Source organism: Schistocerca nitens, chromosome 2 (assembly GCF_023898315.1).
Source record: "Schistocerca nitens isolate TAMUIC-IGC-003100 chromosome 2, iqSchNite1.1, whole genome shotgun sequence".
NCBI lineage: Eukaryota > Metazoa > Arthropoda > Insecta > Orthoptera > Acrididae > Schistocerca > Schistocerca nitens.
Window position 1 is genome coordinate 652,592,284 of NC_064615.1, and position 72,089 is coordinate 652,664,372.

Here is a 72,089-nt window from a genome sequence, read left to right on the forward strand (position 1 = left end):
CTAACTGTAGACGCTTGGACGTACAATCGTGTCCAGAGTTAAATAAACTTCGATATCCCTTAAACAAGCAACACAGGTTTTATTTTCTTTATCGATTACTGCATTCCTCTAATACGGGGGAGAGCGTAAGACGCTGGAAGGAGCCACGCTTCTGCTCTTCTGCCTAACGGCGTAAAAATACATACAGACAGTGTTAAAATATTAAAATGAAAATGTTCAAAATACAAAAAAATTATTCCGTTTGATGATTCACAATAAAATACAGGCAGTGATGGTGTAGATGTTTCAAAGACAGCGACGGCGACGGTGGCGGTGTTACATTCGGCAAGTCCCTTAGGGTCAACTGCTAACTGATACTGTTTTGGTAGTAAGGAAGGAAAAATGGAAGGATGTGGGGCAGTACATGGGTCGTTATGTCTGGCACTTGTGAGGATGATATTCTGGGAAGTTGAATGTATGTATGGAAGCCACAGCAGAGAGGCATGAGGTTTTTGTGGAGTGGGGGTAGGTACTGCAGTATTGATGTAAAGGAGCATGTGAGAACTAGAGCAATAGCTAATAGGACAAGTAGATGTCAGGGCGTATTTCTGCAAGAGATAGCCTCTTGATGTTGCCTTGGGATAGGATATGAAGGGTGTAGACGTGAAGGGAGGGATTTAGGTGTTTCCTATATCACCTGTATCTTTACTAGATTTGACTTAATACCATTTCCCGAAATAATGTTCCAAAAACTTAATTTCTTTTCGTGCAAATTCGACCTTCTTGGTACTAACACTGATACCATTGTCAGAGACTGCATTTAACAAATGGTTCAAATGGCTCTGAGCACTATGGGACTCAACTGCTGAGGTCATTAGTCCCCTAGAACTTAGAACTAGTTAAACCTAACTAACCTAAGGACATCACAAACATCCATGCCCGAGGCAGGATTCGAACCTGCGACCGTAGCGGTCTTGCGGTTCCAGACTGCAGCGCCTTTAACCGCACGGCCACTTCGGCCGGCTGCATTTAACACTTATTTAAAATTCCGTTATGTTCTTTCTAACTACTGGCTGGAATCAATACGTCGTCTACATAATGTGTCACTCTTGACAGTAATTCCTCTCGTAATGCACTATCCAATATATGTATACTGGCTGACGCAGATACATTTAAAGGAGATGGTACTAGATTAGACCGAGCGAGGTGGCGCAGTGGTTAGCACACTGGACTCGCATTCGGGAGGACGACGGTTCAATCCCGTCTCCAGCCATCCTGATTTAGGTTTTCCGTGATTTCCCTAAATCGTTTCAGGCAAATGCCGGGATGGTTCCTTTGAAAGGGCACGGCCGATTTCCTTTCCAATCCTTCCCTAACCTGAGCTTGCGCTCCGTCTCTAATGACCTCGTTGTCGACGGGACGTTAAACACTAACCACCACCACCACCGCCGCCACCACTAGATTAGAATAGTGAAATCGACGCATGTAGCTAAATGCGGTAGACTCTCTACATTCTTCTGCTAATGGTACCTGCTGAAAACTAGTCATACTCTGAACATTATCAAAATTTTGAATCAGTTCCTCTAATATCTCTAGTTGGGCCATTTATGGAATCATTATTTTATTTATTGCTCTAGGATCCAGTGCCATTCTAACAGATCCATCTTTTTTCACTACCACAACAATTGAGCTAAAATTCTGGCTTTGTAATTTCTCACCGTTTATCTATGGCTTTCCTTTTTGCTATAAGTAGTACACAAGGTTGCAGCTTGAAAGAGCTATGTTCTCTTACCTCAAACTGGTACACATAGTCCTTCCTCAGACCAGATCTTTCAGAACTCACTGTCCTCATCTACATTACTAAGAAATTCTTCATCATATGTGGTATAATTTGATTTGTCATTATAAGCCGTATGTGTACTATCTGTAGCTACCATTGCCCCACTGCCCCTTTATCAGGGTAATCATCCTTCCCTTAACATGAACTTCACTCAGTCTATCCTTTGGGATCATACATCCCATAGTGGTTTAGGTTCTTCACCTAACTTCATTCTCATGACTCCTCTTGAAAAACCTGTAGCACACAAGTTTCTGTCAATTAACTTATTCCCAATAATAATCCTACACATAATCTTGTAACTATCATCCACCACATTCACATTAAATCTCCTGCCCTGAATCTAAACTCCCAACATTCATTTTGATCATTCTCATGGAGATTCGATGTGTTACCATGTAACACTATAATTTACATCCTTTCTGCTTCCCCGTGGCATTTATGCCCCATTTTATCCCTAATTTTATCATTCACACATGCTGTTACAAGTTAACGAGCAGGCAAGAACTGAAGTGTACCCCACTGCACAATGTCAGATGGCCAGAGAGTCTGAGAACGAAGACAGGTCATGCTAAAGCATGCATAGGAAGTTTTGATCCGCCTGTTAGCATTGGCGCCAAGCACATAAATCCGATTACTTACATTTACTGTTTAAATGTTTGTATAGAGCTCCAACCACACTGACGACATTATCCACACTGACGGCTTTATAATTATGATTGAAGTAATTCTAATTTCTCGCTCAAATCTTAGTTGAGGATTTTATTTAATGGTATTTATCATTTTTGAGCGGAACCAACCAATCACAAGTGCACCCTGAGTGATCAGATGTGAAACTGTAAGCTAGCTCACTAGACACAAGAGGCAATATGTGTGTGAAGGGGATGTTACATTATTTAGCGTGGAAGTGAAATTTAATTTTATGCGTGGTTTATATCTGTCAACAATCTCATGTGGTAGCTGTTGTTACGTACTATTATAGTGCTAGACACTTGATAATTAGATTCTGCTATCTTTGATGCATAGCTTTATTCTAAATTGGATCTTAGAAATGGTGGCATCCCAATCCTTTGAACTTTCATTATCGTAGTGTCTAAATGTTCTCACAGGTTTCTCCAAAGATTCACTGTTTAACGCTGGCATGTTACGATCTGCAGTCAACGAAGAAAAAAATCCACTCTGGACAAGGAGTCATCTATAGAAGACACGAGATAAGCATCTCCCTCAACTCATGCTAGGAGATGATCTGGGGAAAGTGCTGAAGTGTTTTTTCGCAAAATAAACACTGTAGCCCTCCACAGGCTACAATTCGCAAAGAACAACTTGCGCTGTTAGCATGTATAACAGAGTATTGTGTAACGGTAAGAACATCCGAAATAGTTAATTAACTAGGTAGGGACAGCACCTGCTACACCACCAGCCAACACTGCGTTTCGACTGAGATGCTGCTCTCCATGGCCAATGAGAATCCAGTTGGTGAATCTGAAAACTATGTTCAGATCACTCTTCTATGAAAATACACAAGGACTGCTTTAAAAGCCCAGGGATAAATTTTATTTTATTTTTTAAACTTGATTTTATTTTTCAAATGCTCTTTCGGACCAATGAGCTTTTCCCGACGGTCTGGCACTGAGAAGATTCAAACTTAGGTGGAAAGAGTACATTGAGGCTTCAATGAGGGGGAGGACTTACCTGACAATGTGATACTCGTAGAAGGACAAACACGAGTCGACAGGGAAGAGATAGGGGATCCAGTGTTAGAATCAAAATTTAGAAGAGCTTTGGAAGACTTAAAACCAAATAAGACACAAGGAATATATAACATTCTACCAAAACTTCTAAAATCATTTGGGGAAGTGGCAACAAAACGATTATTCAGATTGGTGCGTAGAATGTATTAGACTGGCGATATACCATCCAACTTTCGAAAACACATCATCCACACAATTTCCAAGGTTGCAAGAACCGACAAGTGCGAGAATTATCGCACAATCAGCTTAATATCTCATGCATCCAAGTTGCTGACAAGAATAACATACAGAAGAATGAGAAGGAAAATCGAGGATCTGTCAGATGACAATCAGTTTGGATTCAGGAAAGTTAAAGGTACCAGAGAGGCAGTTCTGACCTTATCGTTGATAATGTAAGCAAGACTGAGGAAAAATCAAGGCACGTTCATAGGATTGGCCGACCTGGATAAAGCATTCAACAAAGTAAAATGGTGCAAGATGTTCGAAATCCTGAGAAAAATATGGGTACGCTATAGGAAAAGAGGGATAATACACAACATGTATAAGAACCAAGAGGGAACAATAAGACTGGACGACCTAGAACAAAGTCCACGGATTAACCGGCAGAAAACCCAAAGATATTCTGGTCATACATAAAGCGCACCAGTGGCAAGACGCAATCAGTACCTTCACTGCGCGATAACAACGGTGAAGTCACTGATGACAGTGCCACTAAAGCAGTGGTATTAAACACGATTTTCAGAAACTCCTTCACACAAAGAAGATGAAGTAAATATTCCTGAATTCCAATCAAGAACTACTGCCAAGATGAGAAACATAGAAGTTGATATCCTCGGTGTCGCAAAGCAGCTTAAATCACTTAATAAAAGCAAGGCTTCCGGTCCAGATTGTATACTAGTCAGGTTCCTCGCAGAGTATGCTGATAAAATAGCTCCATATTTAGCAATTATATACAACCACTCTCTCACAGAAAGATCCGAACCTAAAGACTGGAAAATTGCTCAAGTCACATCAATACCCAAAAAGGGAAGTAAGAGTAATTCGCTGAATTACAGGCCTATATCACTAACGTCGATTTGCAGCAGGGTTCTGGAACAAATTCTGTATTCGAACATTATGAAGTACCTCGAAGAAAACGATTTATTGACACATAGCACGGATTCAGAAAATATCGTTCTTGTGAAACACAACTAGCTCTTTATACTCATAAAGTAATAAGTGCTACCTACAGGGGGTGTCAAATTGATTCCATATTTTTAGATTTCCAGAGAGCTTTCGACACCGTTCCTCACAAGCGTCTTCTAACCAAACTGCGTGCCTACGGAGTATCGCCTCAGTTGTGCGACTGGATTCGTGGTTTCCTGTCAGAAAGGTCACAGTTCGTAGTAACAGACGGAAAGTCATCGAGTAAAACAGAAATAATATCTGGCGTTCCCCAAGGAAGTGTTATACGCCCTCTATTGTTCCTGGTATATATTAACGACATAGGAGACAATCTCAGTAGCCGTCTTAGATTGTTTGCAGATCATGCTGTCATTTACCGTCTTGTGAAGTCATCAGATGGCCAAAACGAATTGCAAAATGATTTAGATAAGATATGTGTATGGTACGAAAAGTGGCAGTTGACCTTGAATAAAGAAAAGTGTGAAGTTGTTCACATGAGTACTAAAAGAAATCAGCTAAATTTCGATTACGCGATAAGTCACACAAATCTGAAGGCTGTAAATTCAACCAAATACTTAGGGATTACAATTACAAATACCCTAAATTGGAACGATCACATAGATAATGTTGTGGGTAGAGCAAACCAAAGATTGCGATTCATTGGCAGAACACTTAGAAGGTGCAACAGGTCTACTAAAGAGACTGCTTACAGCATGTTTGTCCTCCCTATTCTGGAGTATTGCTGTGCGGTGTGGGATCCACATCAGATATGGGACTGACGGATAACATCGAAAAGTACAAAGCAGGGCAGCTCGTTTTGTATTATCGCGAAGTAGGAGAGATAGTGCCACAGACATGATACGTGAATTGGAGTGACTATCATTAAAACAAAGGCGTTTTTCATTGCGACGAGATCTTCTCATGAAATTTCAATCACCAATTTTCTCCTCCTATTGCGAAAACATTCCGTTGGCACCCACCTGCATAGGGAGAAATGATCATCACGATAAAATAAGCGAACTCAGGGCTTGCAGAAAGAAATTTAAGTGCTCGTTTTTCCCGCGCGCCGTTCTAGAGTGGAACGGCTGAGAGACAGCTTGAAGGTTGTTTATTGGACCCTCTGCCAGGCACTTTATTGTGAATAGCAGAGTCATCACGTAGATGTAGATTTAGATTAAAAAGGGCGTAATCCAGTGATGTAGACTTCCGCCCCACATGTTCAGCTATACGTCGAAGAAGCAGTGACGGAAATAAGAAAGGTTAAAGAGCGAGATTAAATTTCGAGGTGAAAAGATATCATTTTAAAGATTCGCTGATGGAACCTGCGCAATATTTCCGTTTGTTTTCGGATGGAACGGTGCGTTGAGGATGTCATACGACGTAAATGCCACGTGCCTGTCAATTAACACCTTTGAAACGGCAGTATTGCGACTTCATTTCACTGTGTACACTGTTCACGCTCCACAGAATCAGCACGAAGACAATACGTACAGGTTAGTTCACGTAGGAAAAAGCTGTAGGTGGCATATCTGACAACAATGTCACAGTCAGAGACAACCAACATGAAACGAGCAACGAACAACAGCACGCCCACTGACTGTAGCCAACACAAGCAAAATGACCTATACCTCAACGACAAGTTGTTGCCCAAAACAAAATTATGACAGAACAATATTCCAGTTTATCTATTTGAATGAAATGTATACAAAACCACTAATTCAAAACTTCTAATGTTGTTGTTGTTGTGGTCTTCAGTCCTGAGACTGGTTTGATGCAGCTCTCCATGCTACTCTATCCTGTGCAAGCTTCTTCACCTCCCAGTACCTACTGCAGCCCACATCCTTCTGAATCTGCTCAGTGTATTCATCTCTTGATCTCCCTCTACGATTTTTACCCTCCACGCTGCCCTCCAGTACCAAATTGGTGATCCCTTGATGCCTCAGAACATGTCCTACCAACCGATCTCTTCTTCTAGTCAAGTTGTGCCACAAACTCCTCTTCTCCCCAATTCTATTCAATTACTCCTCATTAGTTATGTGACCTACCCATCTAATCTTCAGCATTCTTCTGTAGCACCACATTTCGAAAGCTTCTATTCTCTTCTTGTCTAAACTATTTATCGTCCATGTTTCACTTCCATACATGGCTACACTCCATACAAATACTTTCAGAAACGACTTCCTGACACTTAACTCTATAATCGATGTTAACAAATTTCTCTTCTTCAGAAACGCTTTCCTTGCCACTGCCGGTCTACATTTCATATCCTCTCTACTTCGACCATCATCAGTTATTTTGCTCCCCAAATAGCAAAACTCCTTTACTACTTTAAGTGTCTCATTTCCTAATCTAATTCCCTCAGCATCATCCGACTTAATTCGACTGCAATCCATTATCCTCGTTTTGCTTTCGTTGATGTTCATCTTCGAACAGACAAAACTATTCCCTACCTCATGACTTAGGGTTAAAGGCTGGCTCTGAGCACTATGGGACTTAACTGCTGTGGTCATCAGTCCCCTAGAACTTAGAACTACTTAAACCGAAGTAACCTAAAGACATCACACACATCCATGCCCGAGGCAGGATTCGAACCTGCGACCGTAGCGGTCACGCGGTTCCAGACTGTAGCGCCTAGACCCGCACGGCCACTTTGCCGGCTGGGTTAAAGGAAACAAGGTTCATCTACATTTACCCCATCTGCATATGCAGGGTGTTTCAAAGTCTTTGTCACAAACGTCTAGGAGTGGTAGTAGCGTCTTGTGGTCACAACTTTTATTAGAGACAAAATGCTCACAGACGCATCCTGACGACGCTATGTGTCCTCCCGGATTGGTAGCACGACTGGGCGGCCGCAGGGCGCAGGCAGACTGTGGCGTTTGGTATGCACTGTGTAGTGCCTATCATCCAGTCATCTGCCCCGCATCAAAGGCAGTAGCTCCACGAAACTTAACTTCGTGCTCCGTTTCTAAACTATCTTTCCCCACTTAGACACTAATTCCGATGGTTTTCTTGTTGAAAATCACTCTATACGTTTACCAGCACTGGCAGTATGCTGGTAAGTAGACGCTGCTAGTTCTCTGAAATCTCATCGTCTCAGGGCCGGCAAATAGTAAAGGAAGACTGGCGTCTTCGGAAAGTGTCAGAGAGCATTTTGTCTTTAACAAAAGTCGGTTCGCATGAGGTGATATATCACCCATAGATGTTTGTCAGAAGACTTTGAAACACCCTTTATACCCCACAAGTGAGTGTACAGAGCATGGTGGAAGGTACATCTAATAACATTATCGAATTTCTGTCCTATTCCACACCACGCATTAAGCACGGAGAAAATGACTATATGTGTGCCTTTGTATGTGATCTAATCTTCCTTATCTTATTCTCTTGATCCCTATTCGAGATATACGGGGTGATTATAATTAAAGTGCTGCTACTCACGTAGATCCAGTGTTTGCTATAGTTATCGTATGGCAGCGAAACTTTGTAAATGTGTTAATGCATAGATGAGGAACAGATTTATGCTGGAAAAAACATTAGTTTCAATTGTAGCCACGAGGAGCAAATCTGGCGCTGTACACTGTCATTTGAAAGGCCATAACGTGATTGAACAGTACAGCTATCGAGAAGAGAGATCATGCGCTGTTTTAAAACTTTTTTATGTGAACTGCAGCAATCACAATGCTGCATTGAAAAATTATAGCCGACTGAAAGGTCTGAGGAGAGGCCTGATGTCATTAAATGGTTTAAAGAAGGTGGTAAAGAAATTCTAAAACACGGATGAGCTTGGTGTGGCAGCTGGAGGAGGAAGGCATCCTATCCTAGTGGCAGCTATTGATGAGGTGGTTGTTGCTGTAACTGATCACGCAGCACGTCTCCTGGTAGTGCTAGCGCTCGTGCATCCCAAGGTCAACAGTATGGAAAGTTTTTCGGCCAATATTACACTGGTCCAGTAACCGCAACATGATCCGCTCTTCGAAGTTGATGACATGTGGCCAGGCATTACTTCTTAGAGTGACAAGGCACATTTTTCATTACAAGATGGAATGAATACAAAGTATTTGGGGTGCTGTTAAATCGTGTGTTGTGTACGAAGATCCAGTGCACTCGTAGTATGTGACTGTGTAGTGTGGATTCAGAATTGCCCTTATTCTCGGCCGTTCTTCGCCTGTCAGGCGTATCGTAGTATCTGCACATTATAAGGACTTCTTTGCACAGCACGTGATTCCTGCTTTGGAAGAGTGTAACTGCGTGGCAACTAATGTTTTCATGCAAGATGGGCCAACACCTCATGTCGCTCGACCAGTGAAAGATCTGCTCAATGCAACCTTCGACGAGGTTTTCCAGATGCATGGCCTACAAGATAACCTGATATGAATCCGTGCGACTTTTGGCTCTGGGGATATCTGAAAGAGTTTTCCAGGGACTCGTTCGGCCTCTACCTTATCTGAAGGCCAATAATAGGAACACGTTGCTCAGATTCCATTACAAATGCTTTGAGCAACTGTGATCACGTCGTTTTACGCATGCAAAATCTCGTCGACGTCGCTGGTACTCATATTGAACAAACTGTGTACGCAGTGGCTAATAATAAAATCAACTTTATGTTTCTGTCACTTGTTTTACCTTTCCTGTCCACGTCTAGTTCCTAATCCAATATACACTGAAGTGCCAAAGAAACTGGTATACCTGCCTAATATCGTGTAGGGCCCCCGCGAGAATACGAGGGGGTGGAGATCTCTTCTCAACAGCATGTTGTAGGGCACTCCAAATATGTTCAGTAACGTTCATATGTGGGGAGTCTGGTGGCGAGGAGAAATGTTCAAACTCAGAAGAGTGTTCCTGAAGCCACTCTGTGGGAATTCTCGACGTGTGGGGGTGTCGCGCTGTCCTGCTGGAATTTCCCAATTCCGTCGTAATGAACAATAGACATGAATGGATGCAGGTGAACAGACAGGATACTAACGTACGTGTCAGCTGTCAGAGTCGTATCTAGACGTATCAGGGGTCCCACATCACTCCCACTGCCCACGACCCACACCACTACACAGCCTCTACCAGCTTGAACAGTACCCTGCTGACATGCAGGGTCCATGGATTCATTAGGTTGTCTCCATACCTGTACACGTCTATCCGCTCCGTGGAATTTCAAACGAATCTCGTCCGAACAGGCAACCTGTTTCCAGTCATCAACAGTCCAATGCCGGTGCTGACGGGTCTAAGCGAGGTGTAAGGCTTGGTGTCGTGCAGTCATCAAAGGTACACGAGTGAACCTTCGGCTCCGAAAGCCCATATCGCTGTTGTTTCGTTGAATCGTTCACACGCTGACACTTGTTGATGGCCCAGCATTGAAATCTGCAGCAATTTGCGGTAGGGTTGCACTTCTGTCACGTTGAACGATTCTCTTCAGTCGTCGTACGTTCCCTCCTTGCAGGTTATTTTTCCGGCTGCAGCGATGTCGGAGATCTGATGTTTTACCGGATTTCTGATATTCATGGTACACTCATGAAATGGTAGTGAGGGGAAATCCCCACTTGAAGGTGATGTGTCCCATCGCTCGTGCGCCGACTGTAACACCACGTTCACACTTACTTAACTCTTGATAACCTGCCATAGTAGCAGCAGTAACCAATCTAACAACTGCGCGAGACCCTTGTTGTCTTATATAGGCGTTGCCGACCACAGTGCCGTATTCTGTCTGTTTGTATATCTCTGTATCTGAATACGCTTTAGTGTATGTGGAAACATTTCTACACGTTTCTATTGTATGCACAGCGCCAAATTTGCGGCTGGAGGACAAAAGTGGAACTAATTTTTTTCCAGCCTACATCATTTCCGTAATAACGCTTTAACATACCTACAAACTTTCTACCATATGATAATTGCAACCCACTCTGGACCTCGGTGAGTTGCTGTACTTTACTTAGAACCACCAGGTACAATTGTGATAGAATAAAGGCCACACAGACTTCTTCAAATATACGTTCCCTAAATTTATGCACTATGGTTTCGCGGGGACTACGTCCTTATCCATCCAAGGATTTCCATTTAAACTGCCCCTGAATTTTTCTTGCGCTTTTGTACTGTCTGCACCGAAGTTTTAATAACCTAGTATTGCACCTTTGAATTCGTTCGGTGTCTGTTATAATCCTTACTTCGTAGGGACACCAGACACTGGAACACTACTCTAGAATTGGTCGCACTAGCGTATTGTATGTGATTTCTTTTATAGATGCATTGTATACTTTCGCAGAACACTTCGAATAAATTTAAATCTTCGACACGCTTTCAATAATAATGATGATTTACGTGATCATCCTATTTCATATCACTTCTTAGTATTATCTCTAGCCGGCCGCTGTGGCCGAGCGGTTCTAGGCGCTACAGTCTGGAACCGCGCGACCGCTACGGTCGCAGGTTCGAATCCTGCCTCGGGCATGGATGGGTGTGATGTCCTTAGGTTAGTTAGGTTTAAGTAGTTCTAAGTTCTAGGGGACTGATGACCTCAGAAGTTAAGTCCCATAGTGCTCAGAGCCATTTGAACCATTTATTATCTCTAAATACGATGCGATGTGCTCAAAACCTTCACCAGTAACCTTGTAATCCGATACTGTCGATTTTTTGTTTCCTTTTTATTGCTACTAATCCTCATTTAAAGAGAACTGTCATTTACTACACCAAGTGAAACTTTTTTGCAAACTTTCTCCGATTCATTTCTATGGTCCAACGACGATACTTTCCTCTACATAATATCATCGTTAGTGAACCATCTTACGGTACTCTTGACCCTGTCTGATGCATCGTGTATGTATCTTGAAAGCATTAGAGGTCCCTTTACGCTTCCCTGTAACACATTTGATGTTATTTTCGTTCCTCTGAAACATTCGCCGTCCAGTATAACGTACTAGGTTCTATTGGTCAATTATTTCTCGAACCAATCACATATAAAGGGCGACCAAAAAACTTTCCTTTCGAAGGCCGTACAGCCCAGAATTGGTATGCTTATCAGCAAAATCGACTTTAGCATTGAGGCAATCATCCCACAGACGCACCAGGTTGAAGATACCCATTTTGTAAAACACCGTGTTCTGCTGCGTGAAGAACTCCTTAACTGGTTGCTGCACATCCTCGTCCGGCAAGGATCATCGACCCTTCGAGGTTTTTTTGGGGGACTGAAGGCGTGATATTCGCATGGGAAGAGATCAGGACTGTTGGCAGTGTTGTTGTCCGTAACGGATAAAGCTGGCCTCCCACAAGACCGGCTGCCGGCTTGTGCCGTATCGGGACCAGCAAGGAACTTGGCGCACCATTCCACAACGCTGGTTTTCGACAGACATGCTGCACCATACAAACTCCCCGTTGTCCAATGAATGTCTACCAGTGTTCATTCTTCGCGAGCACAGAAAAGAATAATATCAAGATGGTCCTGTTGTTCGTACGCATTAGTAACGGCGTCGTCATAGTTCACGTACGTGCCTTTACCACATGCACGTCAACAAGACACGAATGTCACACTACTCCGTTGCCTACATGTTAGTGCTTGTATACCCGCAACGAGGTCGCACTACATTGAATATCCGCTGCAGCAACGTCCTCGAACGGAAACTGTTTGATCGCCCTTTTATATTTGCGAAGATAGTCCTGTTTGATCGTGTCTTGATCGTACGAGAAAACAAAATATGACTGATTGTAAATGAAAAGCAAAAAATTTAGGATGTGCTACAATATTAATTTATTTCTTTAATCATCATCAGACTCAGATAGAGAGACTGTTTTTCGGTGTTTAGTCTTAATGTTTTCTGATTTGTTCCCTTCGCATTTTTTTACTGTATAGCTTTAGGATTTTCAATTATGTTATTGTTGCAAGTTAAAAGATGGCATCTACATTGTGTTTACACCTCACTCTACATGTGTAAGATGTTTGTCAATGTTGTTCACCAGTACTGTACCTTCTTTGATGACGTCAGTCATAGTCTGATTTTGGTCTTACAAGCCATAATGCGGTTACCGACATATATTTATACTGTACAATCTGAACAATTCTGTGCTTGTCATATACATTGAGGTGACAAAAGCCATAGGATACCTCCAAATACCGTGTCGGAGCTCAATTTTCCCGGGGCAGTGCAGCAACTCGACTTGGCCTGTAAATGGTTCAAATGGCACTGAGCACTATGGGACTTAACATCGGAGGTCATCAGTCCCGTAGAACTTAGAACTACTTAAACTTAACTAACCTAAGGACATCACACACATCCATGCCCGAGGCAGGATTCGAACGTGCGACCGTAGCGGTCGCGCGGTTCCAGACTGAAGCGCCTAGAACCGCTCGGCCACACTGGCCGGCACTTGGCCTGTACTCAACATATCGCTGGAAGTCCCCTGCAGAAATATTGAGCCATACTGCCTCTATAGACGTCCATAATTGCGAAAGTGTTACCGGTGCAGGATTTTGTGCACGAACTAGCCTCTCGATTACGTCCCATAAATGTTCGATGAGATTCATGTCGGTTGATCTGCGTGGCCAACTCATTCGCTCGAATTGTCAGGAATGTCCTTTGGACCACTCTGGCAGAACTGTGGCCTCGTGAGCAGCGCCTTGTCATCCATGAAAATTACATCGTTGTTTGGAATTGGCTGAAAATATTCTCCAAGGAGCCGAAAATAACTATGTCCATTTAATAATCTGTTCAGTTGGACGAGAGGACCCAGTCCATTCCATAAAGCACAGTCCAAACCATTATTGAGCCACCACCAGCTTGCACATTGCCCTTTTAACGCTCAAACCCTACCATCAGCTTTTACCAAATGAAATTGGGAGTCATCTGACCTGGCCACGGTTTTTCAGTCACCTGGTGTCCAACCGACATGATCGCGAGCCCTACGGGTGATGTGCTGTTGGCAAAGACACTCGCGTCGGTCGGCTGCTGCCACGACTCACTGACGCCAAATTTTACCTCACTATCCTAACGGATAGCTTCCTCGTGCTTCACATTGATTTCTGTGTTATTTCACGCACTGTTTCTTGTCTGTTAGCACTGACAACTCTGCGCAAACGCCGCTGCTTTCGGTCATAAAGTGAAGGTCGTCGGCCAGTGCGTTGTCCGTGGTCAGAAGTAATGCCTGAAAACTAGTATTCTCGGCATATTTTGACGCTGTGGATCTCGGAATATTGAATTCCCCAACTATTTCCTAAATGGAATGATCCAAGCATCGAGCTCGAACTACCATTCCGCGCTGAAAGTCTGTTAAGTCCCGTCCTGCGGCCGTAATCACGTCGGAAACCTTTTCATATGAATCACCTGAGTGCAGATGACAGCTCCGCCAATATGCTATACATTGTGCGGGCGACACTACCGCCATCTGTGTTCATAGCTTTCCCATTGGTTTTGTCACCTCAGTGTGTAATTATGAAGTTACTCTACAAAGCAGGGACGCAAGAATAAGTTTATACGTATCAGAGACTTGAGTGCCATGCCTGTACCAAACCCAGACCTTTTCGCTTTGCCCACGTTCGTCTCGTCAGAGACATAAAAAGTAATTTTAGATTCGCTGCCGAAGAAGTTCCACGAGAGCGGATCCCCGCCTGTGCCTGGTGGGGGCCGGGATATCGGCGGCAGGCGGCTGGAGTTTGGCGGCTCGCCAGCTCGTAAGCAGGAATCAGCGCACGAATTGATTCCTGCAGATCCACCGGCTGGGCTGCATCCGCCAGGGTCGCCCAGCCAGCCAGCAGAACCACTCTGCCTTCCGTGCACGAAACTGCTTACACAAAACGGCACTGCGAGGCTCTAAACGTCTACGAACAATACTCAAACGTGACTTCCGGCGCTCACTTAAAGGGTGGTCCAAAATACAGCACTGACAAAGAGAATGATCAGTAATCGATAAGTATGAGATTATTCTAAATGTAACAACTGTAACGGCTTCTGATACCAAATGTAACAGTTGTGTTACTAAATGTGACACTTCTGTCACTAAATGTAACTGGGTTTTCTCTTTCGATGCAAGTCAATTGTCAGGATGAGCATTCTAAAGCATTCTGTCAGGGTGAAAATATTAAATAAATTAACTTTTCTCTCTTAACAACATGTGGGCAGGTTGGGTTCTTCCTTGGCTCGGGTATGAGGTCGAATGAAACATCACTTTTACATAAGATAACTTTTATTGAAGATTTGTACAACTGTATCTTACGGGATATTCTGATTCGGAGAGCGGCAGCTGTGTCGTTTGTGAAGTCTTCTGCTGCGGCAGCGGCGGCGGCGGCGGCGGCGGCGGCGGCGTCTGATTACGCGTAGCGGTGTGTATCTCGTGTCGCGTCTCGCCCAGCTGACGGGAGACGCACAGCGCGAGGTGGCCCGTTTAATTATTGCGAGCGAAATCGTGCATCGGATGATACCTTGGGTGTCGCGTCCCAGTGTTTCTCTTCTCTAAGCGGCCGCGTGTGTTGTGCGTCGACCAGCGGAGCGGCGCGGCGGGGGAAGGCCAGTGTCCCGGACTCGAACCACGGACTCCCGCTTGCCAGTCTTCGGCTGTCAGGTCTTCATCCCAGCTCACAGGTGACTACTGATGTGAGGCCGTCTCCTTCCCGTCCTCACGAGTCACCCGGGTATGTAAAAACCAGACTTCAAATACCTTTTAACTTCTGTCTTCTGGCGCTACGGCGGCTGCTTGCTATTCCATTACAGCGGCGGACTTGGTTCGTCTGTGCATGATGCAGACTCTTCTTGCATGACGGTCTTCAGCACCGAAACTGACTGAAAACTACTGCTACTCTTCTTTTCTTCCTTCGTCTCTCGTCTTCGTCTTCGTCTCCGTCTCCGTCTTCATCTGACTTCCTCTGACTTCATCTGTCTGGCCCACTGCGTCTCGCGTATTTATTCACTTCAGTTTACTGGAGGTGAACGACTTCACGGTCATTGCCTCGCCTGTCACGTTGAAAAGCTTCTCGAAGAATCTTCTTAACGTCGGTCGTTGGCTGTTGGAATGTAGGTGAGGGCTTTTGATCACATGTGACGACTGAGAAACACGTGAGCCGGTCATTGCCTCTTCTGTCACGTTGAAAAGCTTCTCGAAGAATCTTCTTAACGTCGGTCATTGGCTCTTGGGATGTAGGCGAGGGCCTTTGCTCACATACGACAACTGAGAAACACGTGAGCCGTTCGGGCGATGCCCTGACGGCTGAATCGACAGCGCCCGCTTATGTGGAACTCGCTGACTTCATGGTCATTGTCTCTTCTGTTCTGCTGTTTTGCCCGCTGAATGCCATTATGTAACTCTCTAAACTAAACCAAGTTTTCCATTTATATTCTAATTTCTAGTTCACTTTGATTTCACTAATTTATTTACTTAAGTACCACTCAACATTCCTCCACCCTTCGGAGAAATTCGCCCTCGAATTTTCCACTCAACATTCCTCCACTCTTCACACGGCAAAAGCACTAACATAAGCAATGAAAACTCTCGACTTAGAAGATTACACACGCTTCACATTAAGTATGTTGAAAATACTTTATCACTTTACTAAAGCACTGTACGCTCATAAATCACATAGTTCACACATAAATGGTTATAATAAGTGTAACAAATCTTGATGACAATGAATGAACAAAAATAGATTATTCACTTAGAAAGTAACATAGCAACACCTGTTTAATCAACCCTATATGAATGCAAGAATATTTATTCTATAGTATTGTTTATTTTAACATCAGACTGTTTAATAAAGAATGAAGTACAATAAACAAAATTAATACACTAATGCTCAAAAGTAACTACTGAAGTACGCCAGTTAAGAGTGTGGTATCCAGGTAACAGGGATTTGATGAAGTGGTATATTATTATTTGGCTTCTTTTTTCGTCTTAGATAAAAGAAAACTGTACAAAGTAGAAACACCAACACAATGGTTCCAGATATACCCGTTCCTAGCATTATAATTTTAGTTTTGTGTTCACCTTTTAATTTTAAAACATGTTGCATCATAACATTGGCATCAATTTTGCCTTGCTGTGAGTTTATGAACATATCTAATGACTTCAGAAGGGAACTGTCAAGGGAGTCATTGAGGTAGGACAGGTTTTGTGTAGGAAATGCTTGCATGGCGTTTTCTGAAAAAAGCAAACAACATGGTTATGAACCTACCAACCTAGTAAAAACAAAAACAAAGAAAAGAAGGAATACATTGTTAATTACAAGATCTACATGTCTCTACGTTCAACTTTTCTTTCTTAAAAAATAAACCCTTATCATTTATTAATTATTTACATATGTATACTACAGTCTACTAAGATTCAACTAGGACATTCGCACTCTTGGTCGAAGATTGTATGGTGCCATGTCTGTATGTTGTGCTGGCGTGGCCACTCTTTTTCCTTTACGGGGACTTCCTCCACCCTTCGGAGAAGCAGATACTATTGTTGAAGGAATTACATCTGGAGCGCCCTTGAAAGGTTTTAAACGACTTGCATGCACAATGGTAGTTCGGGTGGGCAGTTGCAATTTAACGTTGACTGGTGACGTGATCTCAATAATTTGGTAAGGACCTCTGTAGTTTGTTACAAATTTCTTCGTTTTTCCTTTAGCAATGTAAGGAGTCGAAACCATAACCCACTGACCGATTTTGTAATTTGGATATTTAGCTTGGGTATTACCTAATCTTTCCTGTCGTTCCAAAGCCTTTGTATTAGATTTTTGAACCTTTTTCCATACATCCTTCATCATTCGACTGAAATCTCTTACGGTTTCTCCGACTTTTCCGTTTTTCTGCCTGAGTACATCAAAAGGGGACGGCATTTTTCTGCCATAGACCACTTCATAAGGTGACATGCCAGTTGCTTCATGCGTTTTGGCGTTGTATACCGACACGATTATTGGTAAATACGTATCCCAATTAGAATGTTGTTCGTTAATATAATAACTAAGCATCTTGCCAATTGTCCGATGAACTCTTTCTGTGCGCCCGTTGCACTGAGGGTGTAACGGAGTTGTGCGTAATTTACGTATTTTTAGTAAGTGGCATAGCTGTTTCATTAGTTCAGACATAAAATTAGATCCCTGATCTGTGATAATAACTTCAGGTACGCCAAATTTAAGTATCCAGTTGTTAACTAAAGCTTGGGCAACTGTATTTGCTTGCTGATCTGGGAGACTCACCATAGCTAGATAGCGTGAAAAATGATCTATAATTGTAAGGACATACTTATTACCAGCAGGTGTTTTATGAAATGGCCCGTAGAGATCGATTCCACAGATTTGATATGGACATGAAGCCTCGGGGAGCCTCTGTAAGGGTATTTTTGAACGAGAAAGTTCAGCTCGTTGTGCGCACGCAATGCAATTACGAACGTACTGCGCAACATCCTGCTTTCTGCTTTGCCACCAAAATCGCTCTGCTACACGTCTTTCGGTTGTCCGCTGTCCACCGTGTCCTGCAAGGATATGATCGTGGGCCTCTGCCATTATTTCTTGTCTAAGGTGTTGGGGAACAACAATTCGCGGTCCAAGTTTTGTTTTACGGCATAACACACCATCTTCAAAGCAAAATTGTTTTTGAGTTGCGAATTTTTTGCATTCTGTATCCTCATCTTGTGCCTTTCTCCAGTCCTCAGTATCTCGGCCTGTTGCTTCCAAAAGTGCTATTTTCCGACTTAGGCAATCTGCATTCGTGTGTTTTTTGCCTGGTTTATGAATAACTTCGAAATCCATTTCGGAAAGACATAGGGCCCAACGGGTAAGACGACTAGATGGATCCTTTAATCCAAGCAACCATTTTAAAGCTGCGTGGTCCGTAATGACCTTGAATTTCCTACCATACAAGTAGCATTTAAAGTATTTGATACCATAAATAACACTTAACAATTCTTTCTCCGTTGTGGAATAATTTCTTTCTGCTGTTGTTAGTTGTCTCGAAGCGTAGGCTATGGGGTGTTCCGCGCCATTAATATTCTGACTCAAAACAACTCCTACTGAATGACCACTTGCGTCACAGGATAAAATAAATTCTTTATTATAATCTGGGTAGGCTAATACTGGACTGTGTGTTAACTTATCTTTAAGGGTTTGAAATGCTGATTCACAATCTTCAGACCAATGAAATTTTGCACCCTTTTTCAATAATTGGGTTAAGGGTCGGGCAATTTCAGCAAAATTTTGAACATATTTTCGGTAGTACGATGCAAGACCAATGAAACTTTGTACCTCCTTAACGCGTTGTGGTGTTGGGAAGTCCTTAACTGCCGAAATTAATCGAGGATCTGTTTTAATTCCTTTTTCACTAATGACATGCCCTAGGTATGTAACCTCTGTCAATGCAAAACTACATTTTTCCATATTTAATGTTAATTTAGCTTTTCTAAGTCTCTGGAAAACATTACGCAGACGCACAGCATGTTCATTAATGTCTTTGGAAAATACAATAATATCGTCTAGATATACACAACATTGCTGAGTTTTGAGTCCTCGCAATACTCCATCGAGTAGTCTTTGAAAAGTTGCTGGTGCATTTTTCAAACCGAAAGGCATTCTTTTAAATTGCCAATGGCCTCCAGGGGTAGAAAATGCTGTTTTATGCCTATCTTCAGGTGCAACTTCCAATTGATGATATCCGCTACGTAGATCGATTGTTGAAAAGTATTTACTGTTACCCAAACTGTCAATGATATCTGTAATGTTTGGAAGAGGATAAACATCTGAGATAGTTTGTTTGTTAAGGTGTCTGTAGTCACAACAAAATCTATATCGTTTCGTACCGTCGGGAGACTTCTTTGGAATAATTACGATATTTGAATTATAAGGCGAATCAGAATATTCTATAATTCCATCTTTTAGATGCTGTTCTATAAATTCATCCAGTACTGGCTGTAAGTGATGCGCAACTCTATAAGGCTTCCTATAAACTGGGGGGCTATTTCCTGTTGGGATCCTATGCTGTGTGATATCTGTTGCTGGCAGTGGACCTTCTGCATTAAATAAATCTTGGAACTCAACTAATACTGCTTCTATCATGTCTCTATCATTTCCATTCAAATGATCAATCTTCTGGCGTAATGCGGTTTTATAGGCGTCTGGTTTCTGACCATCGTTAATATCTGACCAAATGAAATCTTCTTCTTCAAAAGTACTGACTGTAGCTACTAATATTCCCTTATGCAAGTCTTTGTCCTCCACTCCGAAATTGTCAATATGTACCGGTACTTTTCTTTCTCCCTCAACGTCTTGAACCCGTACAACACTTCTACGTACAAAACAATGTGATACATCTAATTCCTCATTTTCCTCTAAAGGCTCTATTAGACACACTGTATCTGTAGGTACTTCGGAGTCAACGGTCATCCAGAAAAGTTTTCCTGAGCCAGATGGTATCTGATCCCGCGAATCAACCTTCAAGGACGTTGCACGCAGTGTAGTTGATTTCACCTTCCGGTTAGGGAAATCTTGCGGCAGAGGGCCCTTTGCAGCGGTGTCACCTAGCTGAAACACTATTCCGCTAAGTTCTACAGTTTGCTGTCTGAGGTCGATTTTAGCGTGATGTTTATTCAGGAAATCCAGTCCTAGGATCGCGTCGTACCCGTCAGTTACTTTTGTTACCACTTCTACATCTTCCTTAAATTGTACACCGTGAATATAGAAAATCAGTGATGTACATCCTAATGACTTCACTGTACCTCCTCCTACTCCACTCAATCTATACCTTGGAGGGTCATATTTCTTTTCTCCAATACATTCATTACTTACTATTGATACGTTTGCGCCTGTATCCACTAGTATCCTTGCCTCTTTATCCTGTATGGTAGCAGATAACCAGCATTCCGCCTTCACATTCGCCTTAATGGCATGAAATTTTATTGGGAACGCCTGGCGGCGGCTCCGACATTCCCGTTTGAGTTTAACTGATTTCTATTTCCAAAAACTTTCTTAGACCTGCATTCCTTGAATGTGTGACCTATTCTTTGACAATTAGTGCATTGAGGTTGTCTGCAGTTTTTTGCTATATGTCCCTGTCGATCGCACCTAAAACATCGTACTCCTGCTGAAAATACATTTCGCTTCTCCTTGTATCTGGTGGCAATGTCAATTTCTTCAAAAGCCGTCGCCACAGATACAGCTTCTGCTAAATTTTTAGGAAACTCTGCCCTGACACGACGGGAAGTTTCAGGAGGTAACCCACGTAAAAATGTATCCAAAGCTCTATTTTCTGCCTCTTGTAAAATAACTTTATTTGCTTCATCATTAGTTGTCAACTGATAGGTGTTAATATTAACTTTTCTAATCCTATCTACAAAACTTTCTAACGACTCGTTTTGCCTCTGAGTGATACTGTTTAATTGTTCCCTATAAAATCTACAGCTGTTCTGTTTTTGAAAACGTTTAAGCAATCCTTTCTTCAATTCCTCAAATGTTGGAGCATTCCGTAATTCTTCATGGTATAAGACGTGTGCTTTAGCCTCTCCTGTCAATCTTAACTTTGTCATTTGTAAGAGCTGTTCATCTGACCATGATCCTAACTTTGCAGCTGCTACTAAATCATCAAAAAAGGCTGTTATGTCTTCGCCAGGTTTACCTGAAAAAGGAGTTACTAAGGCTGCTGCTGAGGAATCTAGGGTGGGAGGGATTGAACTGGCTTGCCTAACCTCACTCAACTGTTTAAATAATGCATTATTATCACTTTTAAGCTGTGCTATTTGATTAACTAAGCTCTGAATAGCTTCATCAGTAGAAACCGCTTGTGGTGCTGACTCTGACTTTGTACGATTTCGTGCCATCATTTTGCAAACTATTAGTTACACAATATTACCACACTGAATTCAAAAGATGTTTAAATATTTTCGACAAACCCTTAAAATCATGAGAGAAAATACACTTCTAAATAAAGAAAATATTACGACTGCTATGCAAACCTCTATCCTTTCACACATTAAACAATACTAACTGTGGACCTTTAGTGACTGTCATTCACACCTCATATTGAGCCAAGGGTTTTTTCTCTGACACCAAATGTAACAACTGTAACGGCTTCTGATACCAAATGTAACAGTTGTGTTACTAAATGTGACACTTCTGTCACTAAATGTAACTGGGTTTTCTCTTTCGATGCAAGTCAATTGTCAGGATGAGCATTCTAAAGCATTCTGTCAGGGTGAAAATATTAAATAAATTAACTTTTCTCTCTTAACAACATGTGGGCAGGTTGGGTTCTTCCTTGGCTCGGGTATGAGGTCGAATGAAACATCACTTTTACATAAGATAACTTTTATTGAAGATTTGTACAACTGTATCTTACGGGATATTCTGATTCGGAGAGCGGCAGCTGTGTCGTTTGTGAAGTCTTCTGCTGCGGCAGCGGCGGCGGCGGCGGCGGCGGCGGCGGCGTCTGATTACGCGTAGCGGTGTGTATCTCGTGTCGCGTCTCGCCCAGCTGACGGGAGACGCACAGCGCGAGGTGGCCCGTTTAATTATTGCGAGCGAAATCGTGCATCGGATGATACCTTGGGTGTCGCGTCCCAGTGTTTCTCTTCTCTAAGCGGCCGCGTGTGTTGTGCGTCGACCAGCGGAGCGGCGCGGCGGGGGAAGGCCAGTGTCCCGGACTCGAACCACGGACTCCCGCTTGCCAGTCTTCGGCTGTCAGGTCTTCATCCCAGCTCACAGGTGACTACTGATGTGAGGCCGTCTCCTTCCCGTCCTCACGAGTCACCCGGGTATGTAAAAACCAGACTTCAAATACCTTTTAACTTCTGTCTTCTGGCGCTACGGCGGCTGCTTGCTATTCCATTACAGCGGCGGACTTGGTTCGTCTGTGCATGATGCAGACTCTTCTTGCATGACGGTCTTCAGCACCGAAACTGACTGAAAACTACTGCTACTCTTCTTTTCTTCCTTCGTCTCTCGTCTTCGTCTTCGTCTCCGTCTCCGTCTTCATCTGACTTCCTCTGACTTCATCTGTCTGGCCCACTGCGTCTCGCGTATTTATTCACTTCAGTTTACTGGAGGTGAACGACTTCACGGTCATTGCCTCGCCTGTCACGTTGAAAAGCTTCTCGAAGAATCTTCTTAACGTCGGTCGTTGGCTGTTGGAATGTAGGTGAGGGCTTTTGATCACATGTGACGACTGAGAAACACGTGAGCCGGTCATTGCCTCTTCTGTCACGTTGAAAAGCTTCTCGAAGAATCTTCTTAACGTCGGTCATTGGCTCTTGGGATGTAGGCGAGGGCCTTTGCTCACATACGACAACTGAGAAACACGTGAGCCGTTCGGGCGATGCCCTGACGGCTGAATCGACAGCGCCCGCTTATGTGGAACTCGCTGACTTCATGGTCATTGTCTCTTCTGTTCTGCTGTTTTGCCCGCTGAATGCCATTATGTAACTCTCTAAACTAAACCAAGTTTTCCATTTATATTCTAATTTCTAGTTCACTTTGATTTCACTAATTTATTTACTTAAGTACCACTCAACATAAATGATTGAAGCGATTTCATAAATTCACTGTAGATACCCTGACGTTCCGTCAGAAAACTCAGCACTCATGTAAAACAACTCAAGAAGTCTTGTATTGTGGCAGCCGCACGTCAGGTTTCTGCCACGAAAGTGCAGCAGTCAGAAGTTAGGCAAGACGGCAACAGGCGTCGAGAAAGTATGTGTTGTTCTTGAAATGCATTCACATCAAGCTTCCGTAAGAGCGCAACAACATTTCAGAACGAAGTTCAGCAAAGGTCCACTAACAAGGGGAGGCCGCCAATTGTGAAATTCAGATTCGATTCATACTGCGCATAATAAAAGCTCCTGGTCAGAGGTGTAATGTGGCAAAGTACCAAGATGCACTTCTCAGCCGTTGTCGAGACAATCGACAGTTAAAAGAAACAGTTGCGGTGAAATACTCTCTACGATTAATAATTTTCTCCAGCGTCGTGGCGCAGCGGTAAGCGCTCGGGTTCGTAATCCAAAGGTCGCCGGATCGAATCTCGCGCCATGCAATTTTTTTTATAATTAGTTTTTTGTAATTCAAATATATATATATATATATATATATATATATATATATATATATATATACTATTAATGAATTGCTTATGCATGTTGGTGAAGGCGGATCACTCTCCAATTGTACCCCCTCCATTTTTCCGTTTGTTTAACAGGGTGTACCAAAGCTCTCCCGTCCGCACTGATTTTCGACGATGTTATAAGTTGCGCTAGGGACCGCATCTACCTTCTTTCGAAGTTAGCATGCAACTACGCTAGTTATGCGGCGGCTCGTTTCGGCCCATTCAACGTCTGTTCTTCAAGTGTAACGAGCGAGTAACGGAGTTTATATTTCATACCTGCCACAGCAAATTTATGTTCGTGGGGTCTCTATTCTAATTCGAACGTTTGACTTACGCTATACGTATTCGTTTCGGAATATCGTTTCTACGTCTTCCGTTAACTATACGTGGTTAACATTATGAAGACAATTAATAACATTTGTGAAATACAACTTTGTTTACGGAAAACATAATGATGTTCGAAGTCGCCAGTTTTTCCACGACAAACGACTTTCAACAACTTATGATATGCATAATTGTTGCAACTGATTGCCGGGAATTATATAGAAAGTTATTAATCGTAGAGAGTATTTCACCGCAACGGTTTCTTTTAACTGTCAATTTTCTCGACAACGGCTGAGAAGTGCATCTTGGTGCTATGCCACATTACACCTCTGGCCAGGAGCTTTTATTATGCGCAGTATGAATCGAATCTGAATTTCACAATTGGCGGCCTCCCCGTGTAAGTTTCAACTGCTGAGCCGTGTTGTGGCTCGCGTTGGTGCCCTTGGTAGGTTGGCATCGTGTAATAGGGATAGTGGCGTCTAGTTTTCTTCTTGTGTTTAATGGTGCCACTATGTTTGCTAGCGTTGTCCGTCCGCGAGTGGCAGCAGCAGCGGTCTTCGATATCTAGTATTGTGGTATTATCTTTGGAGGGACATCAAGAGCTTTCCAGGTCGGAGTGTGTCAGGGAGTTCGGTTGGGTTGGAGCAGTAGTGAGGTCCGGCAGCACGTGGACATGCCGGGACTGCTGGCGGCATGCAGCCACTGCCGGATCGAGGGGCTGTAGTTGCGAGGGCCACAACCTCGTTGACAACCGGACCCAGGATGTTTGAGTCGAGTGAACATTAACCCAGTAGTGAAACCTCCACTATTTCGACATCACGCCGTTTGTTCGCACGTTGTTGCTCGCAGGGTCACTGAGATCAAGAGCAACGAGTGCAAAGTTTGGAGTTGGCGGAATTAATTAGCTGCTCTCCACTTCTTATTATTAATCATTGAATTCCTTGTGCTATTATTGGTGAATTTCAACCAGCGATATTTTTCTGCCTAGTGGCCGCTAACGCCCCAGTTACCTACCCTGGAGGTTAGTGTATTTTCGCGGCAGTGTACCTTTTCCCGCCTTGCCGCTGCTGTCCGGTAAGGCGTGTAGTTCTACGGCCTCCTTGGTTGTGGTTCGGATATTTTGTTTCTTTTGGACTACTTTGGTCGTAGTGTTTCCTTCTCCTTCTGGTTTTCTAAACACTGGATTCTGAAGACGCAGTGCCGTCCGCCGGTTCCGCCTTGCCTGGGTTATTCCATCGTTGTATTGGTTATCACACGTTAGGTAGATTTTGCAAGTGAGTTGGTCTGCGTTTAAACTCTCACTAGTTTGAGTTGCCACCCGGTTAAGTGAATATAACTCTTGGCTGCCTGTCTCATGGTTTACGAAGTGGAGCGACTTTCCTAGGTCGAACCTTGGAGCACTGTCTGAGGCCCACTTCTCTCTTAATTTGGTCAGATTGTGATGATTGTTTTTTTATATTTAAATTTTGAATTATTACTGTTCGGGCCTTCAGCCGACAAAGAGCTTGATCTTCTTATTAATAAGGCCTTCAGCCGTGAGTGTAACTTGTCTTAAGAAATTTTAATCAGACGAAATATCTTAACACTGAAATGTTGATGATTGTTCTTTAAATATCTCACGAAGAAGTTTAATTGCTTCCCAAAAATTTGCTATCCAGGCCTTCAGCTGTCCAACTGTATTTTGAGTTATTGCTATTGGGACCTTCAGCCGACAAATAATTTGAATTTCTTGTCAATAAGGCCTTCAGCCGTGAACGCAATTGGTCTTAAAATTTTTTAATTAGGTATTGCCTCTTAATAGTGAAATATTGATGACTGTCTTTTTTAAATATTGTAGTATCTCTTGGAGATGTTTAACTGGTTCTTAAGAATTTGCTATCCAGGCCTTCAGCTGTCAAATTGTTTCTTGAGTTATTACTACTGGGGCTTTCAGCAGACAAATAATTTGAATTTCTGTTCAATAAGGCCTTCAGCCGTGAGTGCAACTTGCTTAAGAATTTTTTTAATTAGACATTGTGTTTTAATAGTCAAATTTGGTAATTGTTCCTTATTGTCAACTTTATTTGCAATTGTTTCCAAATAAAGTGTATGTGATTTTTTTAAAAACTGAGCAACCAACGGTAACCGATTACGGCCCCGTCCACACATCCTGCCTTTCCCTTAGAACCAGGTCTCAACTGAATTTGGTAACGGTATGCGCAAGTTAAATCTTCAGGATGCCTTTCCATGGGGAAATAAACGGGTCGGCCTGCAGTGAGTAAAGAAACGGTTGACACAGAAGTCTTCGAAAGCAGAGAGCTGAACATACCACATCCGACCGCTTGGAAGATTTTAAGGAAACGACTGAAGCTGAAGCACTATCGCCTGCAATTGCTGCAAGCCCTGATTCGCCATGACAAAGTCGAACGCTTTGAATTTTCGGCACAGTGACGACCGCTTACGGAAGAAGATGGATTTTGTGAGAAACTCATTTTTCGCGATTAAGCAATATTTTCTGTGAATGGCGCCTTGAACAGGCACATTTTGCGAATTCCAGGGACAGAGAATCCCCACGCTATCGTGCAGCACATTCGAGATTTACCAAAAGTTAATGTGTCCTGTGTAGTCTCACGGTTTAAAGTTTCTGTCCCTTTTTCTTCTGCGGAAAGACTGTTACAGGACACTTGTACCTGGACATGCTGGAAAATTGGCTTATGCCACAGCCGGAGACCGACAGTGTGGATTTCATTTACCAACAGGGTGGTGTTCCACCCCATTTCCACCATGACGTTCATGAATTCTTAAACGGAAATTGAGACACCAATGGATCGGTTGTGGCGGGACCGATGATGTGCAGTACATGTCTTGGTCCCCATGCTCTCCCGACCTAACCACACGCGATATTTTTCTGTGTTCTTACGTCAAAGATTCGATGTTGTGTTTAATGCTCCCCTACGAGCAGATGTACCACATCTGCGAACTCGCATCAACAGTATTTTTGATAGGAACATGGTAAGAACTTGATTATCAACTTAATATCTGCAGAATCACTAACGGTGTACAATACGGATCATTAGTAACATGTTAAAAACTTTCTGAGTTTTCCTATGTGTGTGGAAAGTTCTGTGACAACATGTCAAATAATACAGATGCAGAAAATCTGTAAAATTGCTTCAATCATTTATAATAAACCTGTATTACCTGTAATACGATTCAGCTTTAGTTTCGATTGGTCAGCTTGGAATTTGTAACAGCATTCACGTCCTGTGTAAAAGTTCAAGGTGTTTCACAAAGATTAATTCAATTTCGCGAAATTATATGTTGATATAAGATTCAAACGTATGGTAAACTTTAACTAATGTATCAAAACTAAAATTTTACCTTGGTACCAGTTGTCTGTTGCCAGTTCATATGCTTTCCGGTAGGGTCTCCCTGGAGCAGATAGCTCGACCATTCGGTCATCTCACTTCTTCCACATGTTTCAGCAGAACTGAGCACCACCGCATTAGCACCTAAATAAGATACTGTCTTAACAATGAGCTACCTCGACGATAGATCGGCCGTAATGGGTGTACACATCTTGCATTGCACCGGTGCGTTGGCCTCCAAAGTCGCCTGATCTCACCGCTCTGGTTTTCGTGTGTGTGTGTGTGTGTGTGGAGGGGGGGGGGGGAGGGTGAAAGCCTCAGCATACGTGGCTCTCCTTCCAGTGACTTTGTACTTTTGGTAAAATACGACACTGCATAGCAACATCGGTGAACGTCATGACTTCAGACATACTCATAAAAGTATGGGACGAGTTTTAAACAGTCGTTTGGATGATTGGCGTGCGTGTGGTGGGCGACACACTGAACATTTGTGAAAGGTAAATGAAAACTTTGAACCTAAACCTATTGTAAGATAGCACAATTTTATATAAAATAAAAATTTTGTCATCTCATGAGTAAAACAAAATTCATCGCAAGTTTCTGTCCTCGTTCATGTGTGAGATAGACTTTTGAATCGGATGAAACGCACTGTATTTCGAAAATGTACGTGAGCGTTCTGAAAAGTAATGCCTCCGGATTTTTATGCGAAAACTCTTAAAGCTTTTTAAATAAAACAAACGGTATTAACGTTTTACTTCTTTACTCTTCACGTCTACTTATTTATTTCCAAAGGTAGTCACGCTTGCGACGAATACATTTCTCGCAATGAGGGACCAGTTTGTGGATACCGTCACTGTAGAATGTTTCACTTCGTTGACGGAGCCACAACCTCACCTCTACTTGCACCGGTTCATCACTATCAAAGTGAAGTCCTCGAAAGCGTTCTTTAAGTTTTGGAAACAGATGGAAATCGTATGGGGTCAAGCCGGGCCTGTAAGAATGATGATCTATGACAGTGAACCCAAGGCGTCAAATAGCTGCCGATGGCGCTGCGCTTCGTGTATGAGGCCCGAAATCTGATATTCTCGGCCGCTCTTCACTCTATGGATCTTGAAATATTAAATTCCTTAACGACTTCCTAAGTGAAATGTCTCGCTCCAACTACCATTTCGCGCTCAAAGTCTGTTAATTCCAGTTCTGCGCCCATAATCACGTCGGAAACCTTTTCGCATGAATCGCCTGAGTACAAATGACAACTCCGCCAATTCATTGCCCGTTTACACTTTATGTTCGCGATACGACCGCCATCTCCACATGTGCTTTTCGCTATCCCATGACGTTCGTCACCTCAGCTTGGTTCAACACGGCGTTGAGAGTGAAAACTCCACAGACGACTCGAACTTGCGTGTCTGAAACATTCGGCTGTTTGACCATATCATTCTCTCTCATGCTAAGTTAGGATGGATTCGACTGGATACGTTTCTTATATACAATGAGGGATTTTTTTCTCTTTGGATTATACTGAGTGATTCGGCTTTTTACCGTAACTGTTATCGATAAGTAAGCCGGCGTGACATCCAATGTAAACCAGTGATAACAAATTCCTTACTGAATATAAGAATCGCTGTTACGTGGATCACATCACGCTGGATGATGAGGATCTGAGATACACTTAATTGTGCTGCTATAAATGGGACTGTCCACACCAACCATATAGTGAATACAAAACACGTGTCTTGTGAAAATGAGCGAAGCCCGAAACTAGTCATCTACTAAACAAACAGAAGCCTTGGTGTTAAACATTTAAAAATTTCTTTTCTTCGATATCTGAGACCAGCAAAACGCCACTTACTGAAACCGTACATTTTCCAACAGTAATCCCTACGTCATTCTTCGCCATCCAGCTTGCCGGGTTCTGTCTAGCTACTTTTTTCCCGACAGTATTAGCTGCACGTTACTAATGAAGAGTTGGTTGCCATGCACGTCGTGTATGGAACTAAACGCAAAGGGAGAGCGGCAGAAGGCCGCTATACTGAGCTGTTCCCGCAGCGATCCCAAGCACATCAAAGTACTTTTGCTTTTACAATTTTTGTGATGCTCGATGTAACAGAAGTACTATGTTGCGAATTTGGTCTCTGTATGGAACAACCTCTCTGCATTTGTCAATCTTTTGCAGTGCAAATACAACTACCAAATATTTGAGACTCGTCGCTATGTTACCCCCTTGAGCAGATGTTACGCTTGTTTAGTTTCTTCAACAGCCGCAATGATACATGTCAATACGACGTTACAATTAAACGAAACCCAAAGTCGATGAAACTGCTGTAATATATACTGTCTGACCAAATACAAGAAGCACGCAGAAGAAATGTTCGGATGTCAGTGTAACTTCATACACGTACATACCATCGTTAGGTATACACTGTGAATAACCTAAAACTTGCAACGCCAGTATTGCGGAAATGGAAACTGCAATTGACGTGTGGCTTTCACAGAATGGACTGCTAGTCAAGGGGCGCGTATTGTTAGCCAATCAACAGATTTTAATACTTAGAATGCGTATTTTTTGTGAAACATTCATTTTTTAAATGGAACAATTCCTGTTGATATTAACAAACTAAACATACGGTAAATTAGAATGTCAGTGGTGTTTGTTGCAGGATTCTAGTGCGAGTCGTTGAGCAGGTATTTTGAAAAGTTTCCACACGTACACTTGAGTGTGTCATTCAGCCTGCGTAGGTGCCAGATACGACATTGTCATCTTTGCTTATAGTGTGCTTGTGTGTTCCTTCAGTGCACTGCGACTTGCATGTCCATGCAGCTCTTAGTGGACACAGAGACGATAGGGATCCAACCTATGTCGATGGAGAGAAAGCGTAGGACACTTCCCTGACTCATGCCACTTCCTCATGCCATTGCGCGACGGCTAACGTGCGGGACAACTGCAACAGTAGCAAGAGTATTAATTCCCCCCCCCCCCCCCCCCCTTCTGCCGTCACTTGTTTCCTTCTGTTACGTTGTCTATGTGTTATACTGCCACTTTCATGTAAGTGGTTGATGAGGTTGATAAATAATTGCCGAGATGGTTCACGTCTACTGGGATATCTTGCCGCATATACAGTAAGAGAACGAACCGAATTCTTCCTGTTCTCTGCAAACACCATGAGAATGTCAGCTTTCTCTGCATTGGTAAATAGCATCGTCCATTTACAACCTATTGTTTCGTATGCCAGACCCTAATGGAATAGCAAGTCACAATGACTACAGGGACGCACGAGCACACTGTAAGCAAACATAACATCGTACCTAGCAATTACGCAGGTTGAATGGAGCAAACTAGTGTCGGTGTGGAAACTTCTCAAAATACAGTATCTTGTAAACAATTCACACTAAAAATATGTAACAAACAATAATGACATGGTAATTTACCCTATTTTTAGTCTGTTGATGTCGATAGGCATTGTTCCGTTTAAAAATGTGTATATTTGCAAAAAAATTAACTTTCTAAGTATTACTATAATCCGTTTGTTGGCTGACAGTATGAGCAATATGAGCCCCTGACTACCAATCCACTCTGTCAAAATCGCACATCAATAGCACTTTCCATTTCCGCAGCACCTGCGGTGCGAGTTTTACGTGATTCACCCCGTATGAATCATGAGAGTGGCAATTCTTTGTGACACGTAAAATAGCCAGGTCTCTACATTAGTGCTGCTCGTGTTTAATGTAGTTACCAAGCCAGGTAGGGTAATAAGAGGCGCGAATAGCGTCAGATGTTGGGTGATCACTGTTAAGGACACGGTCATGTATTCGTATGAGACAGCGTTGTCAGCACTTGACAAAGAGTTTGAAGGCGGCCACATTAAGAGTCTACATTTGGCTGCCTGGTCGAATCGCACACTATCCAGATTTTTTGGGCATTTGAGTGTACCCGTATCCCGATGTGGGACTGTGCGGGACGTGAGGGTACGCATACTACCTAGGTACCAGTTGACCGCCGGCCGCTGGTGGCCGAGCGGTTCTGGCGCTAAAGTCTGGAACCGCGCGACCGCTACGGTCGCAGGTTCGAATCCTGCCTCGGGCATGGATGGGTGTGTTGTCCTTAGGTTAGTTAGGTTTAAGTAGTTCTAAGTTCTAGGGGACTTATGACCTCAGCAGTTGAGTCCCATAGTGCTCAGAGCCATTTGAACCATTTGAACCAGTTGACCAGTTGACGGAGGATAGCCATCCGTACATGGTGCATCGTAACCCTTTTTGCAAGTACGCCTGCCATCTGAGAACAATCATCAACTCCCCGTAGCCTTCTGGTGGGAGACTTCCAGCAACCGGACTAGGGAATTACTGTTCCGCGCGTAGACAGCCGTCAACAACACAACACAAGCGACTACGTTTGGAGTGGTGCCGTGAATGGGAGGCACAGTGGTGATACTCCTGGCATCATAGTCTGGGGATGCATCGGATATGACTTCAGGTCACGGGTGGTAATGACTGAGGGATGGAAGGATGAACTGTCGCTTAAAGTCTGGCCTAAGACTTATTACGTGCTTGGATAATGAAGAAATATTGTGTTAGGAAAGTAAAAATCAAAAGAAACCAAGTGAAAAGCAACCAAGTAAGGTCTACAAAATTACGAGTTGATAACATCAATTGATTTGGAGCACTTCGATAGTGTCAAAGAGGTATGCCGCTCAGTGTTTGTCAGGTTACAAATCATGTGGTTCCGAGGTAGATTCATGAGTTCTTCTGCCAGTTAAATTCTGATTCACCCCTGGCAATGGTCCACGTCTGGGAACAAATAAAAGTGCAGTAGAGTGCAGATTCCGCATAAAACTAAAGGTCTTCTCTGTAACTAGACCCATGAACGCTTTCGAGGTCATAAAAACGCAACAGTAGTTTTCGTGGTGAAGCACTGTGGTGTACAAACCAAAGTTCAGCTTGATAGTGTAATTTTGGATCACAACTAGCTGACTGCAGTTACATCATTACAAAACAAATTCTGATAACATTAATAATATCTTATTATCAAACAGAAAAAAATGGTTCAAATGTCTCTGAGCACTATGCGACTTAACTTCTGAGGTCATTAGTCGCCTAGAACTTAGAACTAATTAAACCTAACTAACCTAAGGACATCACACACATCCATGCCCGAGGCAGGATTCGAACCTGCGACCGTAGCAGCCACGCGGTTCCGGACTGAAGTGCCTAGAACCGCACGGCCACCGCGGCTGGCTTCAAACAGAACAACAAAAGAACAAAGCAATTATTTGCCCATTATACAGGGTGTATCAAAGAGAATCATCCGATTTAGCACGTCTATATTTCTGAAACTAATAAACACATACAATCAATTTTGTTTTTTGATGAACGGGAAACTCAAAACGACTTTTTTTCACACATTTTCATAGATGTTCAATATGCCCCTCTTGAGATGCACGGCATATGTCAATGCGGTATTCAAATTGTTCGCACAGTGCAGCGAGCATGTCTTGGGTTACAGCTTCCATAGCTGCTGTTATGCGATGTCGCGGTTCATTCACTGTTGTTGATAAGCACCCACAGGAAGTAATCACATACAGTCAGGTCCGGTGACCTTGGAGGAGGCTAGTAATGTAAGGCTCAATCATTTGGTCCATTACGACCGATCCATCGCTCAGTAAGCATTTGATTTAAAAATTCCCGCACTTCCAGATGCCAGTGTGGCGGTGCCCCATCCTGTTGGTAAATGAAGTCGTACGAATCAGTCTCCAACCATGGGAAAAGAAAGTTCTCAAGAATATCGAGATATGCGCTTCCCGTAATAGCGTTCTCGGCGAAGAAAAATGGACCATACACCTTATTTCGAATAACATAATAGTTGTGATTTTTTTAAAGAATCGGTTGATTCTTTTTGATGTATCATGCAAGAATCGAGAGTTTGCTCTTTCCAACAGTACGCTGTTCATGTATATATCTCAAATAACATAACAGTTATGATTTTTGTAAATTGTCTAATTTTTTGTTACATTCTTTATTAATAAATCATAGGCTCTTTTCGTAGGTTTTAGTTATTACTCTGAGGCAAACAGAACATTAGGAGCCACTCGTCTATGGTAGTTGAGTAGAGCAACCATTGCACATCACATTCACCTATGGCCAAATACCTGCACACCATCTCATCAGACTTTTAACAGTGAGGTATCCCTCGTAGCCGAAAGAGTCACTCCTCCAGAGTACTGCAAAATTTTCTTTGAGTGTATCCACAGTCGGCTTAGTGGCCGTTCAGATTCTTGGCCTCTCCAGTTTATTTAGGTGGTAGCAGTTTTCATTGCAGTCGTGTGGTGCTCTCTCTTCAGTATTAAAGATATTCTCTAAAAGCATTCTTGTGCTATCGTGATTTAAGCTTAGTTTCTCTGATATCTGTTAACTGGGAGTTCTGACGATCTGAGTCTATCAGGTCCCTTACTTAGTGTCTTTCATCGTGCAAATATCTCGGTCCCTGCATATCGACAACACACACTGGGTGCCTATCTATAAGGAGCAGTGAAATGGAAACCGAACACCCGTCACAGCGGAACCTTGTAATGGTTCCATTCAAAAGCAATCACCAATGCCTTAAAAAGACAGGATAACGGTGACTATGAAGACGAAGAAGAAGAAGAAGTTCAGATGACGATTTTCAGGTGTTTTAAAGATCAATTCGGTTTCATGAACTAAGAATTTTTTTAGTCTGGCTTTGCACTCTAATAATAAAAATGATAAAAACGTTATTTTAAAAAAATCTTCAAAACTAAGGTCTAGTAGTCCGTAAAACGCAGTATAGATCTTAATCGGGACTGTGGCAATTCACTAACAACAGTTACCAGTATCCAAAATGACTGTCTCGAGGAAGCCAATCAGACTGCTTCTTCTAAGTTTCACTTGTTAACCAGACGGCGCAATAAATCTGCTACTGAGAAAATTGCCTGTCGGCGTACATTCACTGTCACGGCTTTTCATATAGCGTAACGCTGTTGACACACGGACCGTGCTTTCGAATGTCAACGTTGAGCTTGCCGAGTTCAACGTGCCACTGAACTCTCAGAAGCGATGTGACTTGTGCATACGATACTTCTTCACCGCGATATTACCGCACTTGGGCTACCATGGCCGCTATCGGAGACACGCGGAAACTACAGTACACAAGTACAGTGGTGACAAAGGAAAAGGCATTGTACCGTGAATGACTTAGAGACAGTTGTCCGTACATTATCAACTAGTTAACCGTGTCCTCGTCAACTATAACGATAAAAACACATGACAGGCCGAGTGAAGCGCCCTCAGTCCGACGTGCAATAATACCGTGTCGACAGATACCTTTGCCTCAACGTGCTGGGCACGATGGCAGTGCGATCCAGCGGCAATTGTCGGCCGTATCTGGTTCGCAAATCACAATGTTTACGAAATGGACGTCCTTAAAATTCCTACCTCAACTCTGTTGAAACACATATTCACTCCCTTGTACGTAAGTTAGTCATGTTGGTCTGTCTGTAGTATACATATATAAAAATTTCAGTAGCCACGAAAAAAAAATTTGCCGGCCGGTGTGGCCGAGTGGTTCTAGGCGCTTCAGTTTGGAACCGCGCGACCGCTACGGTCGCAGGTTCGATTCCTACCTCGGGCATGGATGTGTGTGATGTCCTTAGGTTAGGTTTAAGTAGTTCTAAGTTCCAGGGGACTGATGACCTCCGATGTTAAGTCCCATAGTGCTCAGAGCCATTTGAACCATTTGAATTTAGAGTACCACGGTCGAAAAATAAGGAATCACTACCACGGTGATTGTTAAGCTTCGACAAGTGAGAAAAGAGCATCACAAATGAGGCGTAATTGTGTGTACTACACGCTGAGCCAAACATTACAAGAACGACCAAGACTAGTAAGGTCAAATGAGTAATACATTTGCTAAATTCTGCATTCTCCAGCATAGATGTAGCGAGGAACGTCAATTATGAAATCGTTAAAATTGAACAAAGCTTCAGGGCCAAAAGGGACCCCTGTCAGGTTCTCTATTGAATTTGCGGCTCAGTTAGCCCTTCCTGTAATCATAATCTATCGTAAATCCCTGGAATAAAATACTGTGCTCAGTTCTCGAGAAAAAAAAGGCTTAGGTCACACCCGTCTACAAGAAGGGTAGTAGAAGTGATCCATAAAACTGCCGTCCAGTATCTTCGACATCGATTTGTTGTACAGTCTTAGAACATATTCTGAGCTCAAAGATAATGAGGTATCTTGAACAGAATAACCTCCTCCATGACAACCAGCATGGATTTCGGAAACATCGGCCATGTGAAACCCAACTCGCACTTTCCTCACATGACCCACTGAAATCTTTCTATCAAGGCAATCAGGAAGATGCAGTATTTCTTGATTTCCGAAAAGCATTTGACTCAGTAACGCACCTATGCTTATTCTCAAAAGAACGATCATATCGGGTATCAAGTGAAATTTGTGACTGAACTGAGGACTTTTTAGTAGGGAGGACGTAATACATTATTTTCGATGTAGAGTCGTCGTCAGATGTAGAAGTTACTTCGGTTGTGGCCTACGGAAGTGTGCTGGGTTCCTTGCTGTTCATGTTGTATATTAAAGACCTTGCGGAAAACATTAATGGTAAAATCAAGCTTTTTGCAGATGATGCTGTTATCTATAACGAAGTAATATCTGAAAGCAGCTGCATAAATATTCAGCCAGAGCTTGATAAGACTTCAAACTGGTGCAGAGTTCGGCAATTTGCTCTAAATGTTCAGAAATGTAAAATTTTGCACTTTATAAAACGAAAAAAACGTAGTATCCTATGACTATAATATGAGTGAGTCACTGTTGGAATCGGCCAACACGTACAAATACCTCGGTGTAACACTTTGTAGGGATATGAAATGGAATGATCACATAGGTTTAGTAGTGGGTAAAGCACATGACAGACTTCGGTTGATTGGTAGAATACTGGGGAAGTGCAATCAACCTACAAAGGAAATTACTTACAAATCACTCGTATGACCGGTTCTAGAATATTGTTCGTGTGTTTGGGACCCGTACCATGTACACTGTGTCATCAAAAGTATTCGGACACCCCCAAAAACGTACATTTTTTTCATATTAGGTGCATTGCGCTGCCACCTAATGCCAGGTACTCCATATCAACGACCCCTAACTAGTCACCAGACATCGTGAGGGAGCAGAATGGGGTGCTCCGCGGAACTCACGGACTTCGAACGTAATCAGGTGATTGGGTGTCACTTGTGTCATACGTCTGTACGCGAGATTTCCACACTTCAGAAAATTCCTAGGTCCACTGTTTCCGATGAGATAGTGGAATGGAACGCGAAGGGACACGTACAGCACAAAAGCGTACAGGCCGACCTCATCTGTTGACTGAGGCCGCCGACAGCTGAAAAGGGTCGTAATAGGTATAGGCAGACATCTATCCAGACCATCATACAGGAAGTCCAGGATTTCATGGTCGAGAGGCCGCTCATGAGCCACAGATTACGCCGGTAAATGCCAAAAGTACCAGGTCGGGTTGACAGAGGAGATAGAGAAGATCCAAAGAAGAGCTGCGCACGACGCCTCGCTTGGTGTAAGGAGCGTAAACATTGGACGATTCAACAGTGGAAAAACGTTGTGTATAGTGATGAATCACAGTATGCAATGTGGCGATTCGACGGCAGGGTGTCTGCATGGTGAATGCCCGGTGAACGTCATCTGCTAGTGTGTATAGTTCCAACAGTAAAATTCGGAGGCGGTGGTGTTTATGGTGTCGTGTTTTTCATGGAGGAGGCTTGCACCCCTTGCTGTTTTGCGTGGCACTATCACAGCACAGGCCTACATTGATGGTTTAAGTACCTTCTTGCTTCCCACTGTTGAAGAGCAATTCGGGGATGGCGACTGCATTTTTCACACGATCGAGCACCTGTTCATAATGCACGGCCTTTGACGGAGTGGTTACACGACAATAACATCCCTGTAACGGACTGGCCTGCACAGAGTCCTGGCCGGAATCCTATAGATCACCTTTGAGATGTTTTGGAATGCCGAATTCGTGCGAGGGCTCACCGATCGACATCGATACGTCTTCTCAGCGCAGCACTCCGTGAAGAAGGGCTGCCATTTCCCAAGAAACCTTCCAGCACGTGATTGAACGTATGCCTCCGAGAGTGGAAGCTGTCATCAAAGATAATGGTGGGCCAACACCATACTGAATTCCAGCATTACCGATGGAGGGCGCCACGAACTTGTAAGTCATTTACAGCCAGGTGTCCAGATACTTTTGATCACATGGTGTAGGACTAAGAAGCGATACAGACAAGTGCAGCAGGAATGGTCACATGTTTTCTTTAATCCGTGGGAAAATTGTCACAGAGGTACTGAAGGAACTGAACTGGAAGACTATTGAAGATAGACATAAACTATCCCGAGAAAGTCTACCAATGTCTTTAAATGAAGACTGTAGTAATATACTACACTCCTGCACGCACAGAGGCAGGCATTCAAATAATCATTCTTCCCGTGCTCCGTACGTAAATGGAAGAGCAAGAAACGCTAGTAACTGGTATAATGGGACGTATCGTCTACTATGCGCCTCACGGTGGTTTGCAGAATATGGATGTAGATGCAGATATATTATCTACAAGGAAATAGTTGAAACAATTAACGCTTAGCGAGAAGAGATTTGGAAGCAACATTGGAGAATGGCCGCACTGGAAATGATTTCAGAAGGAAAACCAGTGGCATGTCTAAGGTATATCACGTTCAAAAAGAGCATAAGACGACACAGGGAAGTGTGGAGATAGTTAGAGAGAGAATCTAAACGAAACTTCTCCTTTGGTATCGGCACCTAGAGAGGCAGTATGAAAGTACGAGGGCTATTCCGAAAGTAAGGTCCGATAGGTCGCGAAATGGAAACCACGGTAAAAATCAAAAATGTTTTATTTGCAACAGTTAGATACACCTTGCAGCTACTTATCTCCATAGTCGCCGACCCGACTTAGACGTGTATCGTAGCGTTGTACCAACTTTCCCATACCCTCGCTATAGAAGGCAGCCGCCAGTGCTCTCCGCCAATTCTCTACGCTGGCCTACGGCTCGTTGTCTTGTGCCGAAATGTCTTCATAACCAGCGGTTCATGTGACCAGAGCTGAAACTCAGAGGGAGACAATTACGGGCTGTATTGTGGGTACTCTCACATTTCCATTTGAAAACGATGCAGGAGCATCTTCATTGCCCCTGCAGAATGCGGCTGAGAATTGTCTTGAAGACGAAACAGCACGACAGTTATGTAATGTTAGCTGCATAGCTTCAGGGGAAATTTCTCACCAGGCCCCCGTACTTGGCGGCAGACACTATTTTCTAGACATCTTTACGCACTCACTGCGAGCTCAGAAATGAGAAGAGCGACGTGATGCTAACTGGGGTTTTACTAGAGACACTACCCAACACATCTGTGCAAAGCTTTATCGGATTTTCATAGTCGTTTCCATTTCGTGACCGATCGGACCTTACTTTCGGAATAGCCCTCGTAAATGTCCGAAAAGTGCAAATGGGTTCAGCCAGAGAGAATGAAGCGCGAAAGATTCACCTAGAAGCCGCCGGTACGAATGTGTTCTTGAGGTGATGGTCGTAAGAAGACTACAAGGAAGGAACTGACAAGATACGAGGCGGAGTGGGAGTCGGGATACTAGAAGAGGAGACTGCTTAGACCACTCCCACGCAGAACTATACTTCCATTGTCTCCAGACGTACATACGAGTACATAAGATGTCCAACAGTTCTCGAATTTGTTGAGTAAACTCTTACGCCAAGTGAGTATAATGCAGGTCTCTCAGAGAAGTGTATTGTGAAATGCCTTAAAGAGCACAACACTTCAGTCCTAAGGTTACGTTGAAGTAGCATATCGCCCTGTCATACACAAGCGGGTCATGTGGGTAATTGCATATGAATGATTCGTCGACACTGTTTGTTTGGTGGTGTTTCATTGCACAACGCTACAATGATAAGAACCACTATGCCAACTTCCGTATTTGTGCCCACAGACAGATCTTCTTTTCTACCAAAATATTTGCGTCGCATTACCTGCATCACTAACAGTGATAAAGTTGTGGAACGAATTAAGTCCTCTCGAAACGCACTATGAAGTGTTGATTCAAGCTGGTATCCATACACTAGCGCTATATCGTTTGAGTAACTACAATGACGAACACTCGGGATACCGTAGAGGCCCCCAGGTGGCTCACAACTCTTTTGTGATCAGATGCATGGCGAGCATGGGGGCCCCAAGACATAGTACTTCTTCTTTTCCTGTGCTGCAGTCCTAACCCCTGACTACATCTTTTGTCGGATTTGCTCTCGTGGACATATTCCCTGCTGACGACCTAGGTTCCTTGTAGGACATTGACTGTTAACAGTTTCTTTATTACAGGATAATACAGGAACGGTTTCGCGACGAATTAATCGCATCCTCAGGTGTATACATCTATGAAAAAAAGATGAGAATTATAAAAGTACAATAACTATTAAAATGAGGCAATTAAGCCAGAAATACACAGCAACAAATATATTAACAACAAAAATATTAACAATAAATAAACAGCATAATATTCGTTCCCCTATCTTTCTGATTTAATTACAGTTTCTATTTTTCATTATACATTTTAAAGACGTATACATCTGAGGATGGCCGGCCGGTGTGGCCGAGCGGTTCTAGGCGCTACGGTCTGGAGCCGCATGACCGCTACGGTCGCAGGTTCGAATCCTGCCTCGGGCATGGATGTGTGTGATATCTTTAGGTTAGCTAGGTTTAACTATTTCTAGGGGACTGATGACCTCAGAAGTTAAGTCCCATAGTGCTCAGAGCCATTTGAACAATTTGAACACCTGAGGATGTGGTAAATTATCACCTAACCGTGTGTGTATGAGCCTGTAATAACGAAACTACTCACAGCTAATGTGGCCACCAGGAGTTTTTTTTAGAAGATTTTAATAGTTTTTTTTTTTAATTTTAAAAATATTAATATTGTGTGTCTAAGCTGTGGATGCCCAAACCGTACAATCGTATGTTCCGGCATGAAAACTCACCATGTGAGCTACCACTTGTCAGCGTCAATTTCGGAAACGACAACTCTCCCAGACCCCTGAAGTGCGCTAGCGTAATTAAGAAACGCAGACTACAGAAACTTAAGGTCTCCGATCACCTGTCATATTTTGAAACTCCCGATAGTTTGCATCCTATCTCAGTAATACTGACTTTTGCCAGATCGCAGACACTAGCTTGAGTACTCATTCTCTCGCGTCGACCCCTGCTATCGCGCAAGTAAATTAGACAAAGTGGAAGATAGACCCTTCCCTCTCGTAGCTCCTGCAGCAGGTCTTTGGGGACCTCTATTATCTGCCCCCGGACGGAGAAGTAGCATCCGTCTCTGGCGTCTACCGGTGATACTTCTCCGTTTTAGAAGTCTGGGGAGAAGGTTACTCTGGTGATAGCCGGAGGTGCCAGATTCTCCCGTGCCATCGGATACCGAATCTATGTTCGTTGTCGTTCTACCCCCACTCGTGACAAAGGAATTTCAGTATCAAATATGAAAGCAAACAGGTAATCTTCATGTTTAAATATATTTATTTCACTGCCAATTTATATCGCAAGAAACACACAAAGCACAAGATTACAGCAAAATTTCGCATTCATAGTAGAGTACGTTGTTGTTGTTGTGGTCTTCAGTCCTGAGACTGGTTTGATGCAGCTCTCCATGCTACTCTATCCTGTGCAAGCTTCTTCATCTCCCAGTACCTACTGCAACCTACATCCTTCTGAATCTGCTTAGTGTATTCATCTCTTGGTCTCCCTCTACGATTTTTACCCTCCACGCTGCCCTCCAATGCTAAATTTGTGATCCTTTGATGCCTCAAAACATGTCCTACCAACCGATCCCTTCTTCTAGTCAAGTTGTATAGCACTATGCAAACTGGAACGTGGAGAGATACACAGTCCAACATTACTTCAAATGGCAAATGGCTCTGAGCACTATGGGACTCAACTGCTGTGGTTATCAGTCCCCTAGAACTGAGAACTACTTAAACCTAACTAACCTAAGGACATCACACACATCCATGCCCGAAGCAGGATTCGAACCTGCAACCGTAGCAGTCGCACGGTTCCGGACTGCGCGCCTAGAACCGCGAGACCACCGCGGCCGGCCAACATTACTTCACTGTACTCTTATGCTCGCATTTATTTCCTGATGGACTGAAGGAGCATCCTTTACAACAACACAATCTGTCGAATTAATAAGGTAAACGAATGCAGCAACTCATCTTCCCCCCAAAAAGACTAGAATTACTACAATATTCAGATGATTTGTACTCTGAATCGTCATCACAGACTTCGTTTTCATCATCTGTAGACCCGTCAAGTGTTTTGTAAACCATTTTCTCTAAAGGTTTTTCCTCTTCACTGCACATTTTAAACACGAAACCACACAAAACAAACGAAACAGAGAGAACTCGGAGTCACCTAACGCCTACGAAGCAAGAGATAATAACGAAGGTTTCAAAAACGATAAATTATTGTTCAAATAATACCGCTATTGTCATCTACGAAGCCTGCAGACTTCACAGATGATTCCGGGAGCCGTAAAAATGCGTTAGAAACCACAGAAACATCGTAATTGACATGAAGTAAGTAAGTGCGCCGCATATTCCCATTTCACACAAGTGCCGTAATATTATGTCCATCGCATGCTAAGAGTTAATGAGGTAATTGAGTGAAACTGCAAAGAATATTACTGACGCCTACGAGAACTATAACAACTAATGTCCCCTATTCCGCGATCTGTATTTCTGTCCAAGAAACGCATTTCTCTTATCGCAATTCTCCACCTCTCCAAGGTTGCCGATCACTCTGTCAGAGGTGTACTGGCCCGAGAGGGCGTCTGGAGGAGTTTGTATGTTGGTTCACACATGTAGTCAGCCAGTAGATTCCCCTCTTTACCACATTGGAAGCAATAAGAAGTCCGTGTGCGGATAACTCCATCGATCACCGTAACATTTATTTATCTCCGAGATGGGGAGCGGCCTTCTGCCTAACTTATTTCGGATCTTCATGTGTGCCTCTCCTCCCCCGCCCCCTCCAACCCCAATGACGACAGCCCTACCCGCTTTAGTGTCACCCATGACATATTGTCGGCTACAGACTGTACGAAGTCTTTCCCAAATCTTGTGACTTCACTGCAATGCTGGCTTCACGATGAAGTGTTTTTATTTATTTATTTGACATTGAGCTCTTTCCGGTTATCCTATCACTTCCTTGTCACCAGCCGATAGACCATTTGCCACGTTGCGCTCTCCGAAGAACCAGCTGGCAATAGCACATGTCTACCATCACCGTCGTCCCTTATTTGTGAGGCTGCATCGACGAGGTTGTGTGATAGGTCTCCTATGTGATCACCAGTGCCGTTGGAGCTGCTTTCCTCCAGGCCCGCTCCACCAACGGTTGTGTCACAATGAATAAAAGATATTACAACAGCTATTCAGAATCGTGGGAAGGCCATGTAACGTTTCGAGTGACATCTTCCACAGACTGCCTTCATCACTTTTTAGCGGTTCTGTGAAAAGGCCCGTTCGAATACGTACATTGTTTGTCATCCTCCTATCCTGACATTCCCGTAACCCTGAATTATATAAACAACCTGTCACTGACCGGGAATTGCTTCAGGCATTAGACCCGTCATACGATAAGGCAACTGGCCTCGATACACAATCAGGGGATCCACGACACTGCCAGTTTTGACCCTACCTCCTCTGCTAGCCGTGTCCGTTAGCCTACTTTTAATTTGCTTTGCCTGCTTTACGATGTGGCAGGCCTTTTTTCCACCGCACCCCATTTTTGCTTTGTAAGACTAGCACTCAGATGAGACTAAGACCTTAAAGATTCCATATCCTTGATAGTAACCGCTGACGAAAGAATAGTTGAACATATTTTCGTGATTATTCCGTAAGAGTAGATACCATCTTTCACTATAGCGCATCAGTGGTGGGATGGTTTTGGGAGGAACGGCCTCCATCGCACGTAGTGTCCCGTGGGACATTCGCCTGGCCCCGCTCATCTACTGACCTAGTTATTTCTGTCACCATATTTTAGTATTTTCGGTCCAACTGACAACTACTATCACGAACCTCTCAGCTGGAGAGACGTGGTCAATATTGTTTTCAATGCATCGAATTTACCACTACTACACACTACCCCATTTCGATCATTTTTCTGACGAATGTAACTAACTAAAGGTTGACCGAGGGATTGATGACCTCGCTGTAGCTTCCAACCCCCCCCCCCCCCCCTCACCCACCAATCCATTCACCACAATTCGATCAAACTTGTGACTGAGATCACCTGTCTCTTGACCAGAGACTGATGACATCGCTGTTGCTCCCCCATTCCCCCACTCTCCCTTTCCAAGCAATAAACATGGTAGACGTAAAATACGTAAAAGCATATGTTCAAGTTTAGAATGTATGACAAAGTGGCAATAGAACTGGGGGCAATCGAATTTTTTAAATTTTTATTGGTATCGTAAGTGAAATTCAGAACTCAAATGCAAGGAGCGACCGAAAAGTTTCCGTTTGCAGGCCGTACAGTCCAGTATCGTTATGCCACTCAGGCAAAATCGTCGTGAGCATTGACGCTATCACCCTACCAACATAGCAGGTTGAAGATCCCCGTTCGTTACAAAACCATGTCCTGTTGCGTGAACAAGTCCGTAACTGCCTGCTTCCCATCCTCATCCGACAGCAATCGTCGACACTTGAAGGAGTTACACATTTTTAAACACATCTATTATAGTCGCTGGAGAAAAAAGGCTTTATTCACTCAATGTTCAGAAACTCAATTTTATTTATGCGTTTCGAGTAAATTCCTCTTCAGAATATATTACAATGAACATACCAAATAAGGTAAGATGCTTCATATACCCGGTACGTCATGTGTGAGTCACTAATTTCATATTACTGTCGCTATAAGTCACACCTAATCTTCAATGGATCTCTTAAGGGACCGAAGGCGTGGTAATAGCATGGGGAGAGACGAGGGCTATAGGGAGAGTGCTCGTACGTCTCCCACTTGAGTTGGTATAATTCTGCGTTACGAGTTTTGCCATAAGGGGACGAGTGTTATGGTGACCAGCACGGAACTTGGCGCACCATTCCATAGCGGCGGTTTTCAACAGAGATGCTACCCCATACACATTCTCCATTCTCTGATTGATGTCCACCGATGCATGTCCTTCAGGCGCCAAGAAAAGATTAACAGCACGTCGCTCTCATTTAGACGCATTTGGTAACTGTGGTGTCACCGCCAGACACCACACTTGCTAGGTGGTAGCTTAAATCGGCCGCGGTCCATTAGTACATGTCCGACCCGCGTGTCGCCACTGTCAGGATCGCAGATCGAGCGCCACCACAAGGCAGGTCTCGAGAGACTGACTAGCACTCGCCCCAGTTGTACGGACGACATTGCTAGCGACTACACGTACGAAGCCTTTCTCTCAATTGCCGAGAGACAGTTAGAATAGCCTTCAGCTAAGTCCATGGCTACGACCTAGCAAGGCGCCATTAACCATATCTGGAGAGAGTCTCACTTGTATTATCAAGAGCGATGTACCGCAGAAGTGAATAAAAGTTAAGTATACGAGAAGCTCCGTTCTTTTCTTTATAGCATTCATAGAGTATCCTGTTTCAGACTTAACGCAAGACGGCGTGAGTTGACGCGTGCCCTTTCGGCTACTTCAGTGTGGCGTAGCTAGCTTGTTACGCCACAACAGTTTGGCGACGAGTGTAAACGTGTTCTTTCTAATTTGTACTAATTTGCTTGTGTCATGGCTTCGCCACACTCTCCAGATGTACTGTCCGAATTTTATCGCTTGCAGAATCAGCAGACGCAGGCCTTATTGGATGCCCTTGGACAGCTCGTCCAGGGTCAACGTGCGCTGCAAACCGATGCGGCCGCCGCCGCTTCATCGCTACTGCAGCCACAACACGCAGTTGCACCACCATTTCGTCCGTTTCACGCGGCCGACGAAAGCTGGACAGAATGGTCCCGACAATTTGGATTTCATCTCGCCGCCTACAGAATTCAAGGTAATGAGCGGCAGCCGTTTTTGCTTTCGTGTGTAGGTGTGTCCACCTACCGTGTGATAGTGAAATTGTTTCCCCGACGCGACGTAGCGACTCTGTCCTACGAAGAAATTTTGTCTGCTTTAGATGCCTATTTCAAGGAAACAGTAAATGTCGTTGCAAAAAGGTATACGTTCTTTCGTACCAAACGTATGGCCGGTCAGACTAATCGGGAGTTGGTTGCAACTTTGCAAGGACTTACTAGGGATTGTGCATTTGAATGTGACTGTGGACTCCCATATTCAGATACTATGGTGCATGATGCAATAGCACAGAATGTTTCTGATGTTCGCATATGGGAACAGATTTTGAAACTCGTCAATCCCTCCCTTCAACAAATGATAGACATTTTAGATAGGCAAGACACACTTGACTTTGCTCAGGACTCATTTGCAACTTCGCCAGCAGTGTGTCACATTAACCGGCCCGCCGGGCGCGCAGCACAGGACGCTAACCGGCCCTCGCGCACGTCCGCGCAGCTGCAGCCTAGCTCGCAAACACGTGTGCCGCGTAAGCATGCCAATGCAGTTCTAAAATCATGCCCGCGGTGTGCAACTAGACATTCGCGTGAGAATTGCCCGTCACGCCAGGCTATTTGCTTTTTCTGTAATAAGAAAGGACATGTTCAAAGTGTTTGCCAGAAAAAGCTCAGATCAGACAATCACAACCATTCCAGGCCCTTTGCTTCGCGCCGGAATAGAACCGAGGACAATCAGGCTGGTGAACCTTCGCCCATGGACATTCATGTAGTTAATTCCACCCCGTCCAGTGCCACTATCTCCAACAGTGACTGTGTTCGTCCCACACACCGTGTGCGTCGACGTCGCCGGAAATCTCGTAAAGTCGCAAGTGCTTCTGTACCTGTATCAGTTCAAATTGCACGAGGAAGTCGCTCTTGTCGTCAGCAGGACAATAAACTTTTTGTAGATTTGGACTTTGCCGGACAAGTGATACCGTTCCAGCTCGATACCGGAGCTGCAGTTTCCTTGCTCAATCACGCCACGTGCAAACAACTGGGCGCACCTCCGTTGCGTGTCGCAAATGTTCAGCTCACGAGTTATTCAGGAAAGAATATCCCTGTGTTAGGACAGTGCAGCCTTCTTGCAACATACAAGGGACAAACAAAACTTGTGTCATTTTACTTTCTTCGTTCTTCTACTGCTGTGAACTTGTTTGGTTTAGATTTATTTCAGTTGTTTAACTTGTCTATAGTAAATCAGGTCCTATCAGTGAACCAGACTGTGCCTTCCGACAGTGTTTCTAGTCTATGTGAAGGATTTGCAGACATTTTTGCACCGGGCCTTGGTTGCGCTATGAACTATGAAGCACATTTGGAACTGCAAGTAAACGCGCAACCGAAAATTTTCCGAGCGCGCAATGTTCCCCACGCATTGCGTTCTGAGGTCGCCAATCGCTACGATATCTTGTATCGGTCCGCTGCTACGCACAGCAATGCTGCTGCGTTGTCCCGTTTGCCTGTTGCTGAGGATAAAGCATTCGATTCTTCCGAACTTGCTTGCATGTTCATTGATGCGGAAACCGATGATGTGGTCGACTCGTTTCCGATTGATTTTCGTCGTGTAGCTACAGCCACAGCTGCTGACCCTGTCCTTGCTACTGTTTTGCGTTTTGTTGCTACGCAATGGTCCTTGTCAAAGTCACGGATCGAGGATCCGTTGGTTCGACGATTTTTTGCTCACAAGGAGAGACTTTTTGTTCGACGTGGTGTTCTGCTGTTGCGTTCTGATAATGATCAATCCAGAGTCGTGGTCCCACGTTCGTTACAGTCCTCTGTCTTACGGCTTCTTCACCAAGGACATTGGGGTATAGTGCGAACGAAACAACTTGCTTGTCAGCACTGTACGTGGTTCGGAATCGATGCTGCGATTACGAATAGGTGCTCTTCTTGCATGGCGTGTGCCGAACAACAATCCGCACTGCCGCAGAAATTCTTTGCATGGCCGAAAGCCACTTCCCCTTGGCAACGCTTGCACATCGATTTTGCTGGTCCATTCTGGAATGCTCGATGGTTGGTTGTGGTCGATGCTTTCAGTAATTTTCCTTTTGTTGTCCGGATGTCTTCCACAACATCATCTGCCACCATCCAAGCGCTGTCTGCTATCTTTTGCATTGAAGGTCTTCCACTGACTATTGTTTCCGACAATGGCCCACAATTCCTGTCCGCCGAATTTCAGTCATTCTGCAAGGCCACTGGTATTCAACATCTGACATCCGCGCCGTTTTCGCCTCAGTCAAACGGTGCCGCTGAAAGATTGGTCCGGATTTTCAAGTCACAGATGTTGAAGTTGAAAGAGTCGCATTCTCGGGAGGACGCATTATTGCTCTTTTTGTCCTCGTATCGCTCTCCGCCCCGCGATGGTCGCTCGCCGGCTGAGTTGCTCCACGGTCGTCCTCATCGAACCTTGATGTCTTTGCTGCATCCGCCGCATCAGGTTCCTGTGCAGCGGCAGACTCCTGCTTTTGCTACTGGCGACGTTGTCTTCTATCGCAACTATCGAGGTTCACGGCGTTGGCTCGCAGGGCGCATTCTTCGCTGCCTCGGCCGCGCGATGTATTTGGTTTTGGGGGCCTCTGGTGAGGTGCGTCGGCATCTCAATCAGCTGCGCCTCTGTCGTCGCCTGGGTTCTGCCGCTCCCCGTCTGCTTTCAGCGACAGTGCCGTCCGGTCAGCGCCCTGGGGACCCATCTACTGGCTCGCCTCATCCCCAGGTGTTACCGACGATGCCTTCCATTTTGCCCCATGGCGACGCGCCGCTGCCGCTGCCGCCGCCGCCGCCGCCGCAGCCGCCGCCCGTTCTCCCGCCGGCGCCGCCCGGGGCGGACGCGTCGCTGGTGCCGCTGGGCGCCTCCCTGGGTCACGCGCCGCCGATCGCTTCCCGTGACCAGCCGTCATCCGCCATGCAACTATTGTCCGCTCCGGACCAGATGTCGTCTTCGCCCGTCGGCTTCCCCGACGCAATGGCGGTCGACCCTTCGGCCCCTCCTGTCTCATTACGGGCGCATACACCGCATGTTGACGTGCACCCTGGACTAGGTTTCCAGGCGTTTCCTAGCTCCCCTCGGACCGAATGGCCGGGTGCGGGTGGCACAGCCTCGCCTGTTGTTAGGCTCCCCACCTCATCGCATACGTCAACATGGGGTCCTCCCCACGGCGGGCGGATGCCTTATCACACGACCGTTCGCCGATTTGCGGGGGAGGAATGTGGTGTCACCGCCAGACACCACACTTGCTAGGTGGTAGCTTAAATCGGCCGCGGTCCATTAGTACATGTCCGACCCGCGTGTCGCCACTGTCAGGATCGCAGATCGAGCGCCACCACACGGCAGGTCTCGAGAGACTGACTAGCACTCGCCCCAGTTGTACGGACGACATTGCTAGCGACTACACGTACGAAGCCTTTCTCTCAATTGCCGAGAGACAGTTAGAATAGCCTTCAGCTAAGTCCATGGCTACGACCTAGCAATGCGCCATTAACCATATCTGGAGAGAGTCTCACTTGTATTATCACGAGCGATGTACCGCAGAAGTGAATAAAAGTTAAGTATACGAGAAGCTCCGTTCTTTTCTTTATAGCATTCATAGAGTATCCTGTTTCAGACTTAACGCAAGACGGCGTGAGTTGACGCGTGCCCTTTCGGCTACTTCAGTGTGGCGTAGCTAGCTTGTTACGCCACAACAGTAACAACGTCGCCATAATTCACGTTTCCGCCTTTACCGGACGCACGTTGGAGATATACAAATGCTACACTAATCCCTTGGCTACATGTCGGTGCGTGTACAACCGTATCGATGTCGCGCTACGTTGGGTACATGCTGCAGCAACGCCCTCAATTGCAAACTTTTTGACAGTCGCTTATACAAGCAGCCGCAAATAGTAAGATGCAACTGCCAAAAATTCTCGGAAAATCGATGTTCTAATTTTTATAACCGTCTTAAATATCCTAAAGCAAAGCCGACGTTTTTTCGATGGTCGGTGTGGCTCGGTGACGGAAGGCTCGGCTACCATGTGAAGGGCTTGGGTTCGATTCCTGCCCAACTCAAATTTTTTAAGCACAATCTATGTCCTACAATCATTTCCGTGAAAAAATATCGGTAATGCTCTAGGCCCATAATCGGTGGTACGTGTCTTATTTCGGTCATTATTTTTTCGTTTTTTCCCTCAATTCGATTAAATATAAAATTCAACAAATATATTCTAATTAACAAGTATTTGTCATATTTATGAAAAAATCACGTCTTCTTCTTTCTAGCTAACTGATCCTAGCCACGTGTTGCTGTGGCTCAGTGTGGTTAAAAGGAAAAGAAAGAAAAGTGGAAGCACACTTGATAATCCGTATGGGAATTGGATATACATTCTAATCTCGTCCTTCCCCTCTCTCTGTCCATCACCAGCTACCCCCTTTCTATGTCCATCTTCTCCTTCCCTCTTTCCATCTCCTCATGTCCCCTCTCCCTGCCTATCTCCTCCTTTCCGCTTTCTATGTCCATTTTCTCCCACCCGTCTGTCCATCTCCTCCCCCTCCCCCCCTTTCTTTCTGATCTGCAGCGTTGCTTATTGTTGTTGCAGATTCATATCCTGATTCATATTCTGTAGTAGTATTCTAATCATAATTCCATAAGCCACAAATATTACTTTCCTGTTTGCTAACAACGACGTTTTTAACAGTAATACGTAAAAGTTTGAAATAAATCTGTAATTTTAGTAATTACGTTTCCTCTTTACATCTTACATATTTATTTATGTATTACATATATTAAAAATAGGCAAATAAAAACATGCTCACATTCGAATGCAACGTTTTGTCAAAATGTCAAAGCAATATAAGAAGATGCTGTGGCGGTACAGTAAATATATAAAAATATGCATGTATTCGAATGTCGTGTTATGTCGAATCTCAAGGCAATTAGCGAAGAACTTCCGGAGATATAAGATTTTGAGCATTTTTATTTACGTAGATTATATATATATATATATATATATATATATATATATATATATATATATATATATATATATATTCAACTTTGATCGCAAATATAAATTGTTAATTACCGGTCTTTTATAAGTGATAGTTAATAACAGACGCTTAAATCAAAAAAAGGAACATTATAAATTATTACTTTTTTTCATCTCTATCTATTTTACTCTTCACCGAAATTCTCGTGCAGCATGCAACTTTCTTTAAAAATTTACGACAGTAGGGAATGGAACACATGCCCCACACGTGACAGGCGAGCATTCTACCATAGAGCCACGCGCCCCATCGAAAAAATTTCCTTGATTTAGAGTATTACATACTCTCTGAAAACATCAATGTTGATTTTTCTCGAGATACACTCCTGGAAATGGAAAAAAGAACACATTGACGCCGGTGTGTCAGACCCACCATACTTGCTCCGGACACTGCGAGAGGGCTGTACAAGCAATGATCACACGCACGGCACAGCGGACACACCAGGAACCGCGGTGTTGGCCGTCGAATGGCGCTAGCTGCGCAGCATTTGTGCACCGCCGCCGTCAGTGTCAGCCAGTTTGCCGTGGCATACGGAGCTCCATCGCAGTCTTTAACACTGGTAGCATGCCGCGACAGCGTGGACGTGAACCGTATGTGCAGTTGACGGACTTTGAGCGAGGGCGTATAGTGGGCATGCGGGAGGCCGGATGGACGTACCGCCGAATTGCTCAACACGTGGGGCGTGAGGTCTCCACAGTACATCGATGTTGTCACCAGTGGTCGGCGGAAGGTGCACGTGCCCGTCGACCTGGGTCCGGACCGCAGTGACGCACGGATGCACGCCAAGACCGTAGGATCCTACGCAGTGCCGTAGGGGACCGCACCGCCACTTCCCAGCAAATTAGGGACACTGTTGCTCCTGGGGTATCGGCGAGGACCATTCGCAACCGTCTCCATGAAGCTGGGCTACGGTCCCGCACACCGTTAGGCCGTCTTCCGCTCACGCCCCAACATCGTGCAGCCCGCCTCCAGTGGTGTCGCGACAGGCGTGAATGGAGGGACGAATGGAGACGTGTCGTCTTCAGCGATGAGAGTCGCTTCTGCCTTGGTGCCAATGATGGTCGTATGCGTGTTTGGCGCCGTGCAGGTGATTGCCACAATCAGGACTGCATACGACCGAGGCACACAGGGCCAACACCCGGCATCATGGTGTGGGGAGCGATCTCCTACACTGGCCGTACACCACTGGTGATCGTCGAGGGGACACTGAATAGTGCACGGTACATCCAAACCGTCATCGAACCCATCGTTCTACCATTCCTAGACCGGCAAGGGAACTTGCTGTTCCAACAGGACAATGCACGTCCGCATGTATCCCGTGCCACCCAACGTGCTCTAGAAGGTGTAAGTCAACTACCCTGGCCAGCAAGATCTCCGGATCTGTCCCCCATTGAGCATGTTTGGGACTGGATGAAGCGTCGTCTCACGCGGTCTGCACGTCTAGCACGAACGCTGGTCCAACTGAGGCGCCAGGTGGAAATGGCATGGCAAGCCGTTCCACAGGACTACATCCAGCATCTCTACGATCGTCTCCATGGGAGAATAGCAGCCTGCATTGCTGCGAAAGGTGGATATACACTGTACTAGTGCCGACATTGTGCATGCTCTGTTGCCTGTGTCTATGTGCCTGTGGTTCTGTCAGTGTGATCATGTGATGTATCTGACCCCAGGAATGTGTCAATAAAGTTTCCCCTTCCTGGGACAATGAATTCACGGTGTTCTTATTTCAATTTCCAGGAGTGTATTTTGAGAGTTGCATCGAATGACTTTGGAACTTCACGTACAATGATTATAGAAACGAAATACGTAAGTCCGACTACCGTGTGGTTTTCTTGAAATAAAATGGGTGTTGCACTACAGTACTACTAACGGCAAAACGAAATGTGGTAACTCCAAGCAGCAGCACAGCCCATAAGAAGAGTGTGGTACGCTGCTGCGACATTCACCATGAGCTCTTTGGGAGATGAGCGCCATTATCGTTGCAAGCTATTTTCAGAGCACCCTGGGAAGAACACTGCAAGCAGCGAAGACTTTCCGATAGTACTGTATCTCAGACATGGTACGCGCGCCGATTTATTTGCTGTTGATTATGCGTGACTACGCGATGAGTTGTGTGTGTTCAAGTGGTAGCGCCTTGCAGTGTGAAATCATCGTCTTTTTCAGTAATATAGCAACGTACAACAGGGCCAAGGATGTAGTGTCTGTAAACTCGAGCGGACTCAATTGCACTGAGAGAGACATAGGCTGCTCTGCGCCCTCTTAAAGTCCCGCCACTCTATCAACAAATGCTCCTTTTTCCGAAAGCGTTCTTATGGATGTTTACCGCCAAATCAAAACACGTCTGCTTTTTACATGCAAGATAAACTGGGACTCACTGGCGAAGAGAACGGTTCTCCACTAACGTGTAATCCGGCGAACGGGTTGTAGTGCTTCCTAGCAAAGTGCCATCCTTTGATGGCCAGTGTGCGTAACACTGGTCGCATCGTGATCATTTACCAGCTTCTAATGACTTCTGTTACGGACAAGTCGTTCTGTTACGGGAATTTATGATGGAGAGTCTATTGGGAAACATCTGGACGTTCCGTCCCAGTGTGAGTATTCTGTTGTTTCCTTAGAACACTTCTGAGCACAGCGATGAACATTTCGTTCCAGACTTTTGTTTGAAGTGCTTTCGAAGATTGTCAGGGAGCAACAGATTTCATTAAGTGTCCCAAGAAAGGAGCGGTGCAATTGTTGTTCATATCACGATTCATTATGAAAATTTGCTTGCTTCTTGGGACTAACATTTGCCACCGGCAATCGAAGCACATTAATATTGCCTGCAGACCTGAATGATGAGGCCTGCCAACTGCGAATTTCAGTTTCAAAGCCATCTAAACTTTCATGCCTATCCGCATCCCAGTACTGGTAAGATATTTTAAAACTAACGCTACAGAATGTCTTTCTCTATTGACTTATCCAACAACAACTCTCCAACCACCCTTGGATACAGTAGCGGTTATTAATATATGCAGTATGGTCTCCGTAGTTTCGGAGTGATCTGACTGCCTCTTTACTTATAGGCAGCATCAAACTGAATTTTAAATGTGCTACTGGTGTGTGTGTGTGTGTGTGTGTGTGTCCGATGTAGATATAAAGGCTGAAGATAAACACCATAGTCAAAATTTTCGAAGTTCCTCAGGAATTTTGTAATTTTGGTATAAGGGACCGGTAGCCTCGGCTCATTACAGAGTAATAACGTAATTATGATTTTCCGCGCGGAGTAGCCGCGCGGTTTTGGACGCCCTGTCACGGTCCGCGCGGTTCCCCGCGTCGGAGGTTCGAGTCCTCCCTCGGGCATATGCGTTTGTGTGTGTGTGTGTGTGTGTGTGTGTGTGTGTGTGTGTGTTGTCCTTAGCGTAAGTTAGTTTAAGATAGATTAAGTAGTGCGTAAGCTTAGGGACCGATGACCTCAGCAGTTTGGTCTTATAAGACATTACCACAAATTTCCTAATTATGATTTATTCGGTTTGTTACCCTATTAGCTTTGTTTCTGTGAAAATACCCGCACAAGAGTGAAAATGCTTGTGTCAGATGCAAAAGTACCGTGATATGGCTGCCGGCGCTGCGGGAACAGTTCAACATAGCATCGCCGTACCGCCTTTAGACTGCATTCAGTGCATCCAACCGCTAAGTGATTATCTATCGTCTCATCGTCATCAGGACATCTGTACTGTTGTGTATCACTGCTAAAGTACAACTTGCGCTGCCGGAAAAACAAACCCAACACAGAATCTATTGGTACTGAATGAAAGCTTGAGGACGAAGAATAGAGAGGTCATTAAATATTAATCTTGCCCACAGCTACCATAAGTACCGTTGAAGGTCGGTAAAATATTAATGCATCGTAACTTACTCTTCTTTTGGTACACAAGAGAACGAAGTGACATCTACACAGCTTTTAGTTCCAACCTTCATGAATAACTGTCCGCATTTAATTTTAGATTCTTTTATACGTTCATTATCCATCTTTGAACAAGGGAAGGTTCTCCCATATTGCCTCTTTTCTCAGCCATCAGCGCACGTAATTTTCGAAAGTCTCCACACCTTCCTGGCGACAGCCCCGATTACCTTCAAACGTCTGGAATGAATGGTATTACAATGACGCTAGATGCGTGTTGGAACGCAGAGGCAAGAAGACTTCTCATCATGGTTTTGCTAACTCTGTGATGGTCTGCGCACTCACGTGACGTTTTATATTGTCATTCAGTCTTGAGAGTTTGTAAATAGCAGCAGTACCTCTTGCTATGGAAAGCTCATGGCACACATTTGATATACAATTTCTCGGCTGAATGAACGATGTCAACGATATGTTGGAGCTTTGCTGCACCAACTGCAATGGACGGTCGGTCACACCGCTTTTGGTCATTCGGCAGCACTACCAGCTAACATGTTATGACAAATCACCGCGCATCTATGCTGATATATATTTTAAATAAATCTTTCTTGTCCCCAAAGTTTTTTTTAACATTTCAGTGCTTTACTAGAGTGGCCGTCACGAAATTAAACAGCTCAACGTCACACCCATTAACTGCAACCCGCCGGCACTAAGCCCTGTGATTCGCCAGCATCGCAGCTTTGTTGCCACATGCACTAACAGCGCAGTAGGCCAGCGCCAACCGAATGTTCATTGTTTCCGTGCAATACCAAGTGTTCTCGTGTGGTTTCAGTCTTAGTGGAATGGTATATGAACGTGTGTTTGGTAGTGACCGTCATGCAGGAGCGAGGCCAACACCGGTCAGTATGCGTAATGGGCGACAGGATATTCGAGAACAACTACGATTGTCATATCGAACGTATTAAAGATCTTTTTTTACTGATCTGAGCAATAGTGAAGAAAGCAAGAATAACATAAATTTTGCGGACGTTCATAAAATGACATCAAAACCTTGTGGTATTTCCGAATCTAGTTTATTTCATATTAACAGTGCAGTAACACCAGCACAACCTCTAGATGTGAGCAAGCATTTTGATTATCGAAGAAAGGGGTGTAAATGAAAACTGAATTTGACGATTCTGACAAAAACTTGGTGTGCATAACTGTACTTTGATGCTATGACAGCTAGAAAAATACAGAGTGAGAGAGAAAAAACTTATTGTTCTGGCTCAAAGACCTCCGCTCTTCGTCTTCAACGCTCACTTGTTTTTTGATTCAGAAAGTAAATAGATAGACAACATTTTTCAACGGAATGTAGAGACATTGCAGCAACTGGTGTAGTGACGAAGAGTTATTAAGACCCGAAATAAAAATCCGTCAATCTGACAGGAGGCACGGAATATTCTCGGTCGTATAAAGGAGAACCATCGGAACTAAAATTCTCGCGACGTTATACAAGTACTCGCGGGCTAGTCTATCGTAAATAAAACGCGTTCATACATGACACGACACAATAATGATGTCTCAGACGTTACCAAAATTAATTTCATATTTTTTTTAACAACTTCCTCGTTGAAAGTTCCTACCAGGTCCAAGAGAACGCAGACTCATCAGGGACGACATTTTTCGTTACACAGGTGAAAAAGTTGGATACCTCTTAAAGTATCTCATTTTTTCTCTCGGAATACTTCCATGTTTTCACGATAAAATATGTATCACATGCATCGATAAACTTTGGGACTATTCTTACATTACTTTCAATCGAATTACGTCAGTTGTTGCGTTTTCCCACAGATTGAAACAAGTAAACTCAGTTTTCTTCAAAATTTTTTTAAACTTTAATTTTTATTTATTTATTTATTTAATTTTTTTGCAGCAGTTGGCAACAATTTTCTTTTGGAAAGTACGCCACGCCATCTTATTCTAGACTAAAAATAGCGTTGTCTAATATTTTTTTCGTAACGTTTACTAACATCTGAAATTATCTCTAACTGTCAGCGCTGTAGGACGGTGAGTTGACGTTGAGATGGCTATTTTCGTGACGGCTGCTACAGGCATGGTCAAATTGGTTGTGGTATGTCGTTGCCTTCCTCCGAACTGTAAACAGTGTGGGATTGGGTTGGTTGGGGAAGGAGACCAAACAGCGAGGTCATCGGTCTCTTCGGATTAGGGAAGGATGAGGAATGAACTATTTGAAACAGTTAACGCAGATCAGGGAATCAGCGATCATAAAGCGGTTACTGCATCGATGATTTCAGCCGTAAATAGAAATATTAAAAAGGTAGGAAGATTTTTCTGTTTAGCAAAAGTAACAAAAAGCAGATTTCAGAGTACCTGATGGCTCAACACAAAAGTTTTGTCTCAAGTACAGATAGTGTTGAGGATCAGTGGACAAAGTTCAAAACCATCGTACAATATGTGTTAGATGAGTATGTGCCAAGCAAGGTCGTAAGAGATGGAAAAGAGCCACCGTGGTACAACAACCGAGTTAGAAAACTGCTGCGGAAGCAAAGGGAAATTCACAGCAAACGTAAACATAGCCAAAGCCTTGCAGACAAACAAAAATTACGCGAAGCGAAATGTAGTGTGAGGAGGGCTATGCGAGAGGCGTTCAATGAACTCGAAAGTAAAGTTCTATGTACTGACTTGGCAGAAAATCCTAAGAAATTTTGGTCTTATGTCAAAGTGGCACGTGGATCAAAACAAACGTCCAGACACTCTGTGACCAAAATGGTACTGAAACAGAGGATGACTGACTAAAGTCCGAAATACTAAATGTCATTTTCCAAAGCTGTTTCACAGAGGATGACTGCACTGTAGTTCCTTCTCTAGATTATCGCACAGATGACAAAATGGTAGATATCGAAATAGACGACAGAGCTATAGAGAAACAATTAAAATCGCTCAAAAGAGAAAAGGTCGCCGGACCTGGTGGGATACCATTTCGATTTTACACAGAGTACGCGAAGGAACTTGCCCCTCTTCTTGCAGCGGTGTACCGTAGGTCTCTAGAAGAGCGTAGAGTTCCAAAGGATTGGAAAAGGGCACAGGTCATCCCCGTTTTCAAGAAGGGACGTCGAACAGATGTGCAGAACTGTAGACCTATATCTCTAACGTCTATCAGTTGTAGAATTTTGGAAGTTTTATGTTCGAGTATAATGACTTTTCTGGAGACTAGAAATCTACTCTGTAGGAATCAGCATGGGTTTCGAAATAGACGATCGTATGAAACCCAGCTCGCGCTATTCGTCCACGAGACTCAGAGGGCCATAGACACGGGTTCACAGGTAGATGCCGTGTTTCTTGACTTCCGCAAGGCGTTCGACACAGTTCCCCACAGTCGTTTAATGAAGAAAGTAAGAGCATATGGACTATCAGACCAATTGTGTGATTGGATTGAAGAGTTCCTAGATAACAGAGCGCAGCATGTCATTCTCAATGGAGAGAAGTCTTCCGAAGTAAGAGTGATTTCAGGTGTGCCGCAGGGAAGTGTCGTAGGACTGTTGCTATTCACAATATACATAAATGACCTTGTGGATGACGTCGGAGGTTCACTGAGGCTTTTTGCAGATGATGCTGTGGTGTATCGAGAGGTTGTAACAATGGAAAATCGTACTGAAATGCAGGAGGATCTGCAGCGATTTGACGCATGGTGCAGGGAATGGCAATTGAAACTCAATGTAGACAAGTGTAATGTGCTGCGAATACATAGAAAGATAGATCCCTTATCATTTAGCTACAAAATAGCAGGTCAGCAACTGGAAGCACGCATTAGGAGTGATTTACAATTGAATGATCATATAAAGTTGATCGTCGGTAAAGCAGATGCCAGGCTGAGATTCATTGGAAGAATCCTAAGGAAATGCAATCCGAAAACAAAGGAAGTAGGTTACAGTACTCTTGTTCGCCCACTGCTTGAATACTGCTCAGCAGTGTGGAATCCGTACCAGATAGGGTTGATAGAAGAGAGAGAGAAGATCCAACGGAGAGCAGCACGCTTCGTTCCAGGATCATTTAGTAATCGCGAAAGCGTTACGGAGATGATAGATAAACTCCAGTGGAAGACTCTGCAGGAGAGACGCTCAGTAGCTCGGTACGGGCTTTTGTTGAAGTTTCTAGAACATACCTTCACCGAGGAGTCAAGCAGTATATTGCTCCCTCCTACGTATATCTCGCGAAGAGACCGTGAGGATAAAATCAGAGAGATTAGAGCCCACACAGAGGCATAACGACAATCCTTCTTTCCACGAACAATACAAGACTGGAATAAAGGGGAGAACGGATAGAGGTACTCAAGGTACCCTCCGCCACACACCGTCAGGTGGCTTGCGGAGTATGGATGTAGATGTAAATTTGGATGTAGAAGTCGGCCGTGCCCTTCCAAAGGAACCATCCCGGCATTTGCCTGGAGCGATTTACGGAAATCTCGGAAAACCTAAATCAGGATTGCCGGACGCGGGATTGAACCGTCGTCCTTTAAACAGTGTTATCCAGGCATTTATAGGGGAAGCTAGAGTGTAACGCGAAGTCCAGACGATGGTGCTTCCTGGCATTTTTCACATTAATCAATCTATGCCGGAAATGAAAGAACAGATGACAATAAAAATGTTTGAACTGGGTAAGGATTGAACTTCATACCTCTGTATTGATAATCGGACACTTGTCCATCTATTTATCTGTCGAATCACCACAAAAGCACATTCACTTCGGCAATCTAAAGAAATGTATTTCATCAGCCTTCAATGGCAGTTAATCAGGTTTTCGCCTTCAGAAAACAGAAATGTCATCACAAACCATTGGCTAATAATATGTCAGTGTCTGCCATTTTCTGAGACAAGCCATTTCCAATTATAGTGTATTGACTCTATAGGTCAACACAACTCACATCTCTTAGCACAGCACCTGGCGGTGAAAGTGATGTTGTGAAATACTATCCGTGATACAAAAGTCAAAATATAATGTCAGAATTATGTAACTATCAGTGATAGAGTCTATTAATGGCTAAAGCAAATTTCATAACGAATGTTATTGATAAAGTTCGTATGATAAACACGTGAGAAGTGAAACAACAGAAAAAGAGTCGTCCACACATTTCAAACGTCGACATTTATTTTCTAGCGAATATAAATTCATAGAAACGTATCAGACAATATTTCTAAGGGAATACTTAGGGGTATTTACCTTATCCGTTGTGTTTTTCGTTTCTTTCTAACAACAAAGTAACGTCAAAAACAACTCTACTTATCTCCAATATTCATATTAAAAAAAGTTATTTAAAGAAAATTGCTTTATCAATTTACGTTCGCTTTTATTCATAGACAGCGTAGGCTTTTTCCCCGGCCACATGTTGTAAAACCTAAATCTTTTCTTCGCTTTCAGATATATGGCCTCTCTTGTGGACGAGCCTTAAGTGGAAAAAATATTTCAGTCGTCATGGAACATTTGCACTGTGTGACGAAAACAAAGCAAAATAATGGAATAAAAACTAAGAAGACACACAACCACAAAATCCACTATCCACTATTCAACCTGAGTAAGAGCGATGGAGACAGGTCACCTGCTGATTTGTTTAGCGTATAGCAATACAAACTGAATTGCAACTTACATACATGAATTGCATGATTTTACAAAATAAGTAGACCCAAACGACTAAATCTACAAATTAACATCTAAGTTTTCAGTTCATTAACGGGCTGACTCTGTCACTTCACAGGAATCCTCTAGATTTCCATAGTAAGCTCGTCTGCTACAGCTTATTACAACGTGTTTGACGATCTGATGTTCACTGCCACAGCCACATTGAGAAGATGAAACCTTTATCCATCGGTGGAGGCTTTCTGCACAGATGCGTGGCCTGTAAGAATCCCTTAACTGTTTTCCATGCACATTTTGGTAATTCCATGCCAGCTAGTCTTGTGCCAAGTCTTATGAGCGTGTGATATTCCTCATGGGCTACGTTATTCCACGTTTATGCCGGCTTTCTGCTCATGTTGAAGTACACTGCTTATAGTGTTTTGCCCGTATGGTAAGTGACTGCCTGGGTTTACATCGGCGCATTTTAAGTGCGGGCACATCAGAGAGGATTGGAAGCAGAGGAATTTTAATTAATTTTTCATATTCGTAGAGAAAGGCAGTCTGTCTTCGAAGATCTGTTGGAGTAATGTAGCTCAGAGTTGGTAACCAATGAAGAGGGGTAGATGTGATGTAACCTGTTATTGTCCTCTTTGCTGTGTTTAGAAGAACATCGATTTTTGTAACATTAGAGCACGGTATTCGGCAGAGAGTAGACGAGTCCTAAGGAAGAACACCATAGTGTTATAGCTGTTGTACTCCATGAGGAACCTCTCAGCATCTGTATGATGTCATTGCAGCATACCTTAGGCTGTGTGTATCCCCTGGGTGGTGCTAAACGATTAACAAATATGCGGACCAGCAGTATCTACTACGGACTCGTGGGTTAAACATGAATGAGGAACATCACAACGGTTCTTCTCATGCACAATCAATCAGACATACGGGTAATAACATTAAAATTTTATTTACAGCTTAATGTTAACTTCCACTGTTAGCAGATTCGAAGACACTCCCCCCTTCCCCCCCGAGCTAGCGAACCTAAATGTAAAAATTTCCTTACCGCAAAACTTCGACGTCGCCGTTTGAAATGAACTATGGAATTGGGATTTTGACATTCCGTTCCGTTCCGGGCACAGGTGTCAAGCCTAGTTTGTTACGTTATTACAACATTTTATGAGATGTGGAGTTACTTTCTACTGTAAAGAGAGATATGCTTGGAAACATCACCTGCGGCAACTGCAGATAAACTACAGACGAAAATTCTTCTTCCATTTTCTGTTTGACCTACGTTTTAGTTAATGATGAATGTCAAAGTTCTTTGACTGTAGGAATGACGTTAGGAAGCAACAGCGCCCGTACCTGGCAGCCACATACGGCAGTCGGATGCGAAGCAGCCATGTGGAAGACTTCTTTATTTACGAAGGCAGTGCGTGGTGAATACTTACAAGTAGAAGACACTCGCCAAGTATCGCTGCCAGCTAAACTGAGAGGACGTGCCGTGTTCCCAAAGTCACGACCCTCTAATGAAACATCTCCCGTAATCTGAACCAACGTTCTTCGTTCAAGCGAAGAAGCATCTTCATGACATTTTTGCTGCAGATCGTTTTACGTACGAATTAGTTTTGTATTATTCCGAATTGTCCTTTTGTGAGCTACACGAAGTAGCGACAGCTTCGCAAATATTGGTTTGCGCGAAAAATGATACCTCAGTTTCCGATTTCTTTCCAGCAATGTCTGTAATCCGTTTGATTTTCCGTACACGGAAAAGTCAGCCTAGTCTGTACGTCCCTGGTATCCGGACAGACCATGTTGCGACTACAAGAGGATCGCAAAGCAGAGAGCGTGGCACTTGACGTGGCGCGTGGGAGGCGGCGCCTGTCGCGCCCACGCCTCTCCGTGCCCTCCCCCTCCCCTCCCCCGCCCACATCCACCCCCCCCCCCAACACTGCCACACCCCTGACGAGCCACGGCGCGCCGCACGCGGAAGGCGCCACCAGCTCCGGGCTCGCAGCCGGCCGGCGCCTGGCACGCACACACACGCAGCCCGCGACGCGCGGCGCGTCCCTGCGGTACTGTGCCAGCCGTGTCGGACGATGGCGCACAGTATCCAACAGCGTTAGTTCTGCAAGGTTCGCAGGAGAGCTTCTGTAAAGTTTGGAAGGTAGGAGACGAGGTACTGGCAGAAGTGAAGCTGTGAGGACGGGGCGTGATCCGTGCTTGGGTAGCTCAGTTGGTAGAGCACTTGCCCGCGAAAGGCAAAGGTCCCGAGTTCGAGTCTCGGTCCGGCACATAGTTTTAATCTGCCAGGAACTTTCACATTAGCTCACACTCCGCTGCAGAGTGAAAATCTCATTCTGGAAACATTCCCCAGGCCGTGGCTAAGCCATGTGTGGTGTCACTGCTAGACACCACACTTGCTAGGTGGTAACTTAAATCGGCCGCGGTCCTGTAGTACATGTCGGACCCGCGTGTCGCCACTGTGTACTCGCAATCCTAGCGCCACCACATGGCAGGTCAGAAGACACGGACATGACCTCGCCCCAGTTGTACGGACGACATAGCTTGCGACTAGACCTACCAAGTATTCCTCTCATTTGCCGAGAGACAGATTAAATAGCCTTCAGCTAGTCCATCGCTACTACCTAGCAAGGCGCCATGTGTATCATTGCTAATTGCTTACTACTATGCAAGAGATGTATTTCAACAAGAACAAGACTACATTAAAGTTAAGTATATTAAAATCTCTCTTCTTTTCTTTATAGTTTTCATCCAGTCTCCTGTTTCAGAATTTACGCCCGTCTGCGTTAGTTTCGCGTGCACCTAGCCACTCATTGTGTCGAGATCTTAGGGAATCGACACAACAATATTTTGGCGACGAGGTGTGGTGCCGCGCCCACGTTGCAGTCTTTGTGTTATACTTTCTCTAATTTGCTTGTGTCATGGCTTCGCCGCATTCTCCAGATGTACTGTCCGAATTTTTTCGCTTGCAGAATCAGCAGACGCAGGCGTTATTGGAAGCCCTTGGACAGCTCGTCCAGGGTCAACGTGCGCTGCAAACCGATGCGGCGGCAGCCGCTTCATCGCTACCGCAGCCACACAACGCTGTCGCACCGCCATTTCGGCCCTTTGAGGCCCATAACGAGAGCTGGACTGAGTGGGCCGATCAGTTCAACTTCCACCTCACTGCTTATGGAATTCAAGGTAAAGAGCGGCAGCCGTTTTTGCTTTCTTGTGTCGGTGTGTCTACCTACCGTGTGATAGTGAAATTGTTTCCCCGACGCGACGTCGCAACTCTGTCCTACGAGGAAATTTTGTCGGCTTTAGATGCCTATTTCAAAGAAACAGTAAATGTAGTTGCCAAACGGTATACGTTTTTTCGTACAAAACGTACGGCCGGTCAGACTAATAGGGAGTGGGTAGCAACTTTGCAAGGACTTACTAGAGACTGCGCGTTTGCCTGTGAATGTGGCCTCCCATATTCAGATACTATGGTGCGTGATGCAATTGCACAGAACGTTTCTGATGTTCGCATAAGGGAACAGATTTTGAAGCTAGTTAATCCCTCCCTGCAACAAGTGATAGACATATTGGACAGGCAAGACACACTTGACTTTGCTCAGGAATCATTTGAAACTTCGCCAGCAGTGTGTCACATTAATCGGCCCGCCCGGCCCGCTGCACGGGACGCTAAGCGGCCCTCGCGCCCGACTTCGCTGCGGCCGCCTAGCTTGCAACCACGTGCGCCGCGTAAGCAAGCAAATGCAGTGAAATCTTGCCCGCGGTGTGCAACTAGACATTCGCGTGAAAATTGCCCGTCACGCCAAGCTATTTGCTTTTACTGTCAAAAGAAAGGACATGTACAAAGTGTTTGCCAGAAAAAGTTAAGATCAGACAATCACACAAATTCCAGGCCCTTTGCTTCGCGCCGGAATCGAACCCAGGACAATCAGGCTCGTGGACCTTCGCCCATGGACATTCATGTCGTTCATTCCCACCCGTCCAGTGACACTTTAGCTAACAGTGACTGTGTTCGTCCCACCCAAAGTGTGCGTCGACGTCGCCGGAAATCCCGTAAAGTTGCAAGTGCTTCTGGACCTGTATCAGTTCAAATTGCACGAGACAGTCGCTCTTGTCGTCAACAAGACAAGAAACTTTTTGTGGACTTAGACTTTGCAGGACAAGTGATCCCATTCCAGCTCGATACCGGAGCTGCTGTTTCATTGCTCAATCACGACACGTACAAACAACTGGGCGCCCCGCCGTTGCGTGCCGCAAATGTTACGTTAACTAGTTACTCAGGACAGCATATACCTGTGTTGGGACAGTGCAGCCTTATTGCAACATACAAGGGACAGACAAAACTTGTGTCATTTTATGTTCTTCGTTCCTCTAGTGCAGTGAACTTGTTTGGTTTAGATTTGTTTCAATTGTTTAATATGTCTATAGTAAATCAGGTCCTATCAGTGAATCAGACTGTGCCTTCCGCCAGTGTTTCTAGTCTTTGTGAAGAATTTGCAGACATTTTTGCACCGGGCCTTGGTTGCGCTCAGAACTATGAAGCGCATTTGGAACTGAAAGACAACGCGCAACCGAAATTTTTCAGAGCGCGCAATGTTCCCCACGCATTGCGTGATGAGGTCGCACGAACATTAGCCGAATTAGAATCTCAAGGTGTAATTGAACGTGTGCAGGCTTCTCTCTGGGCCTCACCCTTAGTCATTTTGCCAAAACCTTCCGGAAAACTGAGACTTTGCGTGGACTTCAAGGCAACTGTGAATCCACAACTAGTGACTGCTACTTTTCCTTTGCCCCGCCCGGAAGATCTTTTTGACAAACTGTGCCCGGGAAAATATTTTTCAAAATTGGACCTAGCAGATGCGTACTTGCAAATACCTGTGGACGACGAATCCCAGCGCGTCTTGGTGGTAAACACGCATCTTGGCTTGTATCGCTTCAAAAGACTGCCGTTCGGGTGTGCATTCGCCCCTGCTTTGTTTCAGCAATATTTACAAACTATTTGTGCGTCGGTCCCTACTGCTGCGAACTATCTGGACGATATTGTAATCTCAGGAAAGACAGAAGCCGAACATTTGCAAAATCTCCGAACCTTATTTCAGGTATTGCGTCAGAATGGTCTTCGCTTGAGGAAGGACAAATGTGTGTTTTTTGCTCGTGACTTACCGTACCTGGGGCATGTCATAAATGCCCATGGTATACATCCGAGTCCAGAGCACCTTCGTGCCATTCAGGACTTGCCGTCACCGCAGAACTTAAAACAGCTACAGAGTGTGCTGGGTAAGGTAAATTATTATTCAAAGTTTGTGCGCAATGCTTCTTCCATTTCAGCTCCGCTTCATCGCTTACGCCGTAAAGGTGTTCCGTTCGTCTGGACGACGGAATGCGAACGCGCCTTTCGCCAGTTGAAATCGGCGTTACTTTCAAATACTTGCCTTACGCCCTTCGATCCCCGAAAACCCCTTTTGTTGATGGTAGATGCCTCGGATTTCGGGATCGGTGCTGTGCTTGCGCACAAGGATGGCTCGCATGATCGCCCTATTGCCTTTGCGTCCAAATTGCTCTCATCTGCGCAAAGAAATTATTCCCAAATAGAGAAGGAAGCTTTGGCTCTTGTGTTTGGTGTAACAAAGTTTCACGATTTCTAGTATGGTCGTCACTTTACAATCATCACGGACCACAAACCTTTGACATCACTTTTTCATCCAAACAAGCCTGTACCTCCACGTACAGCGCAGAAATTCATTCGCTGGTCTCTTTTTCTCTCGCAGTACCGCTACGATATCTTGTATCGGTCCACTGCTAAGCACGGAAACGCTGATGCGTTGTCCCGTTTGCCTGTTGCTGAGGATAAAGCATTCGATTCTTCCGAACTTGCTTGCATGTTCATTGATTCGGAAACCGATGACGTGGTCGCATCGTTTCCGATTGATTTTCGTCGTGTAGCTACTGCCACAGCTGCTGACCCTGTCCTTGCTCCCGTTTTGCGTTTTGTTGCTACGCAATGGCCCTTGTCAAAGTCACGGATCGAGGATCCTTTGGTTCGCCGTTTTTTTGCTCACAAGGAGAGACTTTTTGTACGACGTGGTGTTTTGTTGTTGCGTTCCGATAATGATCAATCCCGAGTCGTGGTCCCACGATCGTTGCAGTCCTCTGTCTTAAAGCTTCTTCACCAAGGACATTGGGGTATCGTGCGAACGAAACAACTTGCTCGACAGCACTGTACTTGGTTCGGAATCGATGCTGCGATTACGAATATGTGCTCCTCTTGCGTGGCGTGTGCCGAACAACAATCCGCACCGCCGCGGACATTCTTTGCATGGCCGAAAGCCACTTCCCCTTGGCAACGCTTGCACATCGATTTTGCTGGTCCATTCTGGAATGCTCGATGGTTGGTTGTGGTCGATGCTTTCAGTAATTTTCCTTTTGTTGTCCGGATGTCTTCCACGACGTCTTCGGCCACCATCCAAGCCTTGTCTGCTATCTTTTGCATTGAAGGTCTTCCGCAGACTATTGTTTCCGACAATGGCCCACAATTCATGTCCGCAGAATTTCAGTCGTTCTGCAAGGCCAATGGTATTCAACATCTGACATCCGCGCCGTTTTCGCCTCAGTCAAACGGTGCCGCTGAACGATTGGTCCGGACTTTCAAGTCGCAGATGTTGAAGTTGAAAGAGTCGCATTCTCGGGAGGACGCGTTGTTGCTCTTTTTGTCCTCATATCGCTCTCAGCCCCGCGATGGTCGCTCGCCGGCTGAGTTGCTCCATGGTCGTCCTCATCGAACTCTGATGTCTTTGCTGCATCCGCCACATCAGGTTCCTGTGCAGCGGCAGACTCCTGCTTTTGCTCCTGGCGACGTTGTCTATTATCGCAACTATCGCGGTTCACAGCGTTGGCTCGCAGGGCGCATTTTTCGCTGCCTCGGCCGCGCGATGTATTTGGTTTTGGGGGCCTCTGGTGAGGTGCGTCGGCATCTCAATCTGCTGCGCCTCTGTCGTCGCCTGGGTTCTGCCGCTCCCCGTCTGCTTTCAGCGACGGAGCCGTCAGGTCAGCGCCCTGGGGACCCATCTACTGGCTCGCCTCATCCCCAGGTGTTACCGACGATGCCTTCCATTTTGCCTCATGGCGTCGCGCCGCCGCAGCCGCCGCCGGCGCCGCCAGCAGCGGACGCTTCGCTGCAGCCGCCACGCGCCTCTCTGGGTCACGCGCCGCCGCTTGCTTCCCGTGACCAGCCGTCCTCCGCCATGGACCTCTTGCCCGCTCCGGACCAGATGTCGTCTTCGCCCGTCGGGTGCTCCGACCACATGGAGGTCGACCCTTCTGTCTCATTACGTGCGCATACACCTCATGTTGACGTGCACCCTGGACTAGGTTTGCAGGCGTTTCCTAGCTCCCCTCGGACCGAATGGCCGGGTGCGGGTGGCACAGCCTCGCCTGTTGTTAGGCTCCCCACCTCATCGCATACGTCAACATGGGGTCCTCCCCACGGCGGGCGGAAGCCTTATCTCACGACCGTTCGCCGATTTGCGGGGGAGGAATGTGGTGTCACTGCTAGACACCACACTTGCTAGGTGGTAACTTAAATCGGCCGCGGTCCTGTAGTACATGTCGGACCCGCGTGTCGCCACTGTGTACTCGCAATCCTAGCGCCACCACATGGCAGGTCAGAAGACACGGACATGACCTCGCCCCAGTTGTACGGACGACATAGCTTGCGACTAGACCTACCAAGTATTCCTCTCATTTGCCGAGAGACAGATTAAATAGCCTTCAGCTAGTCCATCGCTACTACCTAGCAAGGCGCCATGTGTATCATTGCTAATTGCTTACTACTATGCAAGAGATGTATTTCAACAAGAACAAGACTACATTAAAGTTAAGTATATTAAAATCTCTCTTCTTTTCTTTATAGTTTTCATCCAGTCTCCTGTTTCAGAATTTACGCCCGTCTGCGTTAGTTTCGCGTGCACCTAGCCACTCATTGTGTCGAGATCTTAGGGAATCGACACAACACCATGTCTCCGCAATATCCTTTCTTTCAGGAAGTGCTAGTTCTGCAAGGTTCACAGGAGAGCTTCTGTAAAGTTTGGAAGGTAGGAGACGAGGTACTGGCAGAAGTAAAGCTCTGAGGACGGGGCGTGAGTCGTGCTTGGGTAGCTCAGTTGGTGGAGCACTTCCCCGCGAAAGGCAAAGGTCCCGAGTTCGAGTCTCGGTCCGGCACACAGTTTTAATTGGCCAGGAAGTTTCAACGTTAAGCATAGTTTACACAACGGCAGTGGATTGCGCCACTGGTTGCGTGGAATGTGTTGCACGCAAATGGTTTTATATCTGAGTGTGGGCACGGCGAAACCAGTATCCACTTCAATTTCGTCGTTTTGTGGGTTCCTGAGTCGCGTCTGAAATGAAAGTTTTGGCAGCTGCACGTCGCACGAATTGTGATGGAGTTAAAGCTTACTGCGTGGAATCGCTGCATAAGAAAAAAATAACAAAAGTGTTACGATTCGTGACTGGATGAAGAGAAGACATCACCTCGGTTGCTCAGCATCATTGCTGAAATACTTTATAATGGAAGACCCAAGAAGTGGTATCAATTTATCACCTTGTAGCACCCACAAAATTAAGGGATCATTATTACACCATGTTTATAGCACATCAATAAAATTATAGATATACCAATCAAATTCACTTTCTCTTCCAAGGGATATTAGGCAACGGCCGCAGTGGATACACCGGTTCCCGTGAGATCACCGAAGTTAAGCGCTGTCGGGCGTGGTCGGCACTTGGATGGGTGACCATCCAGGCCGCCATGCGCTGTTGCCATTTTTCGGGATGTACTCAGCCTCGTGATGCCAATTGAGGAGCTACTCTACAAAATAGTAGCGGCTTCGGTAAAGAATACCATCATAACGACCGGGAGAGCGGTGTGCTGACCCCACGCCCCTCCTACCCACATCCTCCACTGAGGATGATACGGTGGACACTCGTGGCCTGAAGACGGAGTGTTTCCTAGGGATATTGTGGATGCGGTCTAATTGTGTGGTCTCGCAAGTTTTAATCTTTTACAGCAAATAGACTATTGTACTTCAGTGCTACAGCACTTTGTAAAACACTTCCAAACTATGGATGGTGCCATTCTGCAATACAACCTATGTCCGATGACGACAGGTAGAAACTGCCGCATAGACCGTGTGGGGGCATGTCTTGCACACGTATCGTCTGACAGGCCACAACACACGGAATAGGTATATTATTGTCTCAGCAACGCAGTACCGTTTCTTACGTCATGTGTTTGTTGCTAGCTTACAACTGTCGACTTTGTTGTTTAAATGGCACTGATCGCTTTTCCCATTTTCTGTAATGGTCCAGTATTTCAACGCAAAGGAAATTTTACGAATAAACACCACTTGTTCCTAAAAATATATTGATTTAAAAACCAACACCTGTCGTTCCTAAAAAAAGTTTGATTTAAAAACCAAGAATTTTAGCACGGCAGCTATGGAAAATAGATATGCCAGTTTTTTTACTCTGTTGTTAGTAAAGAATGGAAAAAACCTATTGTAATCGAGACCAACCAAATCTCGAAAAATACCGGTTATACAGAACTAAAATACCGGTTTTAAACTGTCGGTTTTTCAAATACCCTCGATCTCGTGTAGTGACCAGAACACTAACACAACATTTCCTAACTTACGCATGTTAGTGATCTCGTATAATGTTGGCCACCAGCTTACATTTGAATTAAGAACCGTTTACAGTAGCTGTGTGTACATCACACTCATCTACCATCAACTACTTATAGCGTCGTCAACAAGGTCAGATCCTTCCGATTTATGTTAAAAGTCCACGGCAGAATTTTTTTTTTTTTTTTTCAAACTGAGTCGTCAGTATTCTGACTGGTCTGATGCGGCCTGCCACGAATTCCTCACCTGCGCTAATCTCATCATCTCAGAGTAGCACTTGCTCCTTACATCCTCAACTGCTTGTTGGATGTATTCCTATCTCTGTCATCCTCTACAATTTTTACTCTTACGGTTCCCTCTAGTACCGTGAAGCTTATTTGCTGATGTCGTAACGCATACCGTATCACCTTGTCTCTTCTACCTGCCTGAGTTTCCTATATGTTCCTTTCTACGACGATTCTGTGGACAACTTCGTCATTCTTTATCGGTCCACCTGATATCTAACATTCTTCTGTAGCGCCACGTCTCCTCATTTCGATCCTCCTCTGTTCCGTTTTCCACGTTGTGCATGATTCATTATCATACAGTACTGTGCTCCAAACATACCTTCTCAGAAACGTTTCCCTCAAATTAATGCTTATATTTCATACCAAAAGATTTCTCTTGGCCTGGAATGCGCTCTTTGCCTGTGATAGTCTACTTTTTATGTACTCCTTGCTTCGTCTGTTACGGGTTATTTTGCTTCCGAGACAGCAGAATTCCTCGATTTCGTCTACTTTGTGATCAACAGTTTTAGTGTTAAACTTCTCGCTGTTTTCATTTCTGCTACTTCTCATTATTTGCGTTTTTTCTGGTTCATTCTCAATCTGTATTCTGTACTCATTAGACTTCATTGTATTCGATAGATCTCGTAATTTTTCTTCGCTTTCACCGAGGTTAGCGATGTCATCAGCGAATCTTATCATTGATATGGTTTCACTCTCTGTTTTAATCTCACTTTTGAACCTTTCTTTTATTTGTCATGCTCTTTCGTGTACAGATTGAACAGTAGCGGTGAGGGCTGCATCCTGTCTCACATCCTTTTTAATCCGAGCACTTCGTTCTTGGTGATACAATCTTGTCCTCTTTTGGTTTTTGTTCATATTGGATCCCCTTCTGGTTCTTGTACGTATTGTATATTACCAGACTTTCTCTATAGTTCACTCCTATTTCTCTCAGAATTTCGAACATCTTGCAGCATTTTACATTGTCGAACCCTTTTTCTAAGTCGATATATTCGATGAACGTGTGTTTATTTTTCTTTAGTCTTGCTTCCATTATGAAGCGCAACATCAGAACGGTTTCTCTGATGCTTCTACCTTGCCTAAAGTCACATAATAAAATACGTTTGTATGCTACATGGACTAGTTGATCATACAATAGAATCAGGCAAATGACCAACATTTCAACTTAATAGGGTGGAAAAGTAGTTACTAGAATAGGAACTATTATTACTGGATGTAATGTCCACTTGTTATGCAAAATACCGGTTTTCCACATAGATCCAAAAATGTTTCAGCACCTTTGTGCCGTGGTCAGTTTTTTTTATTCAAATCTGTAAAATGTGAACATGTTCTATGTGATTATTAAGGTACGAAAATTACACCTAAAACAGTGTTTGTTTGTTGTTGTCATTACCTGAACTTTACATTATACCGTTATGCAGGATCCTCTGTCCATTATCTGATACTGATAGTGAAACGTCCCCTTTGAACAATTATACATGACTGTGCTTAAACTGATACACAATAGCCGGCCGAAGTGGCCGTGCGGTTAAAGGCGCTGCAGTCTGGAACCGCGAGACCGCTACGGTCGCAGGTTCGAATCCTGCCTCGGGCATGGATGTTTGTGATGTCCTTAGGTTAGTTAGGTTTAACTAGTTCTAAGTTCTAGGGGACTAATGACCTCAGCAGTTGAGTCCCATAGTGCTCAGAGCCATTTTTTTTATACACAATATTTTTTAGCGCAACGCAATCTGACTTTCAATAATCCCTACGAAAGAATAGCCCTGACTAACATTAACCTATACCTTTCACAAATCACTTACCTCACAAAAATCTTCGTCACTCGAACTACTGCAATACAGCGAGCGCCACTACTGCCAGCTAAATAAAAGATTCAAACTACGGAAGGCAATAACTACTGATAGGCATAGTTAGCAAATGAAAGATTTTAATAGAGAACAAACAATGTATTTACCTTAATAGTCATAATATATATAGCAG